Source organism: Meleagris gallopavo, chromosome 2 (genome assembly GCF_905368555.1).
Source record: "Meleagris gallopavo chromosome 2, MGAL_WU_HG_1.1, whole genome shotgun sequence".
NCBI lineage: Eukaryota > Metazoa > Chordata > Aves > Galliformes > Phasianidae > Meleagris > Meleagris gallopavo.
Window position 1 is genome coordinate 97289808 of NC_139405.1, and position 72089 is coordinate 97361896.

The following is a 72089-nucleotide window of genomic DNA, read 5'->3' on the forward strand; positions in this document are numbered from 1 at the left end:
CTCTGTCATGTGCTAACTAATAAGCAAAGGATCTTTCCAATTAGTAACACAGACAATCAAGTTCACTGGCACTATGTAACTTGTATGTATATACATATATATAAATGGATAGGCATATGCAAAACCACTTTTTTTATAGCCTTGAATGAGAATGTCTTTTCTAATAAATACTCAGTCACACTGGTAAATCAGAACTGGATTAATCATCTGGTATTTCTACATGATGTGGTTTGATATAAGGAATATGTTTTAGCTCTAGTATTAGAAACAGTGGAACCATGTCACCAAGTGCTACACACAGGCAAATTGACCAAGCTGGAAGAGATTATATTATACAGAAAGACAACACTTTTACCAGCCTTCTGTGATTATATGTACCTACACATTTCCAACCACAAAATGAAAACTGAGATCCAGAGAGGACTGAAAACTTCCTGAAGTGCTGAATGCATTTGTCTGTAGTATTAGGTTACATGCATTAGTGAATTCTAAAGATTGATAAGTACGTTATATCATTGCATACTGCAAGGCCTTTTTTTTCCCCTAATATTATATGTGCTACATGGAGAGGGGAAAAAAAAAAAAAAAAGAGTTCAGATAAAAAACTGGTCACTCCTCAGCAGAAATAAGAGATATGTCAGAATTCTAGACTACAAAATAATAGAATCACAGGATCATGCACTAATTTTGTTGAAAGGGAGTTTAAGGGGTCATCTATTAAATCCCGTGCTCAAAGAAAACATATACAATTAGTAAGATCAAATCCTTTTCTCAGTTTTTGTCAAATCTTGGCGGTCTTCAAAGACCGTAACTAAATATGAGCTTTCCAGATAGCTACTGATCCTGATTGGACGACAGGTTGGCCATGAGCCAGCAGTGTGCCCTCGTGGCCAAAAAGGCCAATGGCATTCTGGGGTGCATTAAGAAGAGCGTGTCCAGCAGGTCGAGGGAGGTGATCCTCCCCCTCTATTCTGCCCTGGTAAGGCCTCATCTGGAGTACTGTGTCCAGTTCTGGGCTCCCCAGTACAAAAAAGACAGGGATCTCTTGGAAAGAGTCCAGCGGAGGGCCACAAAGATGGTGAAGGACCTGGAGCATCTCCCCTATGAAGAAAGGCTAAGTGAACTGGGTCTGTTTAGCCTTGAGAAAAGATGACTGAGAGGGGACCTGATCCAGGTTTATAAATATCTGAGGTGTGGCGGCCATAGTGGTGAGGCCAGTCTCTTTTCAGTGGTACGTGGAGACAGGACGAGGGGAAACGGACGTGCGTAAGAACTTCTTCACGGTGAGGGTGACGGAGCACTGGAACAGGCTGCCCAGGGAGGTTGTGGAGTCTCCTTCTCTGGAGATATTCAAGTCTCGCCTGGACGCCTACCTGTGCGACCTGGTGTAGGGAACCTGCTTTGGCAGGGGGGTTGGTCTCGATGATCTCTAGAGGTCCCTTCCAACCCCTACAATTCTGTGATTCTGTGATTGTGTCTGATGACATGGATGTCTACATCCATGAACTATGAATCTCCTCCTCAAAGGACATTAGAATTCTGCTGCACTACACTAGGATATAAGGTTTCTGAGAACTTCTGCTTTGTGGCTATTAACATTAAATGGACAAATAAACCAACCTCTCAGTCATGGCAATAAATTAAAGCCTAATAAATGGAGATAACAGAGACATTAAGATCAAATTTAGGAGAAAGGCCAAAGACAAGGAAAGAGTGGATCAGGGAAGAACAAGCATGGAAGACTAGAGAGAATGGAGAAAAAAGAGGTTAATATGGTCTAAACCAGTCAATTTTTGGTCAAGCCCTTTGCCTCATCACTGCAGTTCATCCTGTTTTATTAAAAATCCTGTTCCAAACTGTTTTCTGTGTAACCCCATTCTTTAATCTGAATGTGAATGTATTTGTGAATAAGGTCAATTATAAAACTTCAGGCTGGAGTAGCTGATAAAAAGGTTAAATCAGAACCTGGAAAGATCAATTTTCACATACTCAAAATGCACTCAAATTGAGAGGGAAATACAGAGTAGTCAATAACATGAATAGAAACAGTTCTTCCCTTGGGAGAGAGATATTTGGAGTGTTAGCTGATGCTTCATGTGTTTTGGAAGTGTGTAAAGTTGATTTTATATATTTTGCAGGTGACACAGCTGGTTGTCTGTCTCAGTGTAGCATTTATTTCTTCACATTGGATGCTGTTGCTGGTTTCAGTGTAGTTTGAAGCACAGTAGATCTCAGACTCTGTAATTTAGTCAGGTCTTGCCATGCCATCCCACTTAGCTACAACATATTCTTGTCAGGGATTAAATTCACCATAGGTTTTTCGTTTGTTTGTTTGTTTGTTTGTTTTCCAGGCCATTTGTTCAGCCTGGCAAGATCATTTTAAATTCTAGCCCTTTCTCCCTTTTAAATTCCAGTAAAAGGAATATTCACTCTTCCAATCACAGGATTCCAATAAAAAGAACTGTATTTACTCTTCCATTCTATTACATATTAATGACAGTACTCAATTATATTTCATTCAAAAAGAGTCTCTGCTCTTTGAGCTTCACTGAACAGAGTTGAGCAATAAGAATTTGTTGGTGTTTAAGGAAAGCTGGAGACTAGTGATGTAGCTACCTCAGAGCAAAGGTAAAAACATTAAAACTACATCATGATCTATAGAGCTTTGCATATTATTAATCATTCTAAGGTCTTCAAATTGGTATGTTTGTGTTCTGTGCTTATTCCTACTACTGAGGTACAGGTTTTTAAATCTGTTTTATTCATCATTTTTAAAGTGCAAAGAAATGGTGTTCTTCCTGCAATTATAGTCAGTATTATCAAGCATTTCAAGTTTCTGAGTGTGAGACTGAAATATTAATGCTGTAAAGATTTTTACAAGGAAGCTTAGAAAATAAATTTAGGAATATTTCCTATCAGTTTTTAACTAGCAGAAAATTTACATGATAAATATGTTTATTGTTGAGTGGCAGTACATTGAAAAAATATCAGTTCTGTTTTTATATAACCTTTTTCAGAGCGAAGAGGCAAATAGAGAAGTATGATTTTTAGTAATGTTCCCTTTCAGATTAGATTCAGAGTTCAGCACCTTTTAAAAGAATACAGCTACGTGGACGATGCAGGAGGACTGACAACTTTTAAAACTCTGGTGCCTTGGGTTTTCCAAAGGGATGCTGATTTATCTGAGGGAAAAAAAAAAAAAAATCAGGCTCAGCCTAGGAAGGTGCTTTGAGCAAGGTGACCTCACTTGCCATTTGGCAGGTGAAAGTAGAATGCTGCTGCTTAGCTTTTACTAAGCACTGATGGATTTCTCTTATCGACTCTCTGTCATACAATCTGCTTCTCTAAGGTTCAGTTTGACATCTTACAAACTAGACATCATGATGTTTTATTGCTATACCCAACACATCTGTCTTCTTCTCAGAAGAATTAATTTTTGAACTATGATTGCAACTGGAACATTACCCCTTATTAACAGAAGTAAATTAAACCTGGATATCACCCTTCCTGTATCAAAGTCTACTAAAATAGGAATGTCTACTAAAATAGAAATAGGGATGGTTAAAATCTAGACTTTTGATTTAGACTTCATGGAGACAAGGCCAGCAGCCCTGTGATGTTTCTACTATCTCACCTACCATTTTGCTCTCTGACTTTGGAATTTTTAGTGGATGCTCCCTTTTTATTCAGACATAAAAGGGAATGAATATGCTTGCAATTATTGCTTTTTGAACTTTTGTGTAAATAGTACACTTTTCTTAGAGGTAAGAATGTTTGGAAGATTGCAAGCTGATTATAATGCCCAAAATTCAAACAAAAATAGTTGAACAAGGCAAATTAATTAAATTAATGTCAATTTCAGCAGTCTGATAAGTTTTCTGAAAACAAAACAAAACACATGAAAATCAACTAAAATTTCTGAAGAATTTCTCTGACAGCATATTTTAACATTAGTTTAAATGAGATGCATGGTACTTTATTTTAATATTCGTTTAAACAAGCTGCTTGGTACCTCTGTGTCGGTAACATAGAAAGGAGAAGGCTAAATAATCTAATGTCCAAACACTCTAAACAAATGTATTGAGGGAGTGGAAACACAACTGATTAAACATGACAAATAAATAATAGTGTGGAGGGGGAAATTAAGACGAACTGTTAAAACACAAAAGGTTTTAAGGAAAGATAACAGGGTCCTACATAACAAAGAGGAAATACCAGATAATAAATCTAGGTTCTGCAATGCGTTCATCCTAGGGATGCCAGGAGGAAGAACAATAACATAAGCTTTCAGAGCCAGGCTTGAAGGACTTCAGGATTTAAACACAGGAGAGGTCTCCATATACACAGAAAGCCACTCCATCAGAAACAAATGAAAGCAGCTCAAATGTAGTTAAGGGAAAAGTTCTGTTTGTTTGTAAAAGTATTTTGAGACATAGAGTTATCCTAACGATCACAGAAAGGGTTTCTCTCTAAAGGACAAGCTAATCTTTTCTTCCTAAGAATATGACCAAAGGCAAAGACTGCATTTCGAGACTCTGAAGGGTTTCTGTAGATAAAACTGGAGACTCGTCATCTTCCTGCTTAGTTGAGTCTCATAGGCAAGCTTTTCTTACCCCACTAGACAAATAGTAAAACAAACAAGAATATAGGATGGAAGAAAGGAGCTGTGAAGCAATCATTATTAATTTTTTAATAAGAAATAGATATGAACTGCAAATCAGGACAAGATCTGCCATGTAATTACTTCACATTTTGGAAGTGTGCAGTAATAAATGTGAATTTTGTTAAATTCACTACACAGATAAAATTTAGTTCTGAGATTTAGATTGGGCTTGGTTCGAATTCACATTTTCCCCTCATTTTCTACAGTTTGTGTACTGTTAGTCAAACTTATAGCTCTATGACAATATATGTATGAAAAAAAGAATTGTAACCCTTAGAGAATACAAACTTAAAGTATAATTACTTACATATCATTGTATTTTTAGTCTGAAAAGTTTTATTTTGGTTTTGTCTAGCAATAATAGAATATAAATTACATCATATGGATTACTCCTAGAAACATACATGGAAATGTTTTAGGTTTTTAAAGGGCAGAAAGACATTTCCATTAAAATGTCTATTATAACTCATAAATAGTAAGGAAATATATAAGTTAGATCCAGTGTTCTCTGAACTTTTCTTTAAGAAGTGTTGTGTTAGGCTCCTTTTATATTACATTGTGTTTCGCCCTCAGAATTATGTAGTATTTCATTGATCGTTGTTGCTTGTTTTTCTTCTTATTATTATTACTATTTTTTATGTAAACTGTGCCAATTTAAGTGAGATTATGCAATTTAGTATTAGGAAAAAATGATTAGAAAATCCACAGTTTTAGAATAGTGATATGAACCATAATGGCAAAAAATAAAATTATTATTATTTTTTTTTCTATGTATGTGTGTGTGTTTTACTATCAGTATATCTAGCCTGGAGAAGCACCACACATTTATTCTGTGAGTAGAATGTTAGCGACTTCTACAAATGTAACAAATTTGCCTGTAGCCTCAGTTTGCACAAAATTGATCGCATGCTTTACAGATGTTGACAAAATAATGTACTGAATTTTGTTCCCCAATGTGCGGGTGTGTTTTTTTTTCTTATTTATTTATTTGTTTTGCAAGTATTTGTACTGCTACTGGGAATGCATGAAAAATATATTGAATCATAACATTTCATAAAATTTAGCATGAAAATTTATCCCTCAGGTGCATTATTTTGCATTTGCTTTTCATCATTCTCCTATTTAAAAATGTTCGTTTACTCACATACCACCTGAGTTAGGTGAATAATAAAAGTAGAAACTACAAAAAAGTAAACAGAACAGTCAAGATAATTTACTAATAAACCATAATCTGAAAGTCATTGATGCAAACATTCAACAAAAGCTAACAAACTACAAATGCAAAACAGTGCTTAAATTCTGTTTGTAATGTAATTTATTATGCAAAAATCAGACAAAGAAACTGATCTGTGTTGAATGCCTAAAAAATCACCTTGATATAAAAACTGGTGGAACCAATACTATTTGTGAAATATCTTTACTCCTGCATGAACACATGCATGACCTCTCTAAAGAAAATTTCAGTTAGAAATTTTCTGTTTTGAAAATATTCGGTTGTCATCTAGGCTTTTTTTCTCACTGAAGAGGCCCGGTAAAGTATTTCTGTTGTAGAGTGCTGCCTGGAATCATGACAATGATGAGCATGATGTTTGGAATGAATGCTGTTATTCACTAGCCCATGTAATTTAGGGCCTAATAATAAACTTTCTTTTGATTTCTGGGGACTTAGGGACCATCTCAACATCACAATAAAGGATAGATGACATCTGTTAAGGAGGCTGATTTCTAATGATGATATTATTTTTTATTTCTATATCTTTTAAAAAAGATTAGTCTCTAAATTGAGTACTTGCCACTTTGGGTTTAATAATTTTGGCATTCCTTCTTCTTCACTTCACTTGCTAATATTTTCATGCTTGGTGTAATAAAATTAGGTTCAAATTCTTTAATCTTTGACTGTCCATAAATTCCGGTACTATGCATGAACATGTTTAAAATGCTTTTTAAAAGGAAATGTCTGCCTTAATATAATATCCACCACAGCATCCTTTATAAGTTAGTGCCCTCTGAATAACATTCTTGCTTTTTACCATTTAAATGAATATGTGTAATTCGTGCTGCAACAAGAATTATAATTTTTGACTATAATTTCTTTAAAACTCTTAGAAATAAACACATGGTTATGCACTGAGTGGATGACATGCTCTCATCAGATCATGTGGACAGTAACCTTTAGTCATTGCTTATCACGTGGTCTATTTGCATCTTTCTTTATCAGAGCATCAGTTCTGAAAACACATGTATGGTTCTTAATACTTAGACATTCACTGTCCTGTTAGAGGAAACTGTGTTATTCACATGAAAAGTTAACCATATACATATTAACAGGATCTTTGAATAAATGCTTAAGATTTGTATGGCAACTTGTCAACCGTTTATGTGTCAACCATTTACAAGCTTGTTTGGATCCACACTGCAGGAGAAGGAGGAAGGGGAAAAGGAAAAAGGATAGGAAAATGGGTCTAAAAACAAAACAGCAGCAATAATCTGAGGAGGAAAGATAATTCACTAAATATAATATCTGAATGAAAGATAACACAGTATAATACAATTGGAATTGAAGTTAATAAATCAAATAAAATGAGGGAGAGAGTGTCTAAACACTGAAGGCCTTACTCTAATGCTGAAGGTGAGACAGCTAGGTAACACACACACTGCAGAGATGAGCAGAAAGGAAGATAAGGGGACTTCTTGTGATTTGCGAACAGTTTTATCTTTCCCTCTGAATGGAAAATGGATACTAAAAGTCCTCTAGGCTACCTAGTTCTTCTTCTCTTATGAGAACCAGGTACCCAGAAAACTGACAGTTCATAGAACTAGAGCATTAACTCTTTAACTCCCAGTGCTCTACATGATGTTATGATGTGAAATACTGATAATAAAAATCATAAAACCATGACACAACTCTTCCAGGTCCTATTGTGTCTGAAGATACACTACATTATGAAAGGAAAACAAAAAGTACATCAGGTTAGACCAAATTCTTTTAACAGCATACTGTGCTCCATATTTTCAAAATTCGTAGCAGAATTTCTTGCAAAATTAAAACTTGTTAATCTCATGTCTAGTGCTCCTTGCCATTGACAATTTTCCAGTACCATCATCTTCAAAAGAATGTACAAGAAACCTTCCTACAGTAATTTGTATTTGAGGCAACACTATTATTACTAGTGTCATTATCATCTTCATTATTATTGTTATTACAGTTTGTAGTTGCTGATCTTACAAGTAGTGTTTAATCTAATTAAGCAAACTCAGGATATCTGAAAGCAAAGAGAGCTAGCATCATAGAGTCATAGACGCATAGAATGGCTTAGGTTGGAAGGTCATCCAGTTCCAACTCCCTGCCATGGGTGGAGTTGTCAACCATTAGATCATGCTGCCTATCCAAATGGCCTTGAAAACCTCCAAAGATGGGGCACTCACGTCTTCTCAGAGCAGCCTGCTCTAATAAGTCATAATCTTCTGAGTAAATAATTTCCCCCAACAGCTAAGCTAAATCCCCCCTCTTTTAGTTTAAAGTAATTTCTCCTTGTCTTATCAGCATCAGACCATGTAAAAAGTTGGTCTCTGTCCTGTTTTTAAGCTCTATTTACGTACTGGAAGTCTGCAGTGAGGTCTCCCAGGAACCTTCCCTTCCCCAGACTGAAGAAGCCCAGTTCCCCGAAGCTTTCTTTATAAGAGAGGTGCTCCAGCCCTCTGATCATCTTTGTGATCCTCCTTTGGACCTGCTTCTAAAAATAAAAAAAATCAAGATTTTGTTCCCTTTTTTGTACATTTGAGTTATCTTTTGATCCTTGAAATAGTCTACTGTCCATTTCATCTTGAAGAGTCCTGCCATACATAGCATTCTGATTTTCATTTAGAAAATAAATGGCAACTAAAACATAACAGTAAATATATCCCCTCACAGTGCAATAAAAGAATAGATAAATGAACTATTTATGAAGTAAAAGATAAATGTGACATATTAGCCATGTGTCACTGCATGAAAAGATTGAAGCATAAAACTTTATGACCAGTGTCTGTTATCTTAGCAAAGCAGCTTAGCCAGGGCAAGAAATCATGAGATTGACATGATGATCATTTATATTTAAAACAAACAAACAAACAGAATATTTAAAACAATAACTATCTTAAATTCATTTTATAAATAAAGTTATTCTTATAATTTTTTTTTTTGAATGATAAAACCTCAGTACTGAAATTCTTAAGCCACAACTTCTCTGTAATATGAATAATCTACACCCCAATGACATTTTTAAACAATTCTTTCTCTCAATCCAGAGAGGTTCATTTTTATTGTTTTGATAATTACTAGAGAATATAATCAGCACTCTCTACATTTTGTACATTGAATAATACCTGTGATTTTCAGTTAGCCTTGTTTGTAGCAAAAAGTAGGTGATGCTCTGCTACTACTTTTCCTGTCTCTGGAAAATTATTTTTAGTGTAGGAAATTGAATAGATACTATCTAATTAAATAGCCTAATTTTGCCTAAATTTTAGGGCTCCTGAGAAGCTGTCACCCTAGATTAAGTATTAACTTTCCCTGCCCAGTTGTTGAGCAGACTCAAGTGGCTTTAACACCTCCAGAGGGAGACCTACTTTTGTGTATATAATGGCTACTGCTACTAGTGGACACTGAGTGACATCTCAATTAAACATTGCAACTGGGCAGACTGTTAGTGAAAAGAGTAGCATTCTTCATACCTACATTCTGCTATAGTGATCAGTGATAATGCTGGAGTGGAAATGAAACCTTTTTTATATCATTTCTGAAAAATTACAAAATTATTTTATGTCATGAACAAAGCTATCAGTTGGCAGATACTGGAAAGTTTGCAAGCACACTGAAAATGAACAACATCCTTTATCAAAGAGAATGCTCTTGTCTTCCACGTCAGGCAAAGTATTTGCTTCCTATTAGAATGACAGTTTCCTTTTGTTCCCAATCATATTGTGAAATACATGGCATCAACTCAAATTCTTTGCATTGATTAACAGTTATCCATCTGCCTGCATGCACATTCCCTCCTAAAATGCCTGATTCATTTGCATGTAAGGAGACAAAATTATTAATTTGAAATGCAACCCAGAGTTGAAGAAGGGGTTTTTAATACAGATGCCAAAATAAGTTTTGTTTCCATTAGTTTGCTAGGCAAAACCCCACACGAGATGTATTCACTGAAGAAACATTAGGAGAAAGTGTAAAATATCCAGTGTTAGCTGAAAAGATATAAGGCATCTCAAGAATTTGATGTGGTAATGAAGGTTCCACACGTTGTTTAACTATTCCTGTAGATCAGGGATTGTCTTCCATGTTTACTTACTTGATGAAAGAATACTCTATGTACGTATAAAAGCTTGTATACACAAAAGCTGTTTGAAATATCAGTGCAAGAAATAACATATTGTGGTTTCCTACTACATGGAAAACAATTAATTGTGCCCATATACACCAGATTTGTGACCTTTGCTTCCTGCAGCTGGATTTTTTCCTGACATTTTCATTGCTTCACAGAGACTGAAATGTCCAAAACCTTACTGAGGAGGAATATACCACATAGATTTATGACTGCCACACAGATTTTTTTTACTGCAGCCTGAATTGATTTCTGCCAACACTGTGAGTATGGGCTTTTTCTGAACTGCTCAGTGGCATCAGGTGATTTATTTACCTCAGGAGAAATAAGTGACTTTGGTTTAAAGTCTTCTGTTTCTACATACATACAGTTCAACTGGTGCTGCTTATTACTTTTTATGTGATGAATTCTGCAAAGTTTAGCGATTGCACTATTGAAACTGGGTAACTCCCCTTTACATTGTCAACTGCATGGATGTTATGAGAACTGATCCTTTTTGATGGGATTGACTGCAATAGAAAGGGAGTCTTGTGTTCCTATATTCCATTAATATTTAAGCAACTACCAGTCTTGTAAGAAATGAATCAGCAGCCTAATTACTCACAAGTGTATATGTGAACACACACACAAAAATCTTCAAAAGAGTAAATATCATCAAATCTGGAATGTTCTAAATTGAGTGGCAGTAACAAGAGAGTAAAAGAAGAGTTCAAGAACCTCCCTGAGTTCAAGAACCTCAGGCATTTTAGAAACTGAATCCAGTTCCATTGCTGGAGATATATGCACCAGAGAAAGAGGCAATGCATATAGTTTTGCCTGGGCCAAAGGAGAAATAACATCAACAGTGTATCTCTATCACTACTTTTCACTGTTCACTGTTTGATAGGAACATGAGCCGTGCTTGGCAAGGTATCACTACACTTTTCATGACACCATAGAAGGCACCTGTTTGATACAAGGGAGCATGGAGATACACATGACATTATACAGTGATTCAATAGCACTGTATGATTAATGGTAATTAAATATGCCTTTTCATTTATGTTCAATTATACGTCTACATGGCCTTTGCAGACTTTTGCATCTAGATGCTCTTTAATCTCATGTTTACTAAAATATAGATGAAAAGAAGTATACATGGTAACCTAGAGCCCCTCAAGAAATCAGATTGCCAGTTGCTTAATAAGTGTGCATCTTAACAAAATGCAGTTTTTCTCTGCTCATTTTCTTGTCCTGGAGACAGCAAACACTTTGCTAGCACTGGAATACAAACTACTCTCAGCAGCAAATGATTGGTTTTGGTTTCTAATCAACGCAACATAAATATCAAGCTTATTATTTAACAGCACAGACTTCTGGAGATATTTTCTTCGTAATGCTTATTTAGTCCACAGAAATAAGATTTATTCTGTTTTACCAAGAAACTTCAATGCTTATATTATTTTCCCTAGAACACTGATATTTCATTGATTGTATAATATTCTCTCTCAGAACAGAATCACCAATATTCTAGGCATGAAATTACTTAAGAGTGCATATTTATTCATTTTAGTAAGAAAAACATTAGAAGAATTTTCTGAAAGTTGCCCCACAACATAGTCACTTTATTCTGTTCATATATGTATGTCTAAAGAGATATTAGTATATAAATTACGTACTGATGTATTAGTTGCATTTTTTTCCATATAATTTTCAATTAATATGTAGAACGTTGCATGATGAGGCAAAGGTTTTACGGCCATTTCATTTTAATCAGAATGACTGATATTGGCCTGATGCTTCAGGTTATGATTTTCAATTTCCCTCATGCTTTCCAAATAAATTTCCTTTTTGCCTTCAAGTAAATATGGCCATTTTATGATATGATCAACATTTCAACCCATGCTAGAGGAAAACTAAAATAGGGACTGTTTGCAAAGTGTACCAGCGAGTTTCTATATAATTTATGCACCACCAGAAAACTTTGCCTTGAGATATACCTGTACTATACCATTCATTTAAAGGGCAATTTCAATCCCAATGTTTTTATTTATTTATTTATTCATTTTGTAAAAGCTTAGTTAAACATAAATGTTTTATTAAGAAATGCCTGGAGGTTCCTGTCAGCCTGCATTGTGTCACCTTTAAACCTTAAAATTATTTTCTACGTCAAGAATTCCTGTTCTTTTTGATAGGTTTTACTTGCCTTTTTTAAACAGTCAGAGAATAAATAGCTGCTTGAACATCTTATGTTTTCAAATCTCTCTATTTTTTATTGTGGAAGATTATAAGGAATATTAAGTTTGTAATGCTGTTACTTATTCAGTATCCTGATTTTTATATTTATTTAATTATTAAGTTTTAAAATATTTTCTTTGTTTTATTAAAGCAAAACTGATCAGTGATAACCTAAATTCTTAATACAAAATAGTCTATTTTCTGCTTTAAATATTCTGTGAGGAGGTTTGTAAAGTGACTCTTTTATTGTTATGTCCTTTGTGTTCTAGGGTAGCAAATTCACATTTACTTTTGTTCTCACTACTACATTTTTCTCATTATGCAATTTCACATTGTAATTTTTACATGTTTTGTAATGATGCAGGTTCTCAAAGATCATTAAAATGGCACCGTTTTATCCAGTGGTGTAGTGTTGGCACAAATGATAGTACCTACATGTCTAATTACTTGATCAGTGAGTAGAAAATAAAGTTTAAATCATGTTCTTCACATGCAGAACTCAAGAAAGAATACCAGTCGTAAATTTCTTGTGTTTAGCTGGTAAATGTGCTCATGATTGGCTGTTGTTTACAGCTTTGCTTACATGCAACTTTTATTTTTTAGTCACTCTCCAAATACCTCAACGAAAGAACTGTGAATAATCTACACAGGAAGATAAAGTGAATCCCTACTTAATATACCTTCATAGTTTCTGGAAATACTGGCTTTAGGTTCATGTATATATCTAATACATAAATAGTTGCCTATAGTGTCTTCTGGTCAGAAGCCTAGGGTGCTGATGGCCTAGTTGAACTTCTGCTAAAGTCACGTCTTTTCTTTCCAAAATTATTTACTTCTGAATATCTTTTGCAATTAGGTAGCAAGCACAAAATCCTAAAATTAATAAAAATAATTCCTGGATTCCTTTCCCTCAAACATCTTTCTGTAATCAGTTTCCCTGCATTGTTTCCCCTTAGAATCCTCTAAGGACTCCCCACCTGTACTGTCACAGAGATTACTGTCTTTATAGATGTGTTAAGCAAGCAGGAATTGATTGACAATGTAATCCACATTTTTACGTGATTGGATGGCAGCTGCTTCCCAGAAGTAATGTGTTCAGGACTACGTCTTTTATACAGAGATCAGTGATAAATCTCCCATTTTCAATCTTGATATTTAGCCTGGGAAATTGACTCTGCTTTTTCTGTACTCAAGGGGACATTGTTAAACTTGGTTCAAGCTTTGAGAAATGCTTGTTAATCACTTTAGGCTCTCTTGTCAGTGTTATCGTAAGAGGATTTTGAATTTCAGGCATTTGCTTGACTTGTTGTGTTAAATAAATATGATGTATAAAATGCAAATAGTCATTTGCATTCAAATTGCTTTTTAAAAACAGTCCTACCAGATTGAGAGCACAAAATCTGTGCTAGTAACCTGAGCAAGATGAGATCCTCATGTTAGTTTCTTGCGTGAATACACTGTGTGTCCCAGAGTTGAATCTGTTAAAAAATTAAATAAGTGTTTCAAGTAAGTTCTGCTCATGCTTGCACTTACTCTAATAAATCTTTTACCTCCTTTGTATAGACATAGGTTTCCACAGCATGCTCAGTTAAGGCAGATTATAGTTGAATTAAGTCTACTTCTAACATATCTTTTTTATCTGGTTTGGTATAGGTACTACTCAACTAAGACTCTCAAATAAATAAATATACATGAAACAACTTGTAATGTAGTAGATACATTGAGTTTTAATCATTTGAGCTATAAGTCACAACGCATTTTCTCATGGAAAACATTTTAGTCAAAGGTAAAATCTTCATTAAAAAATGTCAGGGTGCTGCTCAGGGTGCACAAGGAGTTTCCTGGGGTCAAGGTGATGGGACTCACCAGCCAGGAGCAGGGAAGTCTGCAGTGAGGGAGTCTGCAGTGAAGAGTAACAGTGGGTTTGTTCGGGATGAAATACATTTTTCTCCAGAAATTCCTCTTTCTCTTACTGGACTGTAGTGCCCAGTTGGGAAATCTCCCCTTGTTTGAGTGTCTGTTGGATAAAGGTTTCTGAAACCACACTGTTCTTCAAACAGAACAGAGATACTAGAGTTGTGTAAATTATAGCAAAGGAGAACAGCATCAGAGTCATCTGTCTCTTTCAAACTTATCAGCTGATATTACTGATTAGACAGTCATTTTTCAATGCCTTTACCTTTTTTTTTTTTATTTTTTTATTTTTTAAGCCATAACGCATCACCCTGGAATTGATTTTTCAGTTTTTTGTTTTCTTGTTTTAAGTCAGGTATCCTGTTTCTAGCTGTAGCCAGCTCCTTATGGTCCAAAGGAAGGTGAACCTCTCTTTGTTTGTTCTAGTAAAGGATTTAGACAGTTGTGCAATGTCTCTTCTGACAGCTGCAGGCAATGCCAGCAAAAGTGAGCATGCACCCAACATAATTTCCCTGGTTTTGTAGACAGATTAGTGAGCATACTTAGTCTGCTGGCACATTAGGGGTGTAAACATATATTATCCCCTTTTACTGCTTAGTTAGCTACAATACATGTCATGCTTCATACTTTGGCTGATGTTAGAAATCTTCAGCTGACCTATGACAAAATATTGGAATTGAAACGTCCAGCTCCACCTTTCCTTGTATGCCTTTCACTTATGCTTAATTATCCTGCCTTGCTTGCAGTGTCCCAGTGGGCTGTAAGTGGAGGATGTTTTGCATACCAATGCTCAGCACTCATGATTGCTTACACTTTGTCTCCATGTCTCCTTTCTCAGCTAGCAAGAAGGGAGAGTGACACTGTGTTTCCTAGAAGACTGAGCAGTAGCAGCTGCATCAGAAAACTCTTTAAGGAAACTTGATATTTTGCTTTATAGGCTGTACTCCTTTCCTTGTACACTAACAAGCAGTATTTCAAGTGGCTTGGAATTCAACGATCCTTTGGGTCCCTTCCAATCCAGCCCATTATGATTCGTGAGAAAAAAAAAAAAAAAAAAAAAAAAAAAAAAAAAAAAAGGATACATAAGAATTCAAGAAACAATGAGTAGGTACAGTATGTGTTACTTAATATACATAATGTGCAACCATTTAGTTTCTTCTGGTTGAATGTTTGGTTCATAGTTCATCAAGTAACTTTAAGTCACACAACCACAATTTTTGCATGTTTCCAATGCTAGTATACAAGATTTAGTATACGTTTACTGATGTTATTCAAAGTAAGTGCATCGATGTCTTAGTTTACGCTTATAGAAAACTATTTTGCCTTCTGACAGTTCATAGAAATAGAGAATAGAGAATTATAGGGACTGGCAGGGACTTCTGGAGATCATCTAATCCAGCTCCCTGTTAAAGCAGGTTACCTACAGCAAGTCACACAGGAAGGCTCCAGGTGGGTCTTGAATACCTCTAGAGGAGACTCCACAACCTTTCTAGGTAGCCTTTTCCTGTGCTGTTGTCCTCACAGTAAAGTAGTTCTTCCTCACATTTGTATGAACTTCCTGTGTTCCAGTTATTGCCCCTCTTTGACAATGATGATATTTTCAAGCACTTCATCCAATTTATGATGTAAAATTAACTTGCACTAGCATAACTTAATATCAAGAGTTTCTTTAATGACACTGTATAAAATGAGAATATGCATAATATTTGTTGAACAGAAACCAAGAGTTAGACATCCTTGCCACAGCTATATCTCAGGGATCTGGAGAAATGAGGCAGGATGAGACTACATCCTATTCTTGAGGTCAGTGAACATGGTCTTTTATCTACCAAAGTTTTTATTTTGAAGCTATGCATCCATTGTTTTTAGAAGAGACAAAAATCAGTATGGAGGATTGGTGCTTTATGCCTAGCATCTTTAGCTGTCAAGACACTTGCGTATTTCAAGAATGAAATCTTGTAAATAAATGATGAAGATACTCCTTTACATATTGCATGTGCAGGGAGTCGTACAGCTGGTTTGTATCAAAAGAAAGCCCTGTTCATAGAATCAATCACAGAACGACTTAGGTTGGAAGGATCATTAAAGATCACCTACTTCCAATTGCCCTGTCATGGGCAAGGTTGCCAACCACCAGATAAGGTTACCCATGATCCCATTCCAAACTGGTCTTGAATGCCTCTGGAGATGGTAAATCCACAACCGCGCTGGGCAGACAGTTCCAACAACTCACTGCCCTCTAAGTAAAAAAAAATTCTTCCTAACATCCAAAATCCTTTCTTTTAGTTTAAAGCCATTCCTCCTTCTCCTATCACTATCAGAATGCTTAAAAGTCAGTTCATCTCCTGCTTGTAACTTTCTTCAAGTATTGCAAGGCCGCAATGAGGTCTCCCTGGAGCCTTCTCTTCAAATATCTGAGCAGTGGTAAAATAATAGGGATGTAAATGAACAAAAGTAGCATTCTCATAAATAAGTAAATAATTCACACCCTCAGAATATTAATATGATTTTACATGTAAGTTACAGTGTCAAAGGTCAGGAGAGCTTGCTGTATACCTTTTCAAACCTAAGTCAAAATTTCTTTGGTTGGTTTTATTTTATCACAATATCCTATTTAAATAAGGTCAATAGTACTTATTAGTTTGCTGCTTGTTTTTTGGAAGCTGGGCGAATCACAGGATTTTACAGTTAATAAATTACAAGCCCAATTTAAACACTATTCTTGTAAAGCAACTGAGCATTAGTACCTTCCATATTCATTCTTTTTGCTTTTTCCTTTTTTTTTTTTTTTTTTTTTTTTTTTTCAACTATTTGCTAGTGCCCTTTGGGAATTACCTATAGTAACTCTCAAACCTCTTTCTTAGTCGGTATTCAGGAAATCAGTTATTTTCTATTTAAAGCTCCTCTTTATTCATTGTTTAGTGCAGTACATGAATTCTTAGACTCATTAGATTGTATTTAACTGCTGATTTCTGTAAATATTTTAGAAATAATTTGTCTCAGCTCCTCCAGAGCTGTTAATTAGAGTCACTCTTTCATACAATTTCTAATTTAATTGCAGCACTCTTGCTAATTGTCTCTATGTCAATGGTTGCATGTCTAGTTTCAGCAATTCCTATGTCTTTCTCAAATGCTTCTTAACAGTAATTCAAAACACATGAGTAAAAGTGTGTGTTTCCCCAAGCATGGCATCATTATTAACTCAGTTCTTCCATGCTGATGTAACTCTACTTCAGGGATGGTATATTAGCCTCAGGGAGTAGTTCTGTTTCTCAGCATTTATCCATGGGAATATTTATGATTCTGAACAGAGCAGAACTAAGACTTTCTAAGGTCAAAATATTTTCAGATCCTTCTTCTGTAGTAATGCACTGAAGTACTTCCCCCCTGATATTTTTAAATACCATTTTTATTGCCTCAACGCTGCATAGTAGCAATTCCTTTTATGTTTATACTTTTTGTCCATTCTTGTGATATCACTAAAACTGTGCAGGAAAATTCTGAAAGGCCATTGATCTCATAGAGAGATGAGAAGGAGTAAACATTTATTCTTGTATTTTCCCTGCCATCTCTACAAGTACTGTTAGTTTGTTTGTTTCCAGGATGGTTATCTTCTACTACATTTTGTTTTAAACTTGAATCTTTTACCACGCTCTTATGATAGGCCACATTTTTGTTTCTGGCATTCTCCTTTATTCAAATGGTTGTACTTTCTTTCCAAAGATGTACTGATTGGCATTAAAGCCTGTAGCCTCTTTTTCTTCAATAGCTCCATGAGTAGCTTACATCTTTTAAGTCTACATAATATCTGAGACAAAGCTGATCAATAGAAGAATGGTTACTGTACTGCAGTCTGTGAGGCGGATTTGCAGCTTGGCTTCCATAAGGTCGTCATCATCAATAGTGAGGGAATGGATATACAGCTAATTTGCGTCAGTTCTCAACATGTGTTAATTAAATCTGTGTTACAGCTGCTAGGCAGCCAGAATTGCAACCCTCATGGACAACTCTGTTGTAGAGGTTCAAAATATTGTAATTAAAAAAGAGATGTGGTGACTAATACATACACAAAATAAACATGCTTCCACAATCACTTTTTAGGATAAATCAGCCACCTCAATGCCAAACAACTATTCCAAAATCCTCCATTCGGCATTAATTATGTGTAGGTTTGACAGCTAGATTTCTATAATCATGTTTTAATGTAAATCTTAACTCTCTTTTGCTATGCTTAAAAGATTATTTTTGAATGTGCTATGCTATTATTTCACTGTGGAAGGGAAATTTTTATTTGTTCAGTTACTGACATTTGCTTAAGTCTGTACCCATAAGTATTGTGACTGCTTGCCAAGTGTCTCGCTCCAATTTATAGGAGGGAGATAAGGTTCTTTTAATATTATATACCCGGCGTGAGATTAAGAAACAACGGTTCAAATGTTGGTCTGACCAGTTTATTATTATAATCCTAATCAGGGAGACGGGGAAGGGAAGGAGGGCGATAGAAAAGAGAGGAAAGAAGCAAGAATTGCGTAAAGCGGGGATAGTCACCACCAGGATCCAGCAGCAGTCCCGTTGCATGATGTTTCGATGGTCCGAAGTAGAAGCAGCAGGGGAGGAGAGAGAGAAGCAGCATGGCCGGCCTTGGGCAGCAAGCAGGTGGCAGAAGGAAGTCGCGGAGCCGATCCAGGAGGAAGCAGCAGGACTCAGGTAGCAGGCCGAGGAGAGTCCACCAGCACGCAGGAATTCCGTGGTGAGAGATCTGATGGCAGACACCTACCACCATGGTTTTCGGTTCCTCCTTTTATCCTCCTTTTCCTCCTGCCTACGTGACATCCCTGGGTGCTTGAACAAGAGTCATGTGAGTATCCCCCGAGATGGCCATCATCCTGAGATAAGTCCATGCAAAAGACCGCTTCACAGCTATTTAGCTGCAGCTTATCTCTCTCTCCTTGCCCCTGGCTTTGCCCATCAAAGTTCTCCAGACAAAGGATTTCACAACCTTTGCCCAGGACTTGCCTGGACTTGTTCATCTATGTGCTTCAGACAAAGGATTTGACAACCTTTGCCCAGGATTTGCCTGGACTCGGACAAGTCCATCTGTGTCCCCAGCAAGCTTTGAGACACTGATGTTAACAGAATAATACCTTACACCAAGCCATACACATGAATTACAAGAAACAGACAATTTCAAAAATAAAAGAATTCATTAAATAGCAGTGTTTAGAAAAAAAGTAGTTTGTTTGGAAGTTTGGGACAGAGTTCAGGTTATGCAAAAGCCTTTTCTCTGTAAAGCCTTTGCACATATTCCAGTTAGACAGTGATGCGTATGATTGGGAAGAGTAAGATCTAGTCCTTGGAATCAACTTAGGAATGGGCTTATTTGTGTCCACTTGTTGGATGGATGTAATAAGGAAAAGTGATAACTTCTGGTTTTCCCAGGGATGATAGCCAAAGTGTGGCTCAATAGCTTGAATTTTTATACTACCACTCAATTTTTTGAACAAAAGTGATAAGTGGCAATCTGTAACTGACATCCCTGTTTCTTTTCTTGACCTGCATATTCATGAATGAATGATACTACTAGAAACTAGGATCTCTTTCTCTCTCTCGTTGTCTCTCTCTCTCTCTAACATTAATACACTGGGAAATGTAAATGTATTGATGGGATCTCCTCTTTGTTTTCAGAAAAGACCAGCTTCCAATAAAGTCCCCTTACCAATTTGAACAAATTCTGGAAACTCATCCTCCACTTCTCTGTCCCTTTCATACATTGCTCAGTTCAGCAGAAGTATTCTCATCCAAGGGAAAATATAACATAGAGCAGAATACCTGACTTTTCCTTCTCCATTACAACACTGGAGATACCTTGAAAATGGTTTTATTCCTATTTTGAGAGAGATCTGAGAAGAAAACTGGAACAGGCTGCCCAGGGAGGTTGTGGAGTCTCCTTCTCTGGAGATATTCCAGACCCACCTGGATACCTACTTGTGCGACCTGGTGTAGCGAATCTGCTTTGGCAGGGGGGTTGGACTCAATGATCTCTGGAGGTCCCTTCCAACCCGTATGATTCTGTGATTCTGTGAAGGGCATTTGCAAAGGCACAGCACTTATGGGCTGCCTCAGACTATGACAACTCTGGTCAACTCTGTCAGTAAATTGTGATCCTTATAGCATCAACAATTGATATTGATACTGTAGGTTGAAGCAGGTTGAAATAGGTTGAAGTAGGTTCACTACTATAAAGCAACATATTTTCACAGTATCACAGAATCACAGAATTGCAGGGGTTGGAAAAGACCTCAAAGAAATCATCGAATCCAATCCCAGTGCAAAAGCAGGTACTCTAAAATAGGTTGCATAGGTAGATGTCTAGGTGGGTCTTGAATATCTCCATAGAAGAAGACTCCACAATCTCTCTGAGCAACATATTCCGGTGCTCTCTCACCCTTACTGTAAATAAATTCTTCTGCAAGTTAATGCAGAACTACCTTTGTTCAAGTTTTATCATGTTCTACTGCTATTATTTGCTACTGCCCATCACCATTCTGAAAGCACCATGAGTCTAGGGCTACAGGGGAGGAATTTGCTGCCTCTGCTGACGTGGCACTCAAACAGAAACCTGCAGTACTGATCAGGTCAGAAAGATTACAGCTATATAAAATGCTGTTGTGGGCCTCAGTGTTTACCATGATGTTGCCTTTATAAGCACATCACAGGCAGACGTTAGGGCTTTCTTTTGACTGCCACCTCAAGAGGAAAGGAGAGAAATCCCTTTAACTGCTGATGAAGTTCTGCGAAAGCAAGCCTGGAAATGTCAGAGGGTTCAATACAAAAATCTTGTGACAACTGGTCAAGAGATATAATAAACAGAAAGAAAAGTAAATATCTGCCTCACCTCTTCTTTATAGAGTTTGTGCCCACATACAGCGGCTGTTTTACAAGTGGAAACTTTGCTACTAAGAGTTACGTGAACCTCAGAATCCTAGTATGTTATCCTGTTCATAACACATTTTTGCTGTCTCTTAGCAAGAAAGCAAATCAAGAAACAGATATTGCCTACATTGACAGTAGGTTCACCAATTATACCTCTTGATTAGAGTTCTCTCTGTTGAACAATTAAACTAATGCAGGCAATAAATTATGAGGAAGCAATCCATCTAAATTTGTTTACTCAAAGCATTTGCCAGCCAATTGGAAAAACAAACAAATGACTGGATACCATAAAGAAGCTAAATTTGTGTAAAAGATGTTTGTCATTAGTAATTTGATTTACTCTGTTTATTTACATGTGCTAAACTATTAAACATTATGTATGTTATTATAATATGCTTGTATCTAAACTTATTAGAGATAGGATCCTCATTTTCAAGCTAGCCATACAAACTAAGAGGCAATTAAGTTAGGTATTGCATGGTACTTTAACGTATAGTATAATTACTGTAGTATTTATGGGACATAAATAACTCTGTAATTGCTAGATTTTATGGTCACATTATACCTTCTAACAATTACATTATTACGGAGTAATTACATGAATTAAATTATTTGTGCATTACAAATATAACCTGTCTTGTTGTCTGGATTTACATAATGTACTAAATCTACCAGTATTTACAGTGTTAAACTGTGGTGCTTGTTAGAGTGTCTCTAACCCTTCATTACCACAGAAGAATATATATACAGGGAGATAGATACCGTATATAGATACACTTTTTCTCACCCCTTCACACCTCTGGAATCCAATCTAATGAATAATTTATTTCTTTTGGAAACAGTAAAATAGAAGAACTGGAAAACTTAAGGGAATTCCACCTCTTGATAATCACTTTGAGATTCATCTGGGAAAGCGGTAATAAAAAGTTATTATTGCTTGTGGGTCCTCTGACAGACTGTGTGAAATGAGTTAGTGTGCTTCATCACTACTACTCCTGGGCTTGTTTCTGTCTCAGCAAGAGTATGTAAAACCAAAGAAGAATTTAAGAGACAGTGGGGGAGTATTTCAACTGAAATCTCATAGTAATGTTTCATTTATTTTTTTTTTAACAGAATTCTTTTGTAAATAACCCCCAAAAGCAGTGATTTGTCTGTTGACTCTTAGGTCATGATGATGGGCTTACATCTGCCCATTTCTCTCCAACTACATAGTTTATCTCTTCAGTAATGATCTGAGGGAGCATTTCAAGGGCTGGGAGTGTAATTGAGCTCCTAAGTCCATTCAGCCATCTGTCTTTGGGGACAGGAATATAATTTTCTCTATTTCTTTCTTCCCCACCCCCTCAATTGCCACTGAAGCTTACACTCAATTCTCTCTTCTAAGAAACTAACGCAGTTTATAGCCCATTCAGAACATTGCTTTTGCTTTCAGAGTACAATTGCCTCTTGAACTCCCTCAGCATTCACAATGCTTTTCGGTTTTCATTTTCATTTTGAGAGAATTTTTGCCTTCTCAATACCTTATGATACACATTCTCTCTATGCCCTTCAAAGGTAAATGTGCTCTCCCAAACGAACATGCAGCCATCCAGGCCTCCAGCTTCAGAGAGTGCTAAAGCCTTTCACTGGTGTCATACGACAGAGTGAGACAGAAGTGAAAACAACTACATGAGTTACAAGCAGGTGGACAATCTGCTCAGCCTACTGGCAGGGCTACAAGATGAAATAGATAAGTTAGGAAGTGTTGAGGGGTCTGAAAAATAAAGTAGAATATTTGTATATAAAATTGAATTTCCAAAGCACTTAACGATTTCTTATGGTCTCATGCAGGAGGTTACTCATAGTTGATTTTCTTTGATATGAAAAAGACTTTAGTCTTTCCTGACATTTTCTGTCTAGGCTGTAATAGATATGCAGTGATTCCATGCTTTCTGTTCTGGATGTAGATTTGCAAATGGTGTATAATCATATTATGTCACGCGTACCTTTTATCATGAAGAGAGAATCTATCATCTTTCACTTTTTTTTTTAATTTCCTGGCATATTCCTCATTTAAAAACACAGACATTTTTTTTCATTTTCATTAGAATTTAAATTTCCTTTTGTTTTTCCAGTACTTGCATGTGAACATGAATAGTCATGCATATGTGTCAGTCTTCACCCCACAGTGATATTTTCACAGAATCACAGAAACACCAAGGTTGGAAAAGATCTACAAGGTCATCTAGTCCAACCATCCACACATCACCAATAGTACTCACTAAACCATGTCCCTCAACACAAAATCCAAACGTTCCTTGAACACCTCCAGGGTCAGTGACTCCACCACCTCCCTGGGCAGCCCATTCCAGTGCTTGACCACTCTTTCAGAAAAGCAGTATTTCCTAACGTCCAGCCTAAATCTCCCCTGGCGCAGCTTGAAGCCATTCCCTCTAGTTCTATCGCTAGTTACAAGAGAGAAGAGGCTGACCCCCAGTTCATTACAACCTCCCTTCAGCTAGTTATAGAGAGCCTCCCTCCTCAGGTCTCCTCTGAGCCTCCTCTTCTCCAGACTGAACAATCCCAGCTCCTTCAGCCGCTCCTCATACGGCTTGTGCTCCAGACCCCTCACCAGCTTTGTTGCCTTTCTTTGAACCCAGGGCCTCAATGTCTTTCTTGCAGTGAGGGGCCCAAAACTGGACACAGTACTCGAGGTGCGGCCCCACCAGAGCTGAGTACAGGGGGATGATCACCTCCCTGCTGGCAACACTGTTTCTGGTGTAAGCCAGGATGCCAGGAGGTGTTTTGTAGATCTGCATTTACATTTAACATGTAACATTTTATTTATGCTGTGGCTCACATATAAATTATTTATGGTCATTAATTTTTTTGTTAGGGTCATTAATTTTTTTGTTTTGCTTTCCTATATATAATTCTCACTGATTTTAAACTGATGCAACCTGCCTTTGTAGAAGTAGTGCATTCTAAAGGATGTAAATAGACTACAGGATTTTGGAATTTAATTAATTAATTAATTAATTAATTTACTTATTTATTTATTTGTGATTCTGAAGGCCAGATCCTGCCATACTAGTTAAATTGCATCTATTTCTCTCTTGTCATGAAACCTGCTGATTTAAAAATTTAAAATAAAATAAAAATGAATGTATAGCTAAATTTCTGAATGAGATGATAATGATGAGATATCCAGAGGAGTCTGTTTTTTTTTTTTTTTTTTTTGTCTAGGTATGTAAATTTACGTTTCTGTTTTTCTTTTTGTTTGTTTACTTGTTTATTTACTTATTTACTTAATGATGTTATATTCAGGTCTGTCTTTTCTCTCTAGAAAACAGTTTGCAGAATAGAATTTATTTGAAATGAAGAAGTCCCAAATTTCATTAACTTTTAAAGACATTTATCAGTAACTTACTCAACAATATAGAATGTTTCAGTAATTTTATATTAATTTTAAACCTTTGATATATTTTTTAATAAAAGAAAATGTAGATAGCTTATTCACTATAATTGCTGCCCTTACTATCAAAAGGTGAAATGAGTAAATGAAATGGGTTTTTTGAATGTAAAATGGATGAAAAAAAATATGCTCCTTGTATTTACTATCTCTTAGCTTGTAAAGATTTTAAAGATTTTCTGCAATACCTTTGGAAATCATCGTCTACAGTTGTCTCAGCAAAGATGATGGTTTTCTGTTAAATTTTGTTGGTCTTTAATGGGGCCACTTGGCTCATCTATTATTTGATTTTGATCTTCAGATGTACAGTGCAGTTTTATGTTCAGGAATTGTATGTATAAACTCAGGCATTTCATCTTATTAAAAGAATGAACGTCCAAAATATTTTTAGTGTAGAAATTAATTGTTTCAAACGCACCTAATAACTTATGCTTTCAAGTCTGTTTCTATTTCTATCTCCTGAAAGTATCCCAGGTTTTCTGTCTGTATCATGTGTTACCTGAATACACCAGTTAATTATTATGGGAGATTTTAAAGTATATTCAAATGGTAATCATAAAAAAAAAATAATTTGACATTTAAATTCTTTGAGAGTATTGATTATTAATTAACTTACTTCAGGCTCTCAGTTGAGCTATTATTTATGCCTACAGATGTTTCCTCTGTGAAACCACATCAAAGAATCTAAAGATAAGATATGCACGTTTCTTCATTCTTTCTATTCTTAACTTCATTATTTCAGAGGTGATGATACTTTCACTGCACTGAATTCATATATTTCTATGGACAAGATATAAAAAAGATGAAATTCATTCATTTCAATATGTTAGAAATGAGAATGTGTGGGTTTTTGGCTTATTTATTTTTAGTTTTGAGACAGTGCTTTAAAGTTGAGGCAATATTTCCAAATCCCTATTACTTAGAATTTTATTTTTTCTTCAGCTTCCAGGTTGGAAAATTTGATTTGTTTTGTTTATTAATGTGAAATATATTGTCCACAGCATATTTTCAACTTGATAACTGAATGATTTATATATATATATATATATTTCTACTTTTTTTTTTTTTTTTTTTTTTTTTGGTAATATATGCACCCAGTTTTGACTTGAATGGTATTGATACGATACTCTGGGCTGTCAATTTTCAGAAACTTGCTTTACAAATCTATTATAAATAAACTTATAATAAGTGAATCACCACACAAATGCTAAAAATTTCTTTAATTTTTTTTATGCCAAGGACTTAGGTTTGGCTCACTTGGTTTACATAAATGTCAGCTACTCATTTTAAATTTTATGCATGTCAGGAAAAAAAAAACACAAAACAACAATAGTGTTCTGGAGCTAAAAACAGATTATAGTACAATTAAAAGAAAATCTGGAAATTACTGTTGAATACAATAGCATTTATTAGAAATATAAAAGGAATTCTTGATTATTTTCGTAAGTAAATATAGAAAATTAAACCTATCACTCTTTATGATAAACATATTCCACAATGGATCAAAAGCACTCTGCTAAAATGAGAGAGGTCAGCTTCTTTTGATTCTCTTAAACCAGCTGAAAGAGATTAGAAGCTTTAGCAAATTTAGAATTTTCTCTGCATTCATACTTCAAAAAGATCATCTACATAGAACATTATATACATAGACTTAGGTAATTCCTTGTATGGACCTAACAAGCATATCATCTCATATTGGGCTCAGTTTTCACAAATAGCAACTACAAAGCAAACAAACAAACAAACAAACAAAACACAGAGAGGCTGAAACAATACTTAATACTGCTTTGATCACTAAGTTTGTCTTCCATTTTCCTTTTTTTCTTCCTCTTTGGTCTTTCCTTTTTTATATTTTTTTCCCAAATGTTACTTTTCCTCTTGCTTCTTTCCAAACAAATAAGTTCTGTTGATTCACATCACTCTCTCTTCCTTCCATCCCAGTATTCAGTCTAGCTTGATTCATCCACAATTTCCAGCCACTGTTTTCTACCTTTTTTATTTTTTCATAGGAGTATTTATGATTACTTATTTCCAATGTTGGAACAACACTGTAATATGGGAAGTATTGTATAAACTCATTCCAACCGAGGTCCAGGACTGCACCAAATAGGTATTGAGAGGCAATAGGGGTATACAGAGATGAGCACTGAGAGGGTTTTTTTTTCCAGTAAAAATGTAGTCCTTAGGAAACTGAACATTTGCAACGCACAGTGTGAAATATGTAAAGTAAAGCCCAAAAGATGTCATGTAATGTGCCGAGATCTGTAAATTTCTTTTGTTACTGTACTCTGCTGGCCATCCTTGTAGAGATATATCCTTTTATTCCTTCCTGACTGTTTTTTTTATCGATCACATTATACAGCTGTGTAGTTGTGTCCCTGTTGGCGCTAGGAAACTGATTAAACCAGCTGGCTGTAGCTGAGTATATTCTGTTCTGTAACATATGGCACTTTAGGGCAGCATATTTGCATAGAGCTTGGATGACAGATCTGGTTTCATAGTGTATTTATTTACTGAAGCATGTATTTGTTTTGGCTTCTAAACTGACTGGTTCTAAAAGTCTTGTTTAAGACTCTTATTTACATTTTTTTTTAATTTATTAGAGTTATTTTGCATTCTGTTGACTGTTATTTGCTGATATCCTTTGACATTCAGTTTCTCTGCCAGAGTAATCAAATATAGAATAAATCTCATTGTCTCTTTTCCTAATCCATGTATTTCATATTTCCGCCATTGAGGTCCTAAATTAACATGAGTGACTTTCTTGCCTGTGTCATTTTCCATTTCCTAAAGAAAAAACAAAAACCACAGCATTTTAGGACCTTTTTTCCTTGGTGTATCAGTAGAACTCTGCTTAGACTTTCTAGGTCTATGCGTTTCTATAATGTGGTCTTTTCCATTTTTATTCATTTACTATAATTATTTTTATCATATATTATTTCCTTTAGTTTATATATTTGTTACTTTGTATTTTATGTGTAGTGTTGAGAACATGTGGTTTCCTTAATCTTTGAGAGTACCTTCGTTTATCTATATTATCATTATCATTATCAAGTGATACTATCAATGTCTAAGAAGATTAAAATTTTGTTTGCTGGTATTGCCTTCCTAGAACTGTCATACTCCAAAGTTTATTTTTTCTCACTTTGTAATAATACAAAATTCTTCATTTTCATCTCATCTACACTTCAAACACATTCAGGCTGTTTTGGAGATTATTTGCTTTTGTGTCTATGCTCTCATGTTTGAAGGAATCTTTGTTCTCTCTCTTTTTTTTTTTTTTTCCCAAATGTAAAAGTAACTCATTTTGTTACTGCAAATAACAGTATATCATTAATCTTATGTGTTTTGCTATGTCTTGAATTAGGACTAGTTAATTAAATTCTTTTTTATCTTTTCTTTTTCTTCTCTAGCATATATTATATTCTCATATGGATCTCCTTTGGGTTGTTTTTCCCTACAGCTAATTCCAGAATGACAGACTCTACAACTTAGATATATCTACCTTCACTTACGAATAATCATCAGGGACCCTTCACCTGTGGTTTCTCAGGAGGTTCTGTCTTACTGATTTACCTTCTTCGAACTATAAAGTTATTACCTCGTTCTTCTTTCTCCTGAGCTCATTTCTACAGGATGATATAGCCTTTGTCTGTATTGATTTTCATTCCTCCATTATATTTCAGTTAAACTCTTTTGTATTCCATTTCTATTCATAACTTTGGTTTAAAAAATTACTTATCATTGTCATGATTAATTTATCAGATTGGATGAAATTGCTTGTTTGGGAGTGTAAACAGGTCTCAGCTGCAGGCTTATATGTCCATCAGCTGGAAAATTTCACACAAGTAATAAAACTCTGCCAGATGCTCCTCAGAGAATTCTCTTCAACTTATTTCAAAATTAAGTTTGTATCACTGACAAAAATTTGGACTAATTCTTTTGCTCTGAAATATCCACACATGGCAGACACAACTATACAGTTGCTCAAAATGCTTATGCCATCTACCCTTGCTTCATCAAAAAGAACTGAATATTGTTCAGTACAGCTAACAACAGCTATTGAATTAATTCCTTCAGGAAATCTCAACAAGCCAACAAAACTCTTGACCTTCTTGCAAATATATTTGAAACAATCCTTCTGTATCTGAGGGAAGACACGTATGTTCTATTATGTATTTTTGATATTTGACAAGTTCTGTGTTCTAAAGTAATATTTCCCTTTGTATCCAAATGTTTATTTAAGTTTGGAAGCTGAATTAATTTTCCTCTCTGCCAGAGGTGCATACATCTTTTCATAAATTTCCTGCTTCAGACATACAATATTTCTGTGATTATTGAGATTTTTTTGGAGGAGATCAGTGAAATCTAGATTAAATAAGTTTAGGATTCTTTTAGAAAGACTTGCTTCACTGCTGTTACTGAAAGACAAAGTCACCGCTACCTAACGAGGCTGAAAAAAATTGAATCTCAGTGATTCAATAAGAGTTAATAGTTGCCCTTCTTCAGAGCTTATATCTTTGTACGGAAAAGAGATGTTATGCTGTACCAGTGAAGAAGATGAAATGACTTTCCTTGAAGCCAAAAAAGATATCAGATATTATCACATATCTATTAGTTTTTCTACCAGCTTCATTTTTCTTTTTGGAAACAGGATGGGAGTACTTTCTGAGGGAAAAAAAATAATCATCAATAATAGATAACAGTTCTTCAGGCTGACCAGTATAAAAAAAAAAAAAAAAGATTAAAATTGTTTTTGCTGCTGACAGTCACCCTTCATACCTTGTATATAAAATTGCTTTTTAATTCATGTAACTAAGAATAGCCAGCAGAACTAGTCTTTAAGAGTTTTTTCAGTGCTATTACTCATTCAGGTGGACACGTTGACTTCAAAGGTACTGCAGTAAGGCCTTCAAGACTGAGCCTTTAAACTTTTACTGCAATGCATTACAGTTTTATAAGATATTTTAATTACAGGATAGAGCAGAAATGCCTGCTTTAAGCTTTTGATTCCAAAATAAGCCTATGAAGTAGATAAGAATTAAGCACAATAAAAACAGAAAAATAAAGTGACTTGTCCAAAGAAAGATAGGTGATGAAGTCTGGAGGAAAAAAAAGTAAAGGAATTTCTGCTTAGAATGCAATACAAAAACATTTGTCTGCTTTTTTTTTTTTTTTTTTTTGTCTTCCTACTAAACATAAATAGAGTGTAATTATTGATTTAAACTCTGTAACTAGTTCATTTAAAAATTTAAAATACTACTAGCTTCATCTATTTTTTTCTTTTCAGTCATAATTTTCCTTATTAAATTCTGATTAAATAAAACTTTAATTATACAATGCATGATTTAGAATATTTTTGTGATGAGTTTTCCCGAAACTGTACAAAGGAGGGCATTTATTTTAGTCTGGTCTTTTTCTCTTTAGACAATCTGATAAGACTTTTGCACCACTTAGTTCTGAATAAACTTTCTCATTCTTGTTCTGAATAAAATAATCTTTATTTGAATTCTATCTCCTGAATGAATACTGATGATTATCGATTATTAGAATAAATTTATTTATTTATCTTTAACATTTTCTTGTAAGCAGTTTATTAATGTGTTGAAAGAATTCTGAATTTTGTATTTCTCCTTTAAGAAATTTCACTCTTGGTGAAACTCTTGGTATTGAAGATAGAGACAGAAGTATAAATATGGCATTGTTAGGTTTTTAATACCTGCATGTTTGAAATGAGATACTCATATGTGTGCAATAGCATCTGCCTTTTATAGTGATTCATTGACAGTTTTGTTTTTATCTACTTTGGCAGTGACAAAAGATGACTTTCTGCCAAGTAGAATCATGTCACCATTCTCTGTGATCAAACCAGCTGTATTCTGTTTCAGGCAAAGAGCAAATAGCTATCTCTTATAAGATTCTAATTTACTGAATAAATTCACACTATGAAAGCATCACTAATGATATCTACAATCAAAGATTTTATGCAGCCTCATATTTGCTCATCTATAATATTAGTACCTAAGGCTCAGCACCAGAACAAATATGCTTTCCTTCTTTCTGGATGTACTTACTAAAATTTTATGTAATTTAAAGTAATTTCTATGATTATGTTCTGTAAGTAATATGTATTTTTAATGCATGAAAAGGTAATACATCTTATACAAACAACAATGTTCCTATTTCCACCTGTTTTCTAGTGACTTTGGGTAAAGTTCAGAGCTCATGTAAGAATGTAGCAAAGCTCTGAAAAATATTCTTTTGCACTTCTTTCAATGAATGGATTTTGTTGTACTTTATCACAGTTTCATTTTGTACTGCTTGTATTTGGTACCAAATTGATTAATGCCAGTTCCCCAGTCAAAAGCTGTAAGACTGCACATTCCATGTCTATCTGTTGAAGCATTCAGCAGAAGAGCTAATTAAATGGCTGTTCTTTTCAGCATAAATGGACCTAAATGGACTTAAATGGACTCACAAATTAGTGCAGGTATGTCCAACCCCTCAGCCAGCAGGCCACAGATGGCCAAGCACAGCTTGCAATGTGGTCCACCCCCTTACCACAGTTTAAGTTTGGTGGCTCTTCTCCAGAGAGTGGCCCTGGGCACAAGCCCATTGCTCAACAACAGACAAAACATCATTGCATCATTAATGCTGTGTAGACTGAAACCAGGGCATGGGGAGGGCAGTGCTGTGCAGTGCTGACTCAAGTGATGGCACATAACTGTATGTATTTTGATACACTGGCTAAACACAAGACTCTGAACACTGAAGTATATGCAGCCATGCTTTTTGTTTTGATAAAGGAATTTGAAAATAGAGTCGTAGAATCACATAATTATTTCAGTTGCAAGGGATTTAAAGGTCATGTAGTCCAACTCCTCTGCAGTAAATATAGACATCAATAGCTAGATCAGATTGCTCAGAGCCTGGTCCAGCTTGACACTGGATAACTCCAGGGATGGGGTATCTGCCACATCACTGGGCAGCGTGCTCCAGTGCCTCACAACACTTACTGTAAAAAACGTTTCTTACATCCAATGTAAATCTTCCCTCCTTTAGTTTGAAACGTTTTTCTCTTATCCTATCATAACAGATCCTACTAAAGAGTCTGTTTCCTTCTTTCTTATAGTCCCCTCTAGCTACTAAGAAAACACTATCTGTCTCCTTTGCTTCTCCATGTTGACCAGCTCCATCTTTCTCCACCCATCATGGTAGGAAAGGTGTTCTATCCCTTGGGTCATTTTTGTGGCCCTCCTCTGGATGCACTCCAGTGTATCCACATTTCTCCTGTACGGAGGACTCCACATCTGGACACAACACTCCAGATGAGATATCACCAGTTCAAAGTACAGACACAGGATCACCTCCCTTGACCTGCTGGCCATTCTTCCTTTGATTCAGCCCAGCATACAGTTGGCTTTCTGAGCTGCAAGGGCACATTGCTGGCTCTTGTCCAGTTTGCTATCTACTAGTACCCCTAAATTATTTTTACCAGGGCTGTATTCAATCCTTTCATCCTCCAACTTTTATTGATAGGTGGCTGTTGTCTCGACCCAGCTGTTTAATCTTGCATTTGGACTTGATGAATCTCATGAGATTCTCCTGAGGCCACTGCTCAACCCCATCTAGGTCTTTCTGGATGACATTCCATCCCCTGAGTATGTTGACCACACTCCACAGCTTGAGGTTTCAAGACTGCCAAAAAAAAATAAAATCAATTTACACTTACAAGACCATTTTCAGTAGATATAAATACATGATCTGCAAATTTTCAAATGGAATGTATAGAGTTGCAATTGGATATTCAACTAAAAAGTCTGATCATGTCTCTTTACCAGACTTTCATAATCCCACCCCAGCAGAGAAAAATATCCATCACTTCACAGTCACACCTTATTCATCTTATCTCTCTTTGGCAGTACACACATTTAAAGCAATTATTGTCAACAATGAAGTACAGGAAGAGTAAAATTTCATCAAATATCTCTGATGAACACCTTGAGACCTCACTAAGGATTGCAACCTTTGCCATCAAACAAGAGTGCTGTGTTAGTTTCTGAAAGGCAGGGTCAGATATTCCACTAGTTTTATATTTTTTTCTGTCTCTCTTCTTTTTTTTTTTAATGCTTTAACAAAAATATTTAAAGTGTTTTCATACTTATGTACTAATGATATTGTATATTTTAAAAGGGCTGGTCCAACAATATTGACTCTTGTTTTATTATATTGGCCCATAACATCAGATGTGAATATGGTGATATGGCAGTAGATGTTGAACCTCCCCACCAATATCTCATTACATTTTATTTCTGTATGACAATTGGCAGCAGAGTGGCAGTCTGAAAAAATAGCACGTGACATGGTAGTGTGTTTGAAGCAAAGATGTGCCACTGAATTCCTCCATGTGGAAAAAAATTGCACACACTGACATTCACAGACTCTTGCTGAATGTTTATAGGCACCAAAAAGAGCATGTGAGCACAGTGAGGTGGTGGGTGATGCATTTCAGCAGTGGTAACAGTGGGTCAGGTGACTGCTTTGTGGAATTTTATAAGTGAGGCATGCAGTCTTCTGTTCATGGCTGGCAGAAGTGCACAGCTACTCATAGTGATTATGTTGAAAAACAGTGTTTTGCAGATGAGAATTTGCTCTATCAAATAGTGTTATTGTGTTCTTTGCATTTCCTGTTGTTTCCATGAAAAAAAAAAAAATTAGCCAAAAGATTGGATACCCATGAACTAGTGGAAATTGAATGTTTGCTTCTAGCTGATAGCCTTACATTGCTTCGTGTTCTCTTATTTAATGTGCAGAGAAATGCAAAAACAAGAATTTCTACTATCTTTAAGGTACCTCTGCATTCTAGGCATATGCAGGTTTGATTTTCTAGAACAAATTCTTATATATATAGATAAGTTCTATTCTTCTTTAGAGCCGTTCCAGGTTCAGCTTGTGCTTGATATTTCTGTTGCTCCATTTATACAACAACAAATTGTCTATACCATGGTTCCTGGTTCATTCTGAAGCAAAGTTTGTATGTTATATATTTTCTTTGTTTCCCATTAAATAAGAAGTAAATATTTGCACCAAGAATACATTAAAAAGAGAATTCTCACCTCATGAAGACTATCAGGAATTAGGTGTTATTTTGTGACATAGAAACTAAGGAAAGTTTCAATAACAAATCATATGCTAAATCAAACCTGCCAAGGGCATTCTACAGATATATACAATAGATTTTTGAACCAGATGATAACAAGGGTTTTAAATAACTGAAGATAATTTAGATCCAATACTTCATTTTTTTCTCCTGCTTTCATTAATGCAGTGGAACAGCACCAAATATAGTGTGAACAACATCAAAGTGAGAAAAAAAATTGTACAAAGGATTATTACTGATAATCAGATCATTTATTATTAATAAATCAATTAAACTTGAAGATGTAATAAGAGCTTTAAAAAATAAATTAGGAGATTATAGAAATGTGTTTGAAGATGAAATAAATATTTCAGATAAACAGTTTTTTATGTGCCAAATAAGTATTAATTCTTCACAATATTTTTCTGATGTTCATTACTATTACTCAGTTTGAAAAATCAGGATATTTCATTATATTTCCTAATATTACAGTCTATCTCCTAAGTTTTTTCTTTTGTTAAAACACGGTATGTCATGAATAAGATGAGAAAGTAAACAAAGATAACTGAATTTGAATAGCTTGTTGGGAACCATATTTTCTGGCTTTTGTTTATTTTTAATAATAGCTCAATTTATCAACAGCTTACTTCGATGTTAATCTTGTCTATAAGTGGTTCATTTGCACAAGAAATTCATACTAATAATGTCTGTTGGTGTTTTGGAATGGAATGGTCATCAACAAGGTGGAATTCATCTCACCAAATATGAGATTTCTGCAATGCATATCTGCAATATCATCTTGTCGTTCTACGTTCCTTTTTGAGTTAATGGAGAGAGCAAGTGCTCTCATAGTTCTTTCATAGAGAGGTGCATTTTCAACTTGTAAGGTATAACTCAATTCATGTTTTAAGTTCTGCTCTCTACTTGTTAAATTCGTTGTTTACAGAACATACTGTAAACTAATTCAGAGATAATGATCTGCTCTGTGAATATACACACTGGATCACAAGAATCCCATCAAAGAACTAAAGGAATCTGTGACTGTGTCTCTCACCCATTAGAGAGGTTCCTTTTCTCATAGTTCACCTACAATTCAAGAAGAATCAAGTACTCAATATATTCTTTTTTTAGAGATCTCATGAAGCGTACAGATTCTGAGAGACCAATAAACAAATAAATATCAGAGAAACATCACACAGGATTTTTGTTCTAAAAAAGCTTGAACATTTGAAAAAATACAGTCTGGTTACAGTGTTCTGTTTCATTGCCATATTCACTTTGTTAGAGATATTAGCTGATGCTTACAAAGGTGCTAAACCTTAGAGGAATCTTGTCTTTGTCAGCCTCCCTTGCATTATGTTTTTCTAAATGGACAAAGAAAGAATATGTCTTCTACTTCTGTCACATTCACTAATCATTCAACTGAGTTCCCAGAGAACAAAAAAATTAAAACTACAGTTCAGTGTATCCTGATGAAGATTTATTAAGTCTAGATATTTGAAAGTAGTGATTCTGTTCAAAGTTTCTTTCCTAAGCTCTGTCCATTAATAAGGGATAAGCCTTCATTTAAACAACCTTCCCTCTTTCAATTTTCTTAAGAGGGAATGAGGAATACGTTCTTAACTTTTATCCTATGAAATGTAAGTGGAAATATTGCAACCAAATAGCATACTCCTGGAATTTGTCAAATACTATGCAAACAGCATCATTCTGATACTCAGGAAAAAAAGTAGACATAATGATAGATTGATTCATCATGGAATTCCAATACAAAGGAAAAGCCATAGAAACAGGAACAGACTACAGAAGAGAAATATATAAATATTGTTTAGGCATGTTAGGAAAACCTCATGTAAAATTGGCATGTGCAAGGGACATAAAGGATCTTCCATTATTACCTTAGGAGTCAAATGTGACCCTGTTGTGGAACTTATGTAATAGGTGATACAGTGAAGAAATGCCTTTTTTATTCTGTTTTGCCAACAAGGTCTTCCAAGCCTCTGTTTCTGGATTCAAAGACAGTAGGGATGTGGGGAGCCATTGAAGTTTACAGATCATAGAATCATAGAATCATAGAATTACTCAGGTTGGAAAAGACCTTAAAGATCATCAAGTCCAACCATGACCTAACCATACTACTTTAACAACCTTCCTCTAAATAACGTTCAAATGGTTTTCAAACACATCCAGGGATGGTGACTCAACCAGCCCCTGGAGAGCCTATTCCAGTGCTTAACAACCCTTTCTGTAAATAAATGTTTCTTAATATCCAACCTAAATTTATCCTGGTGCAACTTAAGGCCATTTCCCCTTGTCTTATCACCTGTCATCAGTGAGAAGAGACCAACCCCACTCTTGCTGTAAGCACCTTTCAGGTATTGGAAGAGAGCAATAAAGTCTCCCCTCAGCCTCCTTTTCCCCAGACTAAACAGCCCCATGTGATGACATCAAATAAAGAACACCCTGTATGCAACACATCAAGGACAGTCAATGGTGTTGTGCTGCCATTCAACCTAGACAGGCTGGAGAAATAGCCTGACTGAAACCTAAAGGTGTTCATTAAGGATGAATATAAAGTCCTACACCTGCCAAAGAAGAATACTTCAAAACAGTGCAGGCTGAGGAAGTATCTCTGTGGTAAAAGCCCAGAGATTTATTTTGGGCAGCAAACAGCATGAGCCAGCAGTTCACCCTGGCAGGATGACAGGTGTTCCTAAGTTCAGACTGGATATAAGAGAAACTTTTTCCTATGAGGACAGACAAGCAGTGAAACAGGATCACTGTAGAGGTTATGCAGGTTCTGTCTTCAGAGATGTTCAAATATGAACTGAATAAATCCCAGGGAAACCTCAGCTTTCCTCTCCTATGAGGACAGGCTGAGAGAGCCAGGGCTCTTCAGCCTGGAGAAGAAAAGGCTGTGAGGTGACTTGATAGCAACCTTTTAGTATCTAAAGGGGAACTACAGGAAAGAAGAGAATAGAGTCTTTTGCAGGATGTGTGATGATAAAACAGGGAGAAATGGCTTCAAGCTCAGGGAGGGTAGATTTAGGTTAGATACAAGGAAAAAATATCTTACAGTGAGGATTATGAGACACTGGAACAGGTTACCTAATGGTGTGGTTGGTGCCCCATCCCTGCAGACTTTCAAGGCGAGGCTGGATCAGGCCCTGGGCAACCTGATCTAGTTGTGGTGTCTCTGTTCATTGCAGAGGAGTTGGACTAGATGGCCCTCAGAGGTCCCTTCCAACTCTAAGGATTCTATGAGAAACCTGTTCTGACATTAGCACTGAGGTGGGTTTCAGAAGAAAGCTGGATTTAAGGTCTTTTATGGTCTTCAAGCTTGGATAATTCAGTGATCCCATGATTACCTCTTTATTGGAAGGAAATTCTCAAAATTTTTCTGTTTTGAAGAGCTATCTAAGCTGCTCAATAAACTGGAAAACTGGACTCTGCTATTACTCTCAGTAGTAAATATCCATGTTTCTGAGTAATACATAGGACTTTGTCCCCGACTGTCCCTCATTTTAAATGTCTGTCAAAAAAGGTTTGCTCTGATCTCTGTGGCAAGATTTTCTTCAATTCCCAGGTGGGTTCTCCACTTTTTAAGCTTTCTGATATAGTTTCATGTTTTTCCATTCCATTATTTTCATTATCCAAGCAGAGGGTGCCTTTGACACTAGTCTGCTCCTGTCATGCAAAACTCCCAGTATTTCCAGGTGAGGGGATACAGGGCCATGAGTGTACCATTGTAAGGAACTCTTGTGACACGATGATGCATTTGTAAACTTAGAAGCAGATGAAATACACAAAAGTCCCCCCTGTTGTCCTTAGTCATTAAATAAATTTAGAAAACTGTTGATAACAGTTAGGAATAAAATGAAGGGCTTTATCCCCCCCACACTGTACCAACAATACAATACTTATCTTTGAAGAAAGCAGCTACGACACATTCTCTTTATAATGATATATCCTATCTGCCTATTTTAGTGACTTTAGAAGTACTTTAAGCCTTTTTAATTCTAATTTCTCTAATTGTCGTAGACGGTTCTAGTGAGCTTAATAATCTGAAAATTAATATATTTATAGCAAAAGTGGTGTTGATTAACAGGGAAGGGCTTCTTTTATTGATCACATGCTGCTAACATTTAAACTAAAATAGTAAATAATAAAGACATTTGAAAGCTTGAAAAAAGTAAGATCTCAGCAAAGGCTTGTGTTACAGCCCACATCTAACAGATAGACAGAAGCTAAAGGTAACTCTGGTATTCAGAGGCACAGACCTTCAGAAAATTTTTGCAGCCAATGCAAACTGCCTGCACTTTCCTTCTTTTAGAATTGGACAGAGTATACATAGAAGAAATACCTCTCCATATTTTAACTTCACTTACTTCTTAACATCTACATAATAGATGACATGATCCTAATATTACACTTCACAACCATTAATTGCATTTATTAAACTATACAACACTCCTGAGAAGTATAAATGTGCTATTATCACCACAATAAAGGTAGTGAACTGAGTCACAGACACACTGACTTCCAACATTAAAATAAAAATCAGTGATAGAAGAACTGATTGAACATAAACTGTACAATCTGGGGACTAGTACTTCCACTATCATTTCTTTTTCATGTGATTAGGTTTTTTTTCTTACTCTTTTGGTTATTTGAAACTATAACTGTGTGAATGAATGAGTATACATCATGCAACAAATGTGAAGTTTCAGATTTTCAGAAGTATCATGTAAACATTCTTCTAGCATCTCTTTTAAGTCACACATAGGTTGCTCTGAAAGTAATTCTTCCTGCTTGTTTCCGTGGAAACCACAACAGAATAACGAGCACAATGACACTATTTAGTAGAACAAATTCTCAGTTACAAAACACTGTTTTTCAACACAATTATCATCGTTAGCTATGCATTTTCATCAGCCACGAACAAGAGACTGCATGCCTCATTTGTAAAAGTCTGCACAGCAAAGAGGGCCCACTGTCACCTCTGCTGAAATGCACCATGCACCACCTCATTGTTCTCACATTCTTTGTTTGGTCTCCATAAACATTCAGAAAAAATTGATGATGTCAATGGGGCCATTTTTTTCCGCGTGGACAAATTCAATAGCACACTCTTGCTTCATCTGCGCTTTTATGTTAGACACCATTTTGTCAGGCTGTCCTTCTGCTTCCATCTCTCACACAGCAGCTCTAATATGATATTGTTGGGAAGGTTCAGCTTCTGCTGCAATACCACCAACATCTGCCTGTGATGATGTAGGCTGACACAATAAAATAGGCCGCTTTCAGAGCAGCCCTTGCATATTATCCTGTAAATTTGTTTTATTTCTGATATATTCATTTTCTATGCTAATTTGTTTCAGATTTAGTATGTCATTTTGGATTCATATTGACAATTCATCTTGAGTATGTTTTAATCCTACTAGTTCTGACCTGTTCCCAGCTGAATGGAGGAAGATGAAGGAAAGAGTTGTTTGGACAAGGTTGCATTGTGTCTTTTTGCTGCACTGTACTTATATTGTATAGCAAATATGGTATATCCTTATGGCTAATTTAGATCTGTTTTCAATTATTTTGCCTTTTCTTTCTTATTTCATCTCTCCATTAGTGTTTCTGATAGGAAATATAGTGTATAAGCTTTCTTGAAGTTTTCCTAAATAAAATTGTTTAGTCATCCTTATATTTTTTTCCAGTTTACCATCTTAAAGCAATACTTGACATTCACATAATTACATCTGCAGATTTAAATAAAATCATCCTCTTTTTAGACCTTGTTTTTACTCTGTTCTCTTTGTTCTTTTCTTTCATCACCATCTACCCTCCAATTTATAAATTTTGAGGTCCCATTCTATGTTATGCATCTTGCTGCCTTTTCTCCTCAATCTTGTGCTTTATCTGCATTATTTGACACCACGGGAACACTGTAGCAATTGATTAGTAGTCAGTCAATAGTTCAACAATTGGTAGAGAATTGCTGAGCACCAAATCATTGATTACCTCCCCAGTGATAACGTCACAGCTGGATACCTTTTAGTGTGCCATTACAGAAAAGGGAAGAAAGAAAATGGAAATATATCTTTGCAACATATATAAATGTATATAATTTCATAAATTTATATATTTAACAAATTTCTTTCCAAGGAAAAAATAAAAATAAAAAAATATTTTAACAGTATGATCACAGGCAGAAAAGAAATCACGGACCAAGAGCAACTCAGATAATGAAATCCTTTGGCACTAATAATGTAAAATGTGAGTTTTTTGAATCAATAATATTAATTATGCTCTCAAAACACACTTTTGATGCATTTACACTTCCAAAAATACTGTTGGTACATCTGTGTTATGTGATATATCTTGATCCTTGATGTAGAATTTTTTGGGGCTACATTCAGATGAGCCCACCATAGTGGGGGGGGGGGGAGGGGGAGGGGGAGGGGGAGGGAAGTTAATTAGCTAGTTTCTTGGAAGCTTTGTCTTCAACTTCATGCAGAAATGAAAGAGTGAGATCTGAAACATATAGGAAAATCTCACAGCTGAGAGAAATAGACATCATAACATAATGTTATTCTCCATCTCATTTTCTGTATACATTAACTTCAGATGTACTTTTGGCATTTAAATGTAGTGCTTAAGCTTTAGAAATATTTACATCTAAAAAAGATTAAATGAGATGGTAAGAATCTTACTCACTGAGGTTAAGTACCATGTACTTACACTTTGGTTCTTTGTAAAAAGCTCCTGTTCTGATCTGTGCCGTACCCTAGCTGAGACCAGTCTATTCTCATATTTGAAATGTTTATTGATACATACTATATATATTAAAAATATATTGATTTACGATTCTGACATTTACTGTGAGATCTTAAAATATAACAACATGAAGAACACACAGAGAAGTGACAGAACGAAAATATGTTATTGAATGAATCACTTAATTGTCTGAAAATAATGTGTTCAACAAAGTTCTTGGCTTAAAACAGCTGTTTTCATTTTTTTGCCATTTTAACAGCTCTTACATATATTCTTTTCTCACATAAGACATTTACAAGTTAACAAGTCTTACACCTAGGGAGGAATAATTGCACGCACCAATACAGGCTGGGGGATGAGCTGCTGGAGAGGAGCTCTGCGGAGAGGGACCTGGGCGTCCTGGTGGACGACAGGTTGGCCATGAGCCAGCAGTGTGCCCTCGTGGCCAAAAAGGCCAATGGCATTCTGGGGTGCATTAAGAAGAGCGTGTCCAGCAGGTCGAGGGAGGTGATCCTCCCCCTCTATTCTGCCCTGGTAAGGCCTCATCTGGAGTACTGTGTCCAGTTCTGGGCTCCCCAGTACAAAAAAGACAGGGATCTCTTGGAAAGAGTCCAGCGGAGGGCCACAAAGATGGTGAAGGGCCTGGAGCATCTCCCCTATGAAGAAAGGCTAAGTGAACTGGATCTGTTTAGCCTTGAGAAAAGAAGACTGAGAGGGGACCTGATCCAGGTTTATAAATATCTGAGATGTGGCGGCCATAGCGGTGAGGCCAGTCTCTTTTCAGTGGTACGTGGAGACAGGACGAGGGGAAACGGACATAAGCTGCAGCATAGGAAGTTTCACACGAATGTGCGCAAGAACTTCTTTACGGTGAGGGTGACGGAGCACTGGAACAGGCTGCCCAGGGAGGTTGTGGAGTCTCCTTCTCTGAAGATATTCAAGTCTCGCCTGGATGCCTACCTGTGCGACCTGGTGTAGGGAACCTGCTTTGGCAGGGGGGTTGGTCTCGATGATCTCTGGAGGTCCCTTCCAACCCCTACAATTCTGTGATTCTGTGATTCTGTGTAATAAAGGTGCTCATGAAAAGGAGAAGATGGAAGTTCTTTATGTTCTGCACATTGACTAGGAAGCAACAGTAATTGAATTTTCTGGGTGAAAAATAACACCAATGTGAAAGCAGAGTTAGAAAGAAGGGAGAGACAGAACCTTGACTAACCTTATGTTTTCTCCTCCTGGCAGAAGGATCACCATTAATGGTGTATCTTCCCACTTCAGGCAATACAAATATTTCCCTCATACTGTGTTTGAAGCTCTCTTACTTAAACAGCTTCCATATTTCAGTGATGTATCATGCTGCATATGACTCATTCACCTATTAACCAAGTTTAAAGCAATTTTTACTGGCATGTTCTTTCCTTTAAACATCTGCAGTGTGGGTGATAACAGTTCAAGAATCATTTATATTCCCTGAGTTTAACTTTAGGTATTAATAAGTTTTGAATATGTTTCACCTGGTGTAATTCCAACATCTATAGATGAATAGCATCCAAAAAAGATCATCTTTTTTTCTTTCTTTTTTTTTTTTTTTTGTGGTTCTTGAGTAGCCATGATTTCCTTATTTCTTATTCTTTTTACATTTCTTTATTTCTATATTTCTTTGCCAAATCATCATTGGGTAGCTGTGAAAAAATGTTCTGATTTTTAAACACCCCAAAATGTGCCGTGTTTAATTTAAGGAACTTTTCTCTTTTTCATTCTGTTCTCTCTTGCTTTTTTTTGCTATAGGCATTTAACCCCATCATTCAGAACTGTCATTGCTAGCAACTTGCCACAGGCTGTGGTCTGCAGTGCCTCAAGTGAGAGACTTGTAAAGTTTGTTCTGTTACAAAAATCTTGACCTCTGCACAGCTGTTTTATTGATTTAGTTGTGGCAGTGGTTTTTCAAAGTGACGAGATCACTCTGACTATTTGGTTTTAATTTTGTCTCTCTATGGTTCTATCATAGTAATACCATAATTATGTGGTATAGAGAAATACAGACCTGGGATGCTGACAGACACCTTGAGAAATGGTGGCAAAATAGAATGCTGCCTTGGGATGCTGAGAGGGCACAGTCTTGTCACTAACAACCATGTCTGTAAGCTGCTCACCAGTAAAGAAGTGTGGACCTTAACTAGAGCAAAGCAAGTTTTAGTGGTAAGAAATAGAACAATTTAACAGACCAGTGCAGAGCAAAGATATAAAAATGTGATAGCAAATGTTTGAAAAGACACTAGTGGATCTAAATCATGAAATGAAGAACAATGACACCCACATTATATAAGTTTAATTATCTTATTAATGCTATAGAAAGCTATTAAAAATTCTTCTCAGTGGAAGTATACCTTCTCTTTTCCTGTTGTAATTAGGTCAGGACTAATTCTTGTATTAGACTGTTAAGACTTCAGTTACACTGGCAATACATTCTTTGCTTTATATATAAAGACCTCTATTATCTCTAGCAAAAAAACCTCCTTTCGCACTCACACCAAAGCAAAATTAAAATGATCAAGGCTTGAGTTAGCTCCAGATCATTTTTGTATCCAAAAAGGTACAGTATATTGTTAGCATAGAAAAAAAAAAAAAAAAAGCTAACAAATAGCATCTAAAAATACTTAGAGAATCCTACAGAAAACTTTTTTCTGTTTTAAATTGTAGGGTACCACATTTATCTAGATAAACATATAGATCTACCTATCATTGTGTATATATTTTACATTTCTCTTTAAAACAATCTTTAGAGGGAAAACAGTTATATACATGTATGGGAACTGTTAGATCATGGCCGGAACCAGTGATTGAGTATCTGGAGAAGTGGAAGCAATTCACCTGTGCAACTGGAGGGGTAAACAATGGGTTGACCACTCTCTAAACTGATTTGAGGGCTGGCAGTTAGAAGATTACCTCTTTTGGAGTGGTTGGTGAGTCCTGATTCTCAGAAAGATGCAAATAATTCATTCTTTGTTGCTGGATTATGATCCCTGCCTTTATTGAGTGATCTGAAACTGATTTTAAGCAACTATATGTGCTATTGCCTATCCTTACAATGCCTACATATATATATTATATATGTACACATATAAAATAACTAAATGTAAGCACTATAGAACAGTTAATTCTATTGATGATAGTTTTAGTGAAGATAAATGAGCAATATCTTTGTATGCTAGCCAATCGATCTCTTTACTGAGAACATCTGATTGTGTCCTGTTGGTATCTGTAAAAAAAAAATATTCCTCCAGTGTTTGATCTCATCAGAACTTCTTTGTGAAGTTAAACACCTTTTTTGACAAGTACACATTCATCTTTCAAACCTAACTTCTCTACAGAGAGGGATAGAAGTAGAGTTTGTATTCATTATCACTACTCATGACTAGGAAATAATTATAGTACCATAGAATCATTTAGACTGCAGAAGACTATCAAGTACATCAGTCACATAACACTGTCAAGTTCACCACTAGACCTTCTCCTTAAGTTCTATGTTCACATATCTCTTAAGTACCTCTGAGAATGGGTACTCTACCACTTCAATAGGCAGCCAGTTGCAATGCCTAAACTCTCCTCCAGTGAAGAAATTCTTCTTGAATATCTTACCCTCCTCTGCCACAACATGAGATTCAACTTCATTCATGAGCATGCAGCTGAATGCTCCTGCAAAAGTTTAGGGATGCAAAATGTGAGACTGGCAATGGCTATTATACTATAATGTGTGATTATGAAAAGCCATCATGTCACATTGAGATTAATCTAGACTGTACGAAGAAAACGTCATTGGTGAAACACTGTCCCAATAGGCTTTAGAGATCCAGATTAAAAGTAACATTTCTTGGCAGACAATAGAGTCTTGTCTGTTTAATGACAGTGAAGATGTGCCTTTTTCCATAAATCTACCCCTGACTTTAATTCACAATGCATTCTCTGAAGTGTGCAATCTGTCTCCTATGCAGACAGTCCATTTCCATTTGAAAAACACTGTATTTTTATTGATTTATCATCTTGATTATACTTATGTTCCAATATCTCTTTATTTCTTTGATGTATTACCAAGAAAATAATATGATTCTGATTTTTATTTTTTTTTCCCTTTCCAACATAACATACCCTTGAAAGTCTGAAATTAATATCATTTGGCAGTTGAAATAATAAATTACTGAGGAATCGGTTTCAAGGATCATATTATTTTGAGAACAATACTAGCACATAAGATTTTGATTTTTAATATTAAAAAAATACAACTGTTTTAATTCAATTTTATCATCCCAAATTTCAAAATACATTTAAGAATCTTTCATTTGCAATGTTTTTGTAACGTGTTTTTTTTTTTCTTTTTCCTTGAAAGACCATTAAGCATTCTTCTTAATGTGAATGCCTCAATTTTAGATCTGTAAAGTGAACAGTAAGCTAGATTTGATGATGTATTAAAGGGAAGGAAGTTTGGTGAATAAAGATCAGCAATTCTTTAGCTAATTTTTTTTTTATGACAGCCTGTTTAATAATAGTTACTCTAAATTAGATTTTAGACAGAATCTATAGCATTTCCTTTTGCTTTTACTGTTTTTTTTTTACTTTTATTATATTTTATCTTTGTCTTTATTTTTACAGCACATCTTAGCATCTGCTGTTCACTGATTATAGAGATAAAAAGGTGAACTCAGTGATCTTTTAGTTTTTTATATAGAAAGTATTCATACACTGTCATATTACAAATATAAATAATCACATGTGTAAAACATTCTCAAGTCTCTGTTGGATTCTTTGTATATATGTATTTTTTTCAAACAATCAACTTTTATATTTAGATAATGCTGTTTTGAAAATCATGTTACTTATATTCCACTTCATTATTATCAAATATGACTATTTTGACGAACATGACGATACTAAAAGTCTTCTCAGGAAATCTAAATCAATATGAACATTTCAGATTATTTATTCATTTAATTTATTGGCATTTATTCTTTCTTGTGATCAATTTATATATTCTATTTATGAGACTTGGTAGGTCTGGTAAGGGACTTGGTAGGTCAAGTTGTCAGTTGGACCTGATCTTGAAGGTCTTTGTCCAACCAAAATAACTATAATATTCTATCATGTTATATTTTATCTTTTGCCTTTGTCAATCCTCTAGGACTTTGAATCTTCAAGCATTGTTAAGTGGACACTGAACTCCATAAACTCCATCAGATTTTGCAAATTCATTGCTCAACCTCCCAGTGAGCATCTTTAGCCCTTAGGTCTTTTTTTCCCTATCCTGTTTTTTTTGTTTGTTTTTGTTTTTGTTTTTATGTATCCATTTAAGAATTGTCTTTTAATTCAGTAAACATTCCTTTTCTATTTTCTTTTTGGTCATTTTAGATCCAAAGTATGAACTGTCCTGACCTACACTACTTACATACTTGAAAAAAACTTATTCTCCTTTTCATTGTACTAATAGTATCTCAGTTTAGTACTTTAGCTTTCTGTCTGAATGCAAATCTGAATTATTTATACCTGTCATATGTAATTTTTTCATATCTATGTCCCTCAAAACTTTTTAGTATTTAGATTGCTTTCTGCAATACATTGACTGTTGTAAAAATAGAATGTCCCTGATATTCCTTTTATTTCTCCATCTTCTCTTGTTTGTAGACATTACACAGTTACATGTTTTATGCCTCCATTTTTAAAGTCTGTCATAAACAGACTTATTTATAAAAATTACTTCTCTTGTCTTTTTGTACTAATGTAATTTAATGCCTTTCACATTTCAAAATTATTTTTATCTGTAGCTGCTGTTCCAGCTCCTGTTTCAAATTTCTGGAAGAAAATCTTTCTCACATAAGTAACTCATTAGTAACTCACATAAGTAACTTTATTATAAAAGCCATATGCCTTCCTGTGTTAGTATTACAAGAAATGTATAGGCCACTAAAAGATGATTGCAGACCATAATAGCATATCCATATGTCTAAGAAACGTATTTGACAGTATTAAATAAATTTGTTTCTATTTACACATATTATCATCTATAAATACTACTAAATACCATGCTATGCCGAACAATTGTCATTTTAAATTGTTTTCTTTTTTTTTCCCATAAAAGGCTCCTTACAAAATCACAGTTTCATGTAATATTCTACACATACCAAACCTACAAGTAAACCTGCAGAAAGAACAAAAAAACCCCAACAAAACCTGCCAAGATACTCAACAAGAGACTGTGATTTAGAGTCCCACTATCTTTCAGGTTCACAACCCAATTATTAATTAAAACTCAAAGAATTTTGTCTGCCTTTTTACTGTAACTGCTGCCAGATAAGTAGTCCTCAGTGAACAGTAATAAAAACAGATTACTTTCATGACTTTAGACGTTTTTTACCATATGATGACCTTGCTGTTAGTTTTGATAATAGATTACCACTTTATTTATGAATAGACATTTAATATCCCAGAACAACACTGTGTATGCTAGAAATAAAACATTCTCAGACTTTTAAGGCCTTATAAAAGCTACGCATTTAGTAATCTTTTAAAACACACATATTACTGTCAAAGCAACAACAACAAAAGTACTCACAAAATTCTGATTTCATATAGTTTAGGATGTAATACTTTCTTTAGGAAAAAAAGTGAATTTTTTTTTTTTTTTTTTTTTTTAATTTGGATTACAGGTACTGATTAGAGGAGAGATATATCCATCCTAATTTGAATTTAATTTAATTTCAAAATTTGAACATGCAACACCAAATGGAGTTCTCAGCTACTTCAACTTGTAACCAACAGACACGTATCATTTATACTTAATGCAAAATTTCAAATTATAGGACTGAAAAGAAACAAACAAAAGGAAATAAAAAATCATCCGAATGCTGTACATCACTTATTGATTGAAACAGTACCTTCGAAATAAATGCTAAAAATAGAAATAAAATATCTGTTCATATACTAACAAGGTCATGAATTGAAATGAAAAGCTATATTGGATCACTCTTTCCAGACATGCAGTTCATACAACAGAAATGTGATCAGGGAATTTAGAGCTGTAAATGCTCTTGAAGTAAAATTAATTTTTCTATCTTCTAAAGGGCTACCTTGTTTTCTAAACCAAAGAATCTAACTTTCTTGTTTCCTGAGGAAAATAAAACTTATGTGGCATGAATCTGTATGTTTTTGTTCTTCATTGTTATGGTTTAACCTGACAGGTAGCTACACACCACAGTTGTTCATTAACTTCTCCTCTTCCTAGGGGGATGTGGGAGAGAATCAGGAAAAGAAAAACAAAGTAGAACTCGTAAGTTGAGATAAAAATTTACTAAAATAGAGAAAAGGAAAAGGACAGCCAGAACTCTGAGCAGAGTTCTGAGAAGAGAGTGAGATAAACTCCTACTCCATTCAAAAAATTCCTTCTACATGATGTCACATAGTACAAAATATCCCTTTTAGCTAGTTTATCCCCTCCCAGCTCCTTTGCTGAGAAACTGGAACGGCCTTGGCTCTCTGTACAACACTGCTTACCAGCAACTATAAACAGTGTTTTTTTATCAACATTATTTTTTTCTCCTAGAACTAAATCATAACATCCTACTAGGTACTCTGAGAAAAACAATTCCATCCCAGCTGACACTAAGACACTCATATTTCAACATATTTTGAAACTACCTAATTCCATAATTATCTTATTCTTTATTATTATTGTTCTAGTCAGGCACCTGAGCTGTTATGTATATTATTAAATAAAAGTGTACAGTATATACAAATCACTTGTTTCTACCCAAAATTGAATTTAGGTGCAAAAGGCCATAAGTTGGTGTCAATAAAGTCTTGTAGCCTTTAAAAGAATGTACCCATTTAAAAAATAGCTGTTAGAAATAGGAATTGGCCAAATCCACAACTGGATCCAAAATCCATGTCAGAGACAATTTGAACTGAACATTTCAGATGATTGAATCACAGTGTTGGGAATGGTCCCTGCCACTTTGCAATTTACAAGTATAGACATAGCCCAAATTTATGTCTCTGTGTAGAATCCTAATGACACCAACATGCATAGTGTCAGAAAGTAGATAATACCTGCCAAACAGCAGTTTTCAGAGCAGAGGTATCATTTAAAACTCATAAAAATGCAGAAATAGCTAATTGGTAAGAGATTTAACTTGAGCTGTGGGAAGTACTTCTTCAAACACCCACTTTAATTCATCTGGAGCAGGGATTAGAGTTGAGATGTCTTATGAGTGTAGCTTGATCTGAAGAATGCTTTAAATATGAAAGCATCTCTTTTTGGAATATGTGACTCTATGTACTAATATAATAAAAATACTAAGAAGCAGGTTAAGAATAATAAAGAGAATGGTTTTCCACCTGAGTTTTCCAAACACACTCTGAATTCATTAGAATTCTTGCTCTTTCCAATCTGATGCATGAATTCTTGCTCTTTCCAATCTGAAGGTATGTTTTGATTCCAAGAGTCTGGATTACTTTATACAGTAAGAATAAATTCAACAAAAAGTGGGAAATCTATAACCCCTTAATAAATTATAGCTCATTGGTCAAGGAATATTGCAAAGGGTGAAGAATGGCTGTTGATATGAGGGGTAGCTGTATATGTATTGTATATGTATACCTCTGGTCTGAATAAACAAAGCACCAGTTAGTGTGATTGATGGACTAAATGAATTCAAAGCAGCATATAGAGTCTGAGAACAGTGAAAGAGTGGGTGCTATGACAACTAAAGACAAGGAAGATATAAACTATATTATATGGAACTGAAAACAGACTTTTTTTCTGTCAGGAAAGAAGTTTTAAATCCTGATGACTACCATTTTCTGCGAATTAAGATTGGAATTAATATTAAATCATTTTCTCAATCACTACTATCTAATCACTAACTACTTTAACAGCAAAAGGAAAACTAGAGAGAATGTGGGCCCCTTACTAAGTGAGGGGAGGGGGGGGTTCTGGTAACGGGGAATGCTGAGAAGGCAGAGATACTGAATGCCTTCTTTACTTCTGTCTTCAGTGAAAAGGCTCCCCTGCAGGAATCCCACACCCTGGAGGTTAGTGAGAGGCTCTGGGGAATGGGAGACTTCCCTTAAGTCAGGAAAGAGGATGTGCGTGAGCGCCTAGGCAGTACTAAGGTCCACAAGTCCATGGGACCTGATGGGGTGCATCCACGTGTGCTGAGGGAGCTGGCGGAGGTCATTGCCGAACCGCTCTCCATCATTTTTGAGAGGTCTTGGATAACAGGGGAGGTCCCTGAAGACTGGAGGATAGCCAATGTCACTCCGGTCTTCAAAAAGGGCAAGAAGGAAGACCCGGGTAATTATAGGTCTGTCAGCCTCACCTCTGTCCCTGAAAAGGTAATGGAACAGCTTGTGCTGGATACCATCTCCAGACAGCTGGGAGAAAAGGAGGTTATCAGGAGTAGTCAGCATGGGTTCACCAAGGGGAGGTCGTGCTTGACCAACTTGGTGGCCTTCTATGATGCTGTCACATGCTGGGTGGATGGGGGAAGAGCAGTAGATGTAGTCTACCTTGATTTCAGCAAGGCATTTGATACTGTCTCCCACGACATCCTTATAACAAAGCTGAGGAAGTGTGGGATAGACGAGTGGACAGTGAGGTGGGTTGAGAACTGGCTGACTGGCAGAGCACAGAGGGTCGTCGTTGGTGGTTCAGAGTCTGGCTGGAGACCTGTAACCAGTGGTGTTCCCCAGGGGTCTGGGGAACAGGCTGCCCAGGGGGGTTGTGGAGTCTCCTTCTCTGGAGATATTCAAGTCTCACCTAAACGCCTACCTGTGCGACCTAGTGTAGGGAACCTGCTTTGGCAGGGGGATTGGTCTCGATGATCTCTGGAGGTCTCTTCCAACCCCTACAATTCTGTGATTCTGTGATACTATATATACGTGCATTAGAATTTACTGGTCAAGTTACACATTTTGGTGATTTTTCATGCTGTGGTAAACTTCATGTTATAACTGGGGTATTTAATGTTTTGTCTTTTTATATACAACAGTTGATGATTGAAGATGATACTTCTATGGTTTCATTGTGGACTAAAATCCTGCTAAGTTAAATTCTGTAGTTAAGATTTCTCCGAATATTTAAATTTATTAATGTCCTAATAGTTCCTAAAGTGTCATTATAAACTTAATGAAGTACAGCATGAACTGAAAATAGAGTATTTTATGTAATTATATAATCAACAAAAATCAAATTAAAAAATGTGTTCAGACACAGGATATACCAAAGTAATCCTTGAATGAGTCTAAAGTTAGTGTGATGTTAATTACTGAAAGCCTGATGTAATTTTTTACTAAATCAGCAGCTAAAAAAGAAATTAATTTGATCTTCACAACCTGTATTTCAGTGACCTCATCAGAAATATCTATCTGAAGACATTCTCAACATTTATATTGCACTGTGAATATATCAGAATGGAATATTCCTATATTCTGTTGAATTTCTGGCATAAAATTTGATATTCTGAATCACCTGTGAGTCAGATGCCTACAATTACATAAAGCGAATGATGTTAATATTCCTTTCAGTGGACTGTAAAAGACTTCTAGTTTTGTGGTCAATAAAGGGGAAAAAAAAAAAAAAAAAAAGAGGAAAATGAAAATGGAAAGATACTATAAAAATAATTAAACTTAAAATAGCAGTGATTAGAAAAATTTCTGCTGTTTATAGATATTTCTAGGTATTGTGGCTTCTATTACTGTATTTCAAGATTTCAAGATGTATTCAAATAAGCTTTTTTACCAAAATTTGTGTTTGGAAAGATCTCCAAATGTGTTGTGTGCAATTAAGGATATCATAATGCTGTATAGATGTGGGGTAAGCAACTATGAAATTCTAGCTGAACAAAAGGTTGGAAATAGAAATATACCAGTTAAATACATATAAAAATGTAGCAGTTGATTGGTTTCCATATATTTTTTTGTAATGTATAGAAGTAAACAAACTTGATTAAAGAAATATAGATACATAACATATGTGTGTAAGCTATTATAAAAAGTAATTATTGCTAACAAGTGGTGTGGTTTCAGAAGACAAAAATTAGTTAGATTCCTAATAAGCTATCTCAATTTTTGCATTTATTCCCAGTAGAAAAGAGGGAGGTTTAGAGAACAAAACAAAAGAAGATAAAGTTATCTAAAACAAGACTTTTTTTTTTTTAACTCTGCCTGCTTTATTTCAATTACAGTTTTATGTGTACATGTAGTTTTTGTGGCATTTTACCTCACCTATTGTTGATTTTTTCTTCTTTATTTCCAACATCTATCTCACTGTTTCATAAGGGAACATAGGGTGATGCATGAAGATATTAGATACTGCAAATATTATATACACTAAGGTGATTCTAAAATAAATCTTTCTTAAAATAATCTGAAAGACTTGAGAACTAAAATTATGATTATTTTCATTGAGAAGCATGATAAGCCCAGCCTGCAGGTTTAAGCAATCTCTTTTTTTCTTTTTCTTTTTTTTTTTTTTTTGTTCTGTGTAGAGCACTCTAATACTCTTAAGCACTAGCAGATGTGAAGCAACATTTACTAAACTATAGTCGAGTTGACAAATATATATTAAAAAAACACAGAACAACAATACATTATATAAATCTGTCAACGGTTTACGGGCTGGTTCGGTCCAGTTCCATGACTAGAAGGGCGGAGGGATTCGCGGATCTGCACCCGAAAAGGAAAAGAGGGGACAATCTGAGGTGAAACAAACTAATTTACTAAATATAGTATCAGCAGAATATAAGGAGAGAGAGAGAGAGTGTGTCTGGAAGGTGGATTGGCCTCACCACAATGCTGAGATGAGAAGTGCAGTCCAATTGAGCCGATGAAGAAGCGCAGGCAGAGAAGCGCAGGCAGATAAGCGCAGACGGAGAAGCGCAAGCAAAGAAGCGCAGGCAAAGAAGAGAGCATCAGTTGACCTTGCCGGGAGTTATATCTCCTCGCTGACTGCAAAGCCCCCTGGGAAAATGTAGTTCTTCTTCTCCTCCGGACAGGCACCCGGAACTTGAGCATCAGCAGTCAAACCCCCAGTGCATTACATGATGTTATGATGTGGAATACTGATAACCAAAAATCATGAAACCATGACAAAATCTTATATTAACAAGAAGAATTATTATGTTTTCAATTTATAATTAGCAAGGTGGGTATTTTGTGCCCTGAACTGTTTTATCTATCTGGAATAACAATGTATAATATAGTTTTTCAATCTCAGGAAGATTTACTGTGTTAAATCCTGCTGCATTTTATGGTATATATACATGTAATTATATCAGGCATCATTTCAATAGCACATTTCAGATTTGGAATTAAGAACATAAATAGAAATTTGATCCGGTGAAAAGATAAGCAGTACCAGAAGGCTTTTCATTCTGTCCAAATGTAGGGACCTAAAATAAGTACGATAAATTGCCATCTGTCTCTTTCTATTCAGAGCAGACAACTGGTTCAAAGTATGTGCCAGACTGTCATTTAAACAAAGAAACATTAAACTGATCACAGGAAAAGCTTAAGTTTTTGGTGTCAAAATTTTCCATACATCTAAAATTCATCTACTGGGTATGGCAAGAGGGAATTAGTCTCGACAATACCTAACTTGCATCCAACTGTTATCAGAATCCATGATTTAGGCAATCCTCTTCTGACTTCGTCTGACTGGCTCATCTGGTGGGCTCATGAGGGTGAGCCCATCAATGGGAAAAATGTGAAAATATGAAAAGCACTGAAAGACTCATTGAGGATGCTGTACACAACAGATATTGAAATTCTGTAAGACTCATTTAGACAATGTCCTTCTTACATATCTAATTTCAATAGACAGCGGAAGTCAGACTAGCTTTCTTGGAGGAGGATAGACGACACAATAAGATGGGGACACAAAGATGATAAAGGGCCTGGAGCAGCTCCCTTATGAAAAAAAGTCTGGGTGACCTAGGTCTGTTTAGCCTTGAAAAAAGAAGATTCAAAGGGGATCTAATTAATGTTTATAAATATCTTAAGTGTGGGAGACAAAGGGACATGACAAACCTCTTTTCAGTGGTCTGTAGGGACAGGCCAAGGGAAAATGGCCATAAACTGGAGCATAGGAAGTTCTGCACTTATGTGAGGGTACTTCTTCACAGTCAGGGTGACGAAGCATTGAAAAAGGCTGCCTGGGGAGGTTGTGGATTCTCCTTCTCTGGAGATATTCAGGACACGCCTGGATGCCTACCTGTGCAACTTGAGGTAGACAGCCTGCTTTGGAAAGGGAGATAGACTCAGTGATCTCTGGAGTCCCTTTCAACCCCTACGATTCTGTGATTCTGTATTGGGAAATAGAAAAGTACCATTTTTCCTATCCAAAACAAACCGCTGATCAGAAAACTTCATAGTGAAGATATTACCACATGTTAACTCCAATTATCAGCTAAAGAAAGATTCACGCAGTGTAGATTAGGATGCCCAGAAGCACCAGTGAGTAATAAAAATTCTCTCTGAAACTTACCTAAAAAAGAAGCATTTTCCTCTACCTCTCAGGTTATAAGATATTAGGAAAAAGTGCCTAGAAGATTGTTGGCTTTTTTTTTTTTTCCCAACTACTCAGTTGAAGTTGAATTCACCTTACCACAGACATTATGCTACAATGTCATCTACCTTATAAGGCTTCAAAGTATGCCTCTTTATCTTACACCTATGCATACAAATGTCTACAAAGTAGACAGCAACATCTCAGCTACCTACTCTGAAGTCCCTCCGTAGTCCTTGAAAAACACAATTTCTCTGCCTCATCTGAAATATAAACCTTAGGGCAATTTCTTTGTCTTATTTGAAATATAAAACTTAAGGTGACATCAATGACATTTCACAATGCCTATATCTTTCCACTGACTGTAAAGGGAGATTATTTTTATTCCCATCCACATGTCATCTCATGAGCATCATAACCAGTGCATGAAGACAATTTATGTATGCATTTTTTAATTTAGTGTCTGAAAACTCTAAACTGGCATTTAATCCTTCCACTGAGCTGCCTTGAACTGGTGGACAGCCCTTGCAGAAACTTAGATGTTAGAGATGCTACTGAAGTATCATGCTAATATTAACTAGAGTTTCTTTATTATTGTGGTACACTATGTATTTTATTTAAGAATATCTTCTAGAAAATTTGACATTGCTGGTTCTGACGTATCAGCCCGGTTGTTGAATGCTGAGAAAGGTGTCGTGTTCAAGATGAAATGGAAAACTGCAGTATTGATCCCATGCAAGTGTTAAAAATTTAGTCATACTCAGCCTCCCAGCAAAATCATGACAGCTTCTATCAGTCCTGCCATCAAACTTTTTGAAAATAACCTTCCCTAAAGTCTGTCGTTAAAAGCAGCAGTGATCACAGAATGAGAGAAATGCTGCTTTTAGGGGATTGCTGCAGGTCATTCAGTTCTTCTCCCACTTGCTACAGGACTTCTGACAATCAGGTCATCTATGGCTTTATCCAAAAGAGCCTCAGATATCTTTAAAGGTAAAGTGTTTTCCTCAGTTGTTCTAGCAAACCTGCTGTTGAGCCTCATTACTCGTTAATGAAGAATATTTTCCCAGTTGTCTACTCTGAACCCTCCAATCTGCAATTCGTGCTCATTCGTCTTCCTTCTACCACTATATATTTATTGAGCAGAGATTGACTCTTGTTTATAACTGCACTTCAGGCAACTGCATCTCACTCTTTGAGCCTCCCTGGGCTGCAAGCTTGCCCTTAAGTCTCCTTGTCAGAGGGAGCAAGCCCAGCTCTGTCAATGGCTGTCTTTATTTTTAGAGTGTGAATAATGGTCCAGGAGACGGAGATTAATGAAATCATAGGACTGGAAGTGACCTCATTTAACTTGTCCATTCTGCCCCAAGTAAGATCAATTGCACCTATACCATTCTTGACAGATTATTTCTTTAAACTAAACATTTCCAGTGATGGAGGCTCTATAGCCTCTCTGGCTTGGAGAGCTGAGCTTTCTAGCACAGTTTGTTAGAGATAAATTCAGCAGGTTTCTGGGCACAGAAAGATTTATCCTTTCTCAGCCCACTAGTTGCAAGGCTGCTGAATTTTCATGCTCTGAGGTCCAGTCAGCTGTGAGATCAAACAATACGTCTGTCTCAGTCTTGTTCTTCACCTCTTGCTCACCAGGGTTAAAGCTGACCAGAAGAACACTCACACACACGTCAGAATGGAATCTCTCCTGTTTTAAACAATCAATCCATCCAGTAGCTGTTTTCCTCTCCTCAGTCCCCTCTCTCCATAGAGGACAGAGAGTCAGTGTCTATCACACAGACCACCTACCCACTGCCTTGTTTGGCTGTATGTATTCTAGCATGTATAAGTGTTAGCTAAAGAGCACACTTCCATCCCAAAGAGAGTTAGAAAGAAGATTTTTTAATACTTGATAGACTGCAGTTAACGGATGCATGATTTGCTTGGGTGAATTGTTGATCAATCACTGTTTACAGGCAATTGCCCCCTTTTATCACCTTTTTCTTTATTTTTTTCTAAACTATTTTCTGACTGATTCACCTTAAAATCTTATTTTTCCCCTTTTAGTCTTTCTCCAAAATATCACATAAGAAGTTTCACATTTCCAAAATTATATTAAGACACTCCAGCCACTTCCCACTGCATCCCAGCAAAAAATCCTATACCTATTTAAGCAATAATTCTTATTGTTTTCATGTCCTTCATGTTCCTACTTTTCTTGATGTGTCTCAAGTGTTTTCACATTAGGGGTAGTGATCTAATTGCTCTTTTTTGATACTTTTGGAGTAGATGATCTAATGCTCTTGAATATGTTGCTACATTTTCTCTGCCTGCTATTGTCCTTTGATTGTTTCCAGGTCTGTGTATTCACTGTGATTACTCATTACCCATTACAACCTATGAGAATTTAAAGCCATTGAGAGACATGCAAACAACAGTGTGAGATATCTCACAGCATACTGCTGTGTGTACAAAATATAATGCCGAATAATGCACTGAAGAATTGTGCAGATTTGTTTTAGATGGTATGCCCAAAAAAGATTTTATCCCAAAGGCATTGTTCATAAACTGGAAAGCTGAAGAGAAATAACAGCATGGAGGAAAAAAAAAAAAGGGAGCAAAAATAATTTGAACAAAACTCAAATCCAGCAGGCATTTCAGTCACAGTATGATACCTGAAGAAGCATCACATATTTTTAGAGAAATATTTCCATAGCTGATCCTAAATTATGCTAAAATTCTGCAGAAAAAAAAGTAAAATAATGTAAGAATGCACACAACTGAATTTGTCAGCTAAATAATAAGCTGAAGATCATAAAAACAGTGCTCTATTGCACTTACATTTTATTCCTTTGCAACCTTTAACTAGCTTACCAAATGATTTGATTGCTCTAATCTCACTTTTGCCTTCATTCTACTTTTCTTAATGTGCTTTGTTGTTTTAGTTAGGTCATTTTGGTTACTTGCACTACATGCAAAATGATTATATTGTAACTGCTCGAGGGCATAGAAACTTGCATTTATACATGGAGAGCATTCACCATATCTTTGAGTGCATTTTGATATTGTTTTATGTAAAACTAAATGTAAATACACAAGTATAAATTCAATGTAAATACACAGTATAAATATTGTTTCTAAAACAATATTAGAAATAATGCAATTTTATAAAGCAGCATCCTGTCCTTATTGTTGAAAATTATTTTTCAATCAGAGTCACAGTGCAGATAAGAATGAGTCAGGGGAGAATATTCTGAAATACAGCTTCATTTAGAGGATTCAGCAATAAACACAAGGGTTGTTTTTTTTTTTAATTTTTATTTAGATATGGCAGACTCAATTAGCATCTCATTAGCAATAAGCTGTATAAATAGGCATGTTCAGCAAAGAGGGAAAAAAGTCAATAGTCTGTTGGCAGCCACTCGGTATCCCAGCACCAAGCTTTCAGCACATACAGAAGCTCTAATTAGAAGCTTGTCCATGTGCAAGCATCACTCATTAACTGCCTCTTTACTGAAAAGGAATAATGAATTGAGCCCTTTAATCTGACATTAATAAATTGCCACCATTTCGGGAGGTATTTAAATGTAAAATGGTGATGTTCATTATCAAAATCGTGTTTGATGAGTTGGGTTTGTTCTGGCTCATTGAGAGAGATAATTTTCATACCACTAGGGCTCCTTCCAAAAATCATGGTTTTAGATGCTTGTGGTATCCTCCACAGAACTTTAAATGACAGTCTGTATCTGTGAAGAAGAAATGTATAAATTACAGATATATATATGATGATGTAAAGACGTTTTTTTCTGCATCGTCTGGTTCAGTGCTGAAAAGCAATTGAAAATCATTGAAGGTAGATCTTAGGGAGAACACCACTCGTATCCCTTCGGCAATATTTCTTGTGTACAATCTTTTCTAACCTGAGCAATTCTATGATTCTATATTCTATGATTGCTAGTTACATGGTAGAACAGGCCAATCCCCACCTCACCACAACCTCCCTTCACGTTGTTGTAGAAAGCGATAAAGTCACCCCTGACCCTCCTCTTCTCCAGACTAAACAATTCCAGTTCCTTCAACTGCTCCTCATAAGACCTGTGCTTCACACACCTCACCAGCCATCTGGCCCATGGACTTGCGGCAGTCCAGGTGGAGTAGTAGGTTTCTGTTTCCACTGGAATTGTGTAGGGTTTATTCTTCTCCCTTCCAGATCAGAGGGTAACATCATGTCATGGGTGAGGTTATTCAAAGATTGATATGTGGTTTCATCCCCTCTCTGGTGCAAAGGAAGCGTGACCTCACACTGAAGTGGAAAGTGAAGAAAGTGTTATTTTTTTCATTTGAGAAATGCTCTCAGAATGTTTTCCTTTGAGTTTGTAGATTGTGATGGACATTTGTGTCCTTGGCCATTCAAAAGACTACCTTCATGAGTGTTTCACATAGCTTATAAGCAATAGAGGATGAAAACTGATAAATAGAAAGTTAATAAAGCAGAACTATTGTGGTATATATACAAGAGTGGATAATTTGCTACTCTGGAAAATATAAAGGTAAAAACAAAATTACTCAAGTTAGGAATGAGTAAGCTGTAGCTATAAAAATGTACTAACTGAAACTATCCAAAAACAAATATGAGTTTTTGGCCAAAATAGAGGCAAACAACAGGTAATGTTAAATGTATTATGGAAAAATATTTTAATGTTTTCTTGTGATATTCAAAGGACATAGGAAATAACATTCTTCCATGACACAACTATACGGGAAAAGACATTTAACAAAGGCTAAGAGAAGTATTGTAAGAACAAAATCGGATAATACTGGTTGTCTACCAGTAACATTTCTAACATTTCCTCAGCAGGCCACCAATTCAACAGACTGGACTAAATAGACATTCAAATAGGATTTCTGTAAACTATGCTTATAATAATATGAACACAGCAGATTTAACAATTTCTCTTGCACTTATTTTTGGAACTTTTTTCAGAAGAAATATGACATGATAGGTATCTCTATATATTTTCCTAATAACATTCCAATTCTCTGTGACAAATAGGGTGACTACATATAATATTACATTCTGTTAAAATAATAAAAAAGGCTCATTTTTATTCCTTTTTCTCTGTGCAGTAGTGTTTATTGTGTATCAGAGGTAAAAAATATTTTTTCTTATATCAACTTCTATTGTATTCTAATGTATTCTAATCTTCAACACCAGAGTGAACAGTTTTTTAACTGTATACAAAACTAATCTTGCATACATTGTATGCAGTAGAAGATTCTTTACAGAATGATGTTTATACAGTAGTAAGGATTTGTTTTTCCTCCAGGGATTCAGCATTCCTAGTAGTTGGATGGAAAAGAAACAGAATATGCCCTCTGAATGATTTTGTCCAGCTGTCATGAAACTATAGACAATTATATAAAATTAAATTTATTGATTTGGGTGATTCAGAATATAGACTTTGAACTAACAACAGGACAAAAAGTGAATCTGTTGCATCTTTTCTTGCCATGTCAAGTCACCTCTGTTTTTCTTAACAGCTTGACTTTGATGCATAGAATAAAAGCTTCTTGGATCAGGGCAATATGTAAAGAAACAAACCTCACACTGTGAGGAGTTTCAATTGCACTAATCTCAAAGCAAACATTATGTTTTTAGCATATAGGAGAGATTGATTCTCTTAGAGAAGTTATTCAGGGAAGTTACTTAATATCTTTTAATTCATCAAGTAATCTAGTGTAATTTAAGATAAGACACGAGTAGAAGCGAGCAGCTTTAAGTGGAAATTAAATAACAATTTTGTTTGGCTTTTTCTTTACCTATGTCAGTAAGGAGCTCTAGAATATTTTGTCCTTGCTTTTTCAAGGTTGAACAGTAGAAAACACTATAAACTTAAATTCTCAATAAGTCAATATTCTTAATTAAAATCTATTTCGCTAATAGTCTATCTAATCCTTGGCAGTGCTTTATCTCACTGAAGACTCCAGCAGACATGCGACAGAGGATTAAATCAGACAGCTGAAACAGATAGAGCCACCAGTCTTTCTCCCCACCTTGCCCTTCTGATGCTGCTCCGAGCAAAATGTCTGAAATCTTAGAAAAGAAAGTTTCTAGTACAACATACTAAAAAATAGAAGTGTTCCTAACCTAAAGTATATAATGAAGTAATGTCCACTTTCTTCTTATCAGAATGAGTATTGTAGCCGTACAAGACCTGGAATAGAAATAACTCAAACATCTTTACCTTTGCTAATCACATCTGTCTGAATGGTTTGTGATTAGCAACTTTAGTTATCTTCCTGCTGCCATATGATTTTATACCTCACAATGAAACAAGCTGCTGGTAAAACATCCTTCTTGTATATATCCTTTCTGTTGCACGTTATTTCATTAGACATCTGGCTGAAAGGTCCTATGTTTATGGTTGTGACTACCTAACCTAACCCTATGTCCATATACTTCAGAAAAGAATTTATTTATTTTCTTCCCAGGATCCTGTTAAAAATAAATAAATCAGATAGCTTCCTCTGCAGACAGTAGAGGGAAGCCCACACCATCTTAAGGCACTCCACTTCAGAGATCGTTGATATTTCTTTTAGGACAGTATAAACTCTTAAACTGGAATGTGAAAGCCATCTTTCATTGTCATTAATGTAAGGGAACCAAGAAAGAACACTTAACAAAACATTCCAATTTCATGTAGGTTTTGAGGTATATGACTCCCATGCAACATCATTTAAATACTTTTCCACTTCTAACAAAATTTCCAAAGCTAAAATTAAAATGTTCTGTAGAATACGAAGCATTTGGTCATGTGCATTTAACTAAATGAGTTATATCCTTCATATTGAAAAAAACATCAAAGAATCACATGAAACGGTATGCTTCATCGGAAAAAACAAACGAACAAGTGACGTTAAATGCAAAGTTGGCCTTCAGCAGTTGAAAATATAAGAAATCTCCACCTTATTAAGAATAAAAGTGTAAGCACTGAGATAAAACTCTTAAAAATGTTTTCCAATTGAAATATAATCATACCCTGCTGTTTAATCAATGGATATACAGATGGTATAGATATATATCCAGGATCTTGGCTAATAGAGTTTATATTTTAGAAATAAGAGAAAGTCATTCACCCTGTCCTGGGCTCACGAAATGAGCTCCTGATGGAGCAGATCTCCAGAGAAAGATCCTTCACCACTGGCAGTCAGCTCTTAAATGGGCCTAGGAGAGGTGGAGCCAGGCTCCACCCCTTCCTGAAGCACAGGTGAATTGCCTTCACCTGTGCTCCCATGGCTGACTCATTGCTTGCCTCAGGTGATCAATCAAAGGTTCAGGCCGTGATTCAGCAGCCCCATACACCTGCCTAGGGCATACTTTTAAAAAAATATGTACTGTAGCTCAGCATTCCATGTTTAAGAATGTGACTGAGTTCAATAAATTTTGCTTTAGAAGAAAGAAAATGCCTATTATCTCAGATGTTGTTTGGCCTGTAAAAATGTTAGTGGGTCTCTTTATGGAAATTTCCATCTTTATGATGAAAAATTTCTCTCAAAGAAAAGAATTATGTTAATTTGCATAATTTTAAAAAGATAAACCTCTGTCCAGGTATGTAGTCACAGAATTTAGACATATTTGGTACTTGATAAAGAGATATCCCAGTACAGTTGAAATAATGATTTTAAGAAAAATTTGTACTTTCAAATCCTTTCCAGGTTTAGGAGGCAATATTTTGGTCTTCTTCTTTGTTCTTAAGTCATCACTTTTAAGTTATTTTTTAACTGAAGTGGAGAATCAATCAAAGTTCTGAAAAGTGTGTTTTAAGCCATGTACTTTTGAGGAATAATAATTCAGTATACCTAAACTAATTGTAGTTATGCATTTAGGAGTCTGTCATTCAAAAGATTTTTAGGCAATATTAAATAATATAGTTAATTCATTTTAAATCTGCAGCATTAAGATAGCATACGCTTGCTTTTGTTGAACCTCATCTGATTTCTTACTGCTCAGCTCTCCAGCCTGTCCAGGTCTCGCTGAATGGCAGCACAGCCTTCAGGCGTGTCAGCCAATCCTCCCAACTTCGTATCATCAGCAAACTTGCTGAGGGTGGCCACTATCCCCTCATCAAGATCACTGATGTAGATGTTGAACAAGACCGGACCCAACAGAGACCCCTGGGGGACACCACTGGTTACAGGTCTCCAACCAGATTCTGCACTGCCAATGATGACCCTCTGTGCTCTGCCAGTCAGCCAGTTCTCAACCCATCTCACTGTCCACTCATCTATCCCACACTTCCTCAGCTTTGTTATAAGGATGTCATGGGAGACAGTATCAAATGCCTTGCTGAAATCAAGGTAGACTACATTCACTGCTCTCCCCCCATCCACCCAGCCACTGACAACGTCATAGAAGGCTACCAGGTTGGTCAAGCAGGACCTTCCCCTGGTGAACCCATGCTGACTACTCCTGATAGCTTCCTTTTCTTCCAGTTGTCTGGAGATGGCATCCAGCACAAGCTGTTACATCACCTTTCCAGGACAGCCCTCTAAACTTCCCTATATTGTGTCCATATTTTTTTTCTTGAATGCTTTTCTTCATCAAAAGCAAATAAACAATGAATTGTTTGTTTGAACACTTCTTTGTTGAAAGAACAATAAAAAGATAGTGATTTATTTTGTGTTTTTATGCCTCTAACTTCCAAATTCCTTTCCTACGTGGTTACAGTGAAGTTTTCATGTTTCCACAGTCTTTGACATAGTTATTCTCAGAAACACACAGACCAAAAAAGGAGACAAAAAGCCTCTTGAAACATAAATTAGAGATAGCATTCTACGTCTGAGATCAATAGAAATGACATTAAATGCTCATGTTTAGAAAAACGAATCATATATTTAATGGAGAAAATATGATTATCTTGGTCTTGGACATGACTGAATTTGATTCAGTATTCAAGTCATTTGTCAAAGGAAATGCATAATATGCCATTTGAAAAGCACTACAGGCCTCTGTTTGCCTCTGTAATAAAGAGTCAACATCTTACATGGTTTATCCTGTATCTACCAAATCCTGTAGACTCACATGTATTTTGAACAGGTGAAGAAGCTTGGACATAAACACCTTCCTTTGGATGTCTTTGGGTACCTTTATCCCACGTAGAAACTAAAGCTTGGTGAGATGATCTACACCATTTTGTATCTACTGTCTTTTCCTTTTTTTTTCCTGTCAATTCTGAATAATCATATTGACTGAACTAATCCAGATGAAGTGTCTGAGCTACCTGTAATCAGCTCTAAGGTTTATGATGATTAATGTCTTTATTTTAGAGTACATAAAGAGACTGAATAAAATATGGTTTTCCAAATATTTCCTTAAGAATTTTGTTCTAATGCTTCAAGTCATAAGCAAGGACAGAAAAGCCTGTGAAGATGGAAAAGTTTGCATATGGTACTTGGTTGTGTGCAGTGTTTATCACTTTTTTTGTGATTTTCAAGTTTCCTTTTTATCAGTGACATTGAGAAAGTCTTTTGACCTCAAATGCAATAGTTATGAAGCATTATATTCCAATTTAAGGTTAAATAATGATAAGCAAATAGTCAGTATATAGAAGTTTGCTCTTCAAGTATCTACACCTCCACTGGAAAGTAACTATAGATTTAATAAATATAGATGTTGAAACTTAATCTAAGGTATTTTCATTTCTTAATCTATGTGTTTAGCTATACCAGCATTTCTTGCTACCTGCCAGTGTTTTTATGTCTGAGGATTAATATCTGGAAATTTTTAGCTAACACATTTAGCTAACTCATTTAAGACTGCAACAAGACACGTATGATCTAATGTGCTTTTAAGTTGATCTTTTAGATACCTTTTACAGACAATGGTTGGAAATATTTACTTCAAGGGTATGATTTATATAATCGGAAATAGGTAAGTAAAATGACTGCATAAATCACAGGCTAAATATGGTCATTGAATTACAGTTAACATAGGGTAACCTTATCAGATGGATGTTTTCCATTTGCATTACAAAATAATAATAAATAATAATAAATTTAAAATAAAAAATAAAGGGAATTTAAGACCTAAAGATCTATGTGTTTTGCATTGCACATGTCAAAAAGTATGTTTCCTAAAATACAATGCCTGAGTTTATTGATGTTAGAGTTCATTTTATACTTAAATATATATTCATGCGACATTCAAAATATCTCTGATATCTTACCTGCTTATCTAGAAAATATTAGCCTGCATCATTTTCTGATGTATATGTATTCTTGATGTAAATGTATTGATATGTTGTTTTTTTCTCAAATTCATCTTCAGAAGATTTTCTGAATGTAAACCTGATCCTGAATCCCCTGCATGTGGTTTGTAAAATATCTCTCCATTGTCCTGTGTGTCTGGCACTTTTTGTTCAGTGTTTATTAAGATTTTGTAAGACCTATTCTGAATTGAATCTCAGCAAAAATTAAATAAATTATGAATATTTTTAAACTCTTGTACAACATGCCAATATTCTATGAAATAATTGAGAAAATGTGAGCTTTGTCTCTGTTATTGTTGCATGTTTAAATTTTAGTCATCTCAGTCTATACACAGACACATCAGACTTCATCTGTAATCAATTGGGGGAAAAAAAAACAGCTCAGAAGGTGTTTTGATTGACCTATCCAAATCTCCATTTCAGACTGGCATAAATCTTTGTTTGGAAATGCCATTTTTTTTCAATTAACCATAAAGAGAATTAGTGTGATTAACTCACAGGAGTATGTCTACTTTTAGACATGCCAGTCTTGGTGTAGACATCTTGTGCATTTTATTATTTTATTCATCCTTTTTCCTTTAGTGTTCAATGCCTTATTCTCTTTTTATTACGTTTCACAATTAAATAAAAAATCCTTCAAAAGAAATCCCACAGGCATAGGGAACAATATGTTAAATTTAAATGACAAAAATCTGCTGTCTGCATTATCAGGCAGATCATTTAACCCCTATATATTTAATTTTGTAATGTGTGACAAGAAATTGCATACTTACACAGTATGTAAACATTCTTGATCTTTTAGTTGCTTTATGTTAGTTTTGAAATGAATAATATATATGTATTTCTTTTACTAAGTTAGAACTTTGCATGCCTTTCCCAACATTTCTGTTCATTTTTAGGTTGTCTGGCACATCACTGCACACTTTTTCTTCTAGCTTACATATTCTAGTTCCCTTCCAAGTTATTTTTTTTTTTTTAAGTGTGTTCAATTTACACATTTTATGTATTCCATGTTCCTTTCACTAATTCGAATATTCTATATGTTTTTGAAATGCTAGTTGTACATTAACATCTGCCTTCAACTGGAATGCACAAGTCAGGGTGACACCTACATCACTCCGCTTCATAACAAAGAAAATAAAGCCTAAATTATAGTTGTAGCTGTCCCAGGCTTGAATGTGAGCCAAAGTTCCTTGTCCAATCTGTCACTCCAGAACAAACTGGGATTTCGTGGGGTCAGACAAGAACTTGCAGGTATTCCAAACTGTGGAGAAACACTACTCGGGGGACTCTGTAGACACTGCAGAGAGAAACAGCAAGAAATAGGGCAGCTTCCAAGTACCACTGCCACATCTCTGAAGCCACTCATCCCTCAAGTAATTTTATAAACATTCCTTTAAGAAAAAAATGGATGTGATTATCTGCTGCAAAGTATAGCACACAAACCTTCAGACAGCTCAAAACATTTTTTTTCTCTGTGCAATACTATAAATTGCCATAAATGCTTTATTTTATCTATAACAGAGAAGTCAAAAAATGAAAAAGTGCTTGTTATAAGTAGTCTAGAAGATATTTTTATGAAAATTGTATTTTATCTGGCATGCACTGCATCTTTAAAACAAAAGTGTCAAAGGCACCAATCATTGTGAAATGTTATTAAAAATCTCTGGCTTTGCTCTCAGTTGTGCCTCTGATGTTTCATTCGAGCTTTGCCAGTTTATTTGCTCTGTGATACCTTTTTCAGGACATTCTGATTCTCAAAGGAATATATAGGAGGTTTGATTTGATTATTTCTCTCTTTTAAGATTCATTGTGTAGGGTTTTATTAATAAATCACCTTCAAAATCAATGTTTAAGCATACTGAAATTGGAATTTCCTAAGCTTTTACCTATTTTAAATATTTTTTTTTTTCCAGGTTGTCCAAGTAACTCTTATCATCTTTGCTGATGAAGTGGTGCAAAATATTTATCTCCTATATTCACAATGAATAAAGGACATACTATTTTTTACAATATGATCTGAATAATTCCCCTCCTTCTTTCATTAATTAATACATGTATAATATTTATTTCTGTTACCATGCATAAGAAATCACAGAACACCTAAATGGACAAAATGTGATTTTCTTCTTCCTTCCTTTAATACAAGAATACCACCGAAACTATAGAAAGTTACAAAACCCCTTTTGATTTTTTTTTTTTGGTAGGTTAAATTTATATCTCTACGATAATGATAATTTTGGAAGACTGTATCTTTTTTATTATTTGCTGTATAGAAGATTTATTAAATCTTCCTTCATTTACTTCTTGAACTGGGTGACTTCATAATTACAAACATAAGCTACTATAGCTTAAACACAGTGGAAATTATAGACAGCAGAAGAAGAGATGGAAAAAAAAAAAAGTTTTAACAAGTAAGAAAACAGCAGAAATTAGGGCATTCCCTCCACCAGGAATATATAGTCAAATAAAGACCAACAACCTGAAAATTGTCAGGTTTCACCTTTCTAAAGAGGGTGGCTACATAGAGAGAGGCTAACTCCTAGTCAAGCCATTGAATAAAGGGGTGCTACTTGGGCAGGTCAAATACTTGCCAGGAAGCAGATCCGCTATTTACTTGTTCATTTGCTATAATTCTAGTGTTTTAGAGTCCTGCCTCGGTGCTATTTATTCTCCTAAGATATGTGTAGCCAAAATATGTCTTTCATATGAAAAGCAAGACTTTTTATCTGTCATAGAAATTCCTTTCTGCAATCCAGACACCTCGTCTCTCATAGTGACAATTTGCAGAATGGTGGGAAATAAATTTCTACTCTAAATTTTAGAGAGAACAAATCCAAATGAAATGGTGAGTGCTTGTGCCTACAACCTGTTTGGATGACTGTAAAGTTTGGAAATCCTAGAAGCTGTGCTATATTTTTTACCTACAAAGGTTAATTTGAAGAAATTATTGGAAAGTATTGGAAAAATAAGTTTGCTAACCTTGTAAGAGGGCTGGTGGAAACAAGATCTGGTGCTGTTCATCCTGGAGAAGTTTGAAGGAGGACCTTATCAATGCTCATAAATATCTAAAGTGTGGGAGTCAAGTGGAGGGGACCAGGCTTTTCTCAGTGGTGCCCAGAGACAGAACAAGGGGCAGTGGGTACAAACTGGAACACGGGAAGTCCCATACAAATGTGAGGAAGAACTTTTTTACTGTGAGGGTGACGGAGAACTGGAACAGGCTGCCCAGAAAGGTTGAGGAGTCTCTTTCCCTGGATTTTTCAAAACATGCCTGTGAATTGTATAATTTTTCCTAGCCAAATCTGTTGTTCTTATGAGATATACCAGAAACATGCAGAGAATCACAGAATCACAGAATTGTAGAGGCTGGAAGAGACCTCCAGAGATCATCAAGTCCTACCCCCCTCAAAGCAGGCTCCCTACAGCAGGTTAAAGAGATAGGTGTTCAGTCACGTCTTGAATATCTCCAAAGGAGAACCTGCAACCTCCCTGAGCAGCCTGTTTCAGTGCTCTGTCACTCTTACTGTGAAGAAGTTTCTTTCCATACTGGCGCAGAACTTCCAAATTTATGGTTGTTTCCTTGTCCAGTCCCCACAAACTGCTGAAATGAGGTTGGCCACATCTTTTTGACTTCCACACTTAAGATATTTATAAACATTAATCAGATCCCCTTTGAATCTTCTTTCTGCAAGGCTGAACAGACCCAGTTCACTCAGCCTTTCCTCATAGGGGAGATGCTTCAGGACCTTTATCATCTTTGTGGCCCTCTGCTGGACTCCTTCCAGGAGATCCTTGTCTTTTTTTGTACCAGGGAGCCCAGAAGTGGGTATAGTACTCCAGATGAGGCCTGACCAGGGCAGAGTAGAGAGGGAGGATCACCTCCCTTGACCTGCTGACCATGCTACTTTTAATGCACCCCAATGGCTTTCTTGGCCACTAGGGCACACTGCTAGCTCATGGCCAAACTGTCATCTACCTGTGTTCTTTTCCACAGAGCTCACCTCTTGCAGATAAGGCCCCAACCTGTAGTGATAGTCACAGTTACTCCTTCCCATGTGCAAGACTCGACACTTGCTCGTTAAACCTTATCCAGTTTACTGTTGTCCAGCTCTCCAGTCTGTCCAGGACTTGCTGAATGGCAGCACAACCTTCAGGTATGTTAGCCTCTCCTCCTAGCTTTGTATCATTGGTGTACCTACTGAGGGTGGACACTATCCCCTCATCAAGGTTGTTGATGAAGATAGCGAAAAAGACTGGACCCAGCACTGACCCCTATGGACTGTGACTAGACTAGTCACAGGTCTCCGACCAGACTCTGCACCATCGACCACAACCCTCTGAGTTTGACCAGTCAATCAGTTCTCAACCCACCTCACCTTCACTCATCTATCTCACAACTTTTCAGCTTCAGTATCAGGATGTCATGGGAGACAGTATTTGAAAGCCTTGCTGAAGTCAAGGTAGATGACCTCCACTGCTCTCCCCTCGTCTAATCAGCTGGTGATGCCATCATAGAAGGCTACAATGCTGGTCAAGCACAATTTTCCCTTGGCGAATCCATGCTGACTATTCCTGATGATCTTCTCTTCCAATTGTTTGGAGATGTCATCTAGAACAAGCTGCTCCATCACCTTTACAAGGACATAGGTGAGACCGGCTGGCCTGTAATTTTTCAGATCTTCTTTCTTGCACTTTTTGAAGACCAGAGTGACATTGGCTATCCTCCAGTCTTCAGGCACCTTTCCTGTTCTCTAAGACCTGTCAAAGATGATAGAGAGATGTTCAGCAATCACCTCTGCCAGCTCCCTTAGCACACGTGGATGCATCCCACCAGGGCCTATGGATTTGTACACGTTGATCCCACTAGACACTTCCAGATCACCTCTTCCTCAATCAGAGGGAAGCTCACCATTTCCCAGACTCTTTCTCTTCCCTCCAGGGCCTGGGAGTCTGAATGACAGTCTTTGAAGTGAAGACCAAAGCAAAGAAGGCATTCAGCATCTCCGCCTTCTCAGCAACCCCCGTTACCAGGAACACCTCCCTCATTCAGCAGGAGACCAATATTATCCCTAATACTAATTAGAAGACTAATTGAATGGTGAAAACAACTTCTGTGAAAGATGTAACTGAAGAGTGTTTGTGACAAAGAGAAATTAAAACCTGTGTTTTGGGGAAATGAAGTAATGCTCGCCTGTTATTTTTTCCTAATACAATTCTGTTGGCATCAGAAGAAACAATCAATTAGACATTTAGCAAAAAAAAAAAAAAAAAAAAAAAAAAAAAAAAAAAAAAAGTTTTATTACTCAAGATATATCTAGATTGTAGAATTCACAGCCAAAGGTTTCTGTATATTTAAGAAGTTTAAACAACTTACATTTAAAAATATTCAGGCAAAGAGAAATTCATAAAGGTCTGTTCAGTGGAAGGTATAGTTTAGGAGGTCCTTTTAAGCTGCAGATTATGCAAAATTTGTATATGTATATTTGGAATATGTAAGGAAATTACCACTTGCCATATGTTTTTTAACTACATACTTTTAATTAGTCATAGGCAAAGACAGGATGCTGGTCTCATCTGTTACTATATTTCAGTATATATATCCTCAAACCATCTCAGTACCCAAGAAATGTCTCCCTCCCATATGTATGTGAACCTCAGTGTTCTGCAACCTCAGCTCAAAATCAGTTCCCAGCTACCACTGAAATTCAGTTTGATTTCTTCATGAATATCCCTGTAGCACTTCCAAATTGCCCACTTTTCTGACAGAGAATAGATGAACAGAATCATTGGAGAGTATGAGCATTTTAGGAAGAAAACGCTCTCGATATTACTATTTCTGAACAAATAAAATGCTGCATCTCTCACTGGAGCAAGATCAGTCTTCAGCTGCTTATTACATTTTCCCTCACTCACTTTTGATTAAATGTGATGTTGAAGTCCTCTTCCAAGGTAACAGCCCAAGGCACTGAGGGAGATAAAAGTTCATTAGCAAGGAAACACAAAAACAGCAAGGGGTTGAAAATACTGAATGACAGTGTTGCTCCAGAAACTTGTTCGGGTTTTCAGTCTTGTCTATCAGCTTTATACTGGCATCAGCCTGGTACAAACAGACAACATGAAGCAAACCCCAAATTCAAGTGTTCAAAAAGAAGACTGTCCCATTGCTTCGATGCATTTTTAGTGTATATTTTACTCTTTTTCTCTCAAAACTTTATTCCCTAATTTAGAAGAAAAAATAAAACTTTATTTTTTTTATTTTCATTAGAACCCTTCTGACCTACTCAGAAAGTCTGTATATACTTAAGACAAGTTTGCAACACATAGAATCTGTCTTTTAATAAGTGTCAATATTTATACTTCCAGTATAGTCTGTACTTCCATATTGTTGGATAGTTTTGAACACTGAGCTCAAGCTGTGTAGAACTGTTATCAGACTGGAATGAATACAAAATGTTCAAAGCAGAGGAAAGATAGGCCTTAGCACTTCCTAAGCCTGGATCCTGTGTCTGTCAATCATTATAAATACATGTGAATTATATCTGCCTTTTAGAAAATATAAGCAGAATTTTTTCTCCTTTATGTATTCAATTGGAAAACGTGGCATAAAGTGAGACAGATTTTCAGCATGATGTACAAACTGTTTAGCTCATTCTTTGCTTTTCTTCTGATGATAATATAACAATTTAAATGTTAGGATCTTATAAAGAATACTTAATAAGAAAGTACACTGTGTTCCCTAATAAAGTTTGGTTGTTTTTTTTCTCATCTTCAGGACATATTAAAAACTTAGCATTGAGATTTAAATATCAGCCCTTTAAATATGTAGTTTAAATTTTAACTTTGGATATATCGCCCTTACCTTGCAGGTCTCTCCCTGCAACTTGTAGGTTTTCTTTAAATGAAAAATAAAACAAACAAACAACAACAATAAAAAATTGCAAACATCTCTCAGTTTTAGGATGAAATATATATACTGTTATGTAAAACTTCATAATGCACATACTTGGATATTATATCTCAAATTGTAAAACACTACAAATAATCACTGAAATAAAGCTTTAGTATGAGAACATAAATCATTTTGCCTTGCAACTAATGTCAGAAAAGTGATTATATATATGTCTGATTTTCAGTAATTTTGGCATGCCATATTACATTTTTCAATATACCTTTTTTTTTTTTTTTTAATAACAAAGACAAATACCATTTATTGAACAAGGTAAGTCAAATCTTTTGAGTTTGCTCTTTGCTATGCCAAATAGAGAAATGTGAATCATTCAGCAGCTCAGTTAATTCAGCTGATCTGGAAGAATCAATATTTCAGATCAAAGGTGGAAAAATACCTCTAAGATTGTGATATATCCATAGAACTTTAAGTATGTGTGAATGAAACTGCCCTTGTTGCCCATAATTTTCACAGAATAACAAAAGGAAGGATATAATTTCAATAAAAGGATTAATAATTAGTACAGGATACACAATCACGGGAGATTTATTGAGTCACTGAATACTTTTCAGGAAATCATTATAATATTGCCTTACCATGTACCCATGAATTATTTTGAAGTTCTTTAGAAATTCATGAAAATTGACAGAATAAACTTTTTAACTATAAGCATGAGAATATATTTCTTTCATATAGTTGATTCAAAGCAGACATCTATACTTGATTTTGTGGTGATTGGTGTTGTTATTGGAGCTGTTACAGGACTTGTGTAAAAAACATGATTTTAAACAAGCCAAATGAGATTCTTTACCAAACAAACGATTGCATGAGACTTTTAAACTGAAGTGTTCAAAAATAGCTACCGAAAATCTACCAAAGTT